The sequence below is a fragment of the Gymnoscopelus braueri genome, assembly GCF_963280865.1.
Source record: "Gymnoscopelus braueri genome assembly, chromosome: 3".
NCBI classification, from domain to species: domain Eukaryota; kingdom Metazoa; phylum Chordata; class Actinopteri; order Myctophiformes; family Myctophidae; genus Gymnoscopelus; species Gymnoscopelus braueri.
In genome coordinates this window covers 23,327,541-23,399,629 of record NC_137612.1, presented here as the reverse complement: position 1 = coordinate 23,399,629, position 72,089 = coordinate 23,327,541, and the positions used below count along the sequence as shown (strand labels likewise).

Genomic DNA, 72,089 nt, shown 5'->3' with positions numbered 1-72,089 from the left:
ATTGATTAAAAACCCCAAATATAACGTTCTGGCTTCATGTGTATCTCGGACGTCATGTGAGTCAACATTACGTCTGTCGTTTCTATAATGTGGGCAAGGTCTCAGCCCGATTCAACCGCAATTGGCTCCCATTATCCTTAGACGGCTATTGCTCCTGGAAAAAAACAGTGTGGGCTTAATCTCATGACGTCTAACACAGGATGTTCCATGTGAAAACAGATGATGTCATCCATTCCCAAAAAGTCTCCCAAGTTGGTGCGTTGTGGCGGTGGACGACATAGCACCAGACACGATGCAGTCCTTCTAGACGAAATAAGAAATATTTTTAGTTTAAACGAGTATCTCACCCAAAAAATGACTTATTTTCTATCAATTACACACCCCATGAAGCCTTGAATTCATGGAGTTTTTTTTGTTTTTGTCGCATTCCTGAGCCAATAATTTGATGACCAGCGGAGTCTCTGTGTGTAGGAGACTACTGAGTCTCCTATTGACCGATGACCCGTCATCAAATTATTGGCTTAGGAATAAGACAAAAACAGAACAATCTCCATGAATTCAAGGCTTCATAGGGTGTGTATTTGATAGAAAATAAGTATCTTTTTGGGTGAACAACTCCTTTAATATTTCAAAAAGTATAAAAGATTACAAATAAACAATAATAATCAAAAGGATATCATTTTGAAGTCTGAATAAAGATATGTCAGAGCTAGACCGTTGCCAAGGTTTCGAGGAGAATAAATGAATTAAAATGACTTTGTTGGGCCCTTGGCTACACTATGGCTTGTCTGATTGACTGTTTTGCCGAAGGTCTGCGAGCCTTTTGTGTTGTTTCTTTGCTTTCTACATCTATTTTCCTACGCTTTATATATGATTCAATTTGTATTGTTGCTCCTTTATTCCCTCTTCTCCAAATCTCTTTGCGGAACATAATCTACAAGCTCACAACGCATCACACTTGCTATGTTCACCGAATAGGGATGGTAGGGTTCATGAGGTTAAATGCAATGAGAGTAGAACATGAACTTTGACACCAAACTGGCTGAAATGTGTTTTCACAAATATAGCAAACATGACACATTGGTTTTTATCTTGACCCCGGCCGTCACTCATCCTTCCGAATGGTCCAGGCCAGCGATTCCGAACCTGTGGGCCTGGGGCCCACCGCTGAAAAATAGGAAATATTATATATTATATATATATAAATAGGAACTTCAAGTATAGTACGTTAGTTCCACTGAATCAAGCCGGAACAGCACTGCCACCCAAGTGTGGAATGCCCTGACCCCGTCCCTTACAAAAATGTCGTTCACTGGCTTCCTTTAAGACAGCCCTGAAAACTCACCTTTCAGGAGGCCAAAGGGGGAGGTAGTTACAGGTGACCCCCCCCCCTCCTTTTTGCCAGACCCAGGGGGTCAGGCCTACATGTGGCTTTGTCGGTCCCCTTTTGCTATCGTTTTCGTCCATATATGGACGAAAACGTTTTCTTACATGTCCCTCTTTTTGATTGGCCAAGCTTAGCGTGTCTTAGTTTAGAAACCATTCAGATTTCCGGCCATTCAGATTTCAACCACTAGGGGTCTGGCAGTACCAGGTCCCCTGGTTCCCTTGTTCTTTAACCCCCCCCCCCCCCTTTGTTTTCTACTCTGTAGTGTTTTATATTTGTGATGATATTGAATGTTTGGTGCTATTTTTGTTGAATTGAATACCTAGGACCTTTGCGGAAACAAGAACCGCAAGGACTTTGTTGGTGTTACCCTTTTAGACAAAGTGTTTGACTGTACTCGTGCTGTTTTACATTTCTGTCTAATTAAATATTCAATCAATCAATCAAACACAATCGAAACATAATTGATCATTAAAATATACAGTGCTTTGAAAATGCATGCAGCCCACCCATCTGGCCAGTCAACACATAGTGTTGACTCAGTGGCCAGATGGGTGGCCCCAAGTGGGCCCTGATCCATAAACGGTTGGGACCCACTGGTCCAGGCTATATCCAGCCAGGACGACTCTGCAGTAAAAGCCATGGCTTTGCACCAGACAATTAGCAGGGAGGAAGTGATATAGGCAGCATTGCTGCACAGCTGATGATTACTGGAGATAATTACTTCACTTACTGACACTGGTTGATTACAGCTTCCTTGTGAAGATCCAACTTTTCTGTAAATATATAAATAAGTACAGGACGTGTGTGTGTGTGTGTGTGTGTGTGTGTGTGTGTGTGTGTGTGTGTGTGTGTGTGTGTGCGTGCGTGCGTGCGTGCGTGCGTGCGTGCGTGCGTGCGTGCGTGCGTGCGTGCGTGCGTGCGTGCGTGCGTGCGTGCGTGCGTGCGTGCGTGCGTGTGTGCGTGCGTGCACGTGCGCATTTGTGTGTGTATTTCCCTTTAAAACACTTCTGGGGTCAATTATAACGGCTACTGAGCAAAGCATCTCATACTGATTAATGTAGTCCGCCGAGCCTCCCTAAAAAATGTGCATAAGTGATACTGAAATTATAATACCGCATCAGCACATTTTCACAGGCAAGTTCAATGCAATTATCCTGCTGCCTATTACACCAGAGATGAAATGAAGAATATGCTTTTTAATCATTCATATCTCATTTGGGTCCATAGAGTGAAATGCCACTTTACATTTTGGCTGTGTAATGCATGAGTGCTCCACTGTGCCTCTGTGTTGTTCAGCTCATTTATATGCTTTCCCACCATTACAGTATGCTGCCCCCCCCCCCCCCCAGTACGTAATGTTCAGATGTTTTGCAGTAGATATTGTGCAATTTTACATTCCTCTTTCCTTTTTCTTACATTTCCCTGCATTTTCTTTGCTTTGATTAGCTTGGATTTAGATTGAAATGTTATGCATTTACCTGCTGCTCACAGCAAATTCACAGGAAAATCAAAGCGTACCAATAAAAGCTTGCATTTCGACACGGACAATATTAGAAGCAACCTCTAACCTCCTGTATCTTTTAACCCATTAAGACCTGAGGCCGATTCTACAAATGTCTTCTAAATCCTAACAGTTTTCTGAAACACTTATGTTGCTATAATATCAGTGGTTCTTAAACTTTTTCAAGTCAAGGACCCCCAAAATTATATGTATTTGGCTACGGACCCCCATCTCAAAATATTGAGTTCCAGGGACCCCCAGAAGCAAACATTTGAGTTACAAATGTTCGCTTTAAAAAAATATATATATATTCAAAGATTTGCACAAATTTCCACGATTTTTCAAAGATAGCAGATATACAAGCTCATAGCGCGGCACTCGTGAGCTTGTATATCTGCTATTTTTGAATAGCCAAAGTATAACATAATGGTTAAAGTGGTTACACAGAGGCGTTCCCGGTTTGCATTGCACATTCAATGCTGCTGTTACAAAGTGAGGGCTTGTCCAAGGAAGTTGTCATGGTGACGGAAACATATGGTGGTCTCTGGGGAGAGCTAAGGGCCATGCATGGGGCTCGGTGATAACACCACAACACAGGTAGCGCGGTCACCTCAGGGCCCTGCCAGGTCCTATATGTGACATGGATGGTCAGAGCTCAGCTGTGATAACGTGTTCTTTGCTCATGTTCTTTTTTAGCGTGTTCTTTGCTCATGTTCCTTTTTTTCTTTTTTTGCCCAAGCTTGCGGTGGAGCCCGCAGGAAACACTGTGTGGAAACTGTGAATGTGTGTTTAGACCTGTCACAATCCTATATGAAAAATGGCCTAAGGGAGGGCCGGCCGGCCGGCCGGCGGACCTCTGACATCACGCTCATGTCACCATGATTCCTCAATGTGTCGTCATGCATGGCATCAGCAAACACAACAGTCAGCTCCATATACGGGCACAAAAGGGGGCATGCCCATGGGCATATACTGATGACATCAGGGATCTCCATATTAAGGGCTTAAAAGGGACAAGGACTGACAGATACAGAGATCTCCATATATGAGCATAATAGCATGCCCATGGGCATATACTGATGACATCAGTGCATGCCCATGGGCATATACTGATGACATCAGGGATCTCCATATAAAAGGCTTAAAACGGACAAGGACTGACAAACAACATGGCGGCCTCCTTACAGCGCCTCACGTCCGCAGGGAGATATCTCGTTAAGAAGAACGCTTTGAAAACAAACATCTTAACCAGGCCCATAGTTGGATCACACAGATTCCAGGCAACTCAAGCTCAAGCTGCCAATCACGTGGTCCTTAATGTCCCTGAAACCAAAGTGACAGCTTTGAAAAATGGACTACGCGTTGCTTCCGAAGACTCCGGTCTCTCTACATGCACAGTGGGTCTCTGGATAGATGCTGGCAGTCGTTATGAGAATGAATGGAATAATGGCACAGCCCACTTCTTAGAACACATGGCATTCAAGGGTACAAGAAAGCGTTCCCAACTTGATCTTGAGCTGGAGATTGAAAATATGGGAGCGCACTTGAATGCCTACACATCGAGGGAGCAGACTGTGTATTATGCCAAAGCCTTCTCAAAGGACCTGCCAGGAGCTGTGGAAATCCTGGCTGACATCATTCAGAACAGCAAGTTGGGTGCGGCAGAAATCGAACGAGAGCGAGGAGTCATCCTGCGGGAGATGCAGGAAGTAGAGACAAATCTACAGGAAGTGGTCTTTGACTATCTTCACGCAACTGCATACCAGTCGACAGCACTGGGCAGAACCATCCTCGGCCTTACAGAGAACATCAAGACCATCGACAGGGAAGATCTTGTAAAATACATTACCACTCACTACAAAGGGCCCAGAATAGTGCTAGCTGCTGCTGGAGGAGTCTCACACGATGAGCTAATTGATTTGGCCAAGTATCACTTTGGCAAGCTTCCAGCTTACAAGGGATACAAAGCCCCAGAACTTCCACCATGCAGATTCACAGGAAGTGAGATCCGTGTACGAGACGATAAAATGCCACTGGCTCATATCGCTATTGCAATGGAGGCAGTAGGCTGGTCGCACCCTGACACCATACCTCTCATGGTGGCCAACACTCTAATAGGGAACTGGGATCGTTCCTTTGGTGGAGGTGTAAATCTGTCCAGCAAGTTGGCACAGATGGCCTGTCAGGGGAACCTGTGCCACAGCTTCCAGTCCTTCAACACATGCTACACTGACACAGGCCTGTGGGGTCTCTACATGGTGTGTGAACCTGGCACCATCAACGACATGATGCACCTCACTCAGATGGAATGGATGTCACTATGTACGAGTGTGACGGAGAGCGAAGTGGCAAGGGCGAAGAATCTTCTAAAGATTAACATGCTTCTGCCTCTCGATGGATCCACACCGATCTGCGAGGACATTGGCAGGCAGATGCTGTGTTACAGCCGCAGAATCCCCCTACATGAGCTGGAGGCCAGAATCGATGCCATAGATGCCAAGACCATCAAAGAAGTGTGTACAAAATACATCTATGACAAGGAGCCTGCCATCGCAGCAGTAGGTCCAATTGAACAGCTCCCAGACTACAACCGGATCCGTAGTGGGATGTACTGGATATGAAATAGTCATCAAACTCAAAACCTCATCCTGTCCCACAGATGCTATCCCCACTCACCTCTTTAAGGAGGTCTGGGACACCATTGGGCCCAGGGTCCATAACATCATAAATAGCAGCCTGGCTTCAGGGGTTGTACCAGTTTATTTTAAAAAAGCAGTTGTGGCACCTTTGATTAAAAAACCTAACCTGGATACCTCTGTTCTAGCTAATTACAGACCTATCTCAAAGCTTCCATTCATTTCAAAGATCCTTGAAAAAACTGTGTTATCACAATTACAGTCTTTTCTGCAGGTACACAGCATTTTTGACATTTTTCAATCTGGGTTTAAAGCGTTTCATAGCACTGAGTCAGCATTGCTGAGGGTTTTTAATGATGTGCTAAGGACCACTGACTCTGGTGACTCTGAAATTCTGCTGCTGCTGGATTTATCTTCTGCTTTTGATACTTTGAATCACAAAACTCTAATGTCCCGATTAGAGCATTGTGTTGGTGTCAGGGACACTGCTTTAGATTGGTTTTCATCCTATCTATCTGAGAGATGCTTTTCTGTTCAATTTGGAGATTTTGTATCATCTTCCACCCCCCTGTCGTCCGGAGTCCCTCAGGGCTCGATCCTTGGGCCAATACTTTTCTCCCTATATCTTCTCCCCCTGGGACTAATTTTTAAGAAACATGGCATCTCCTATCACCTTTATGCTGATGATTCTCAAATTTATATGCCCTTAAAAAAAGCATAGCAACAGCTCCCTGACACCTCTTTTTGACTGTCTAAACGACATCAAGGCTTGGATGGCTCTCAACTTTTTAAGTTTAAATGAGAGTAAAACAGAGGTCATAGTATTTGGGCCTAGTGGCCCTGGTGTTGTTCCCTCTGACCTTGGTTCCCTGCAGCCTTACGTTAAATCCGTTGTCTCAAATCTTGGTGTCAAATTTGACAATGTGCTCAAACTTGACAAACAGATAAATGCTGTGGTAAGGTCCAGCTTTTATCATCTAAGGCTGCTCGCCCAAATCAAGTCTGTACTTTCTTTTAATGATTTTGAGCGTGCCATTCATGCTTTTATCACCACACGCTTGGACTACTGTAATGCACTTTATGTTGGCTTAAACAAAGGCTCCATTGCACGTTTACAGCTAGTCCAAAACGCTGCGGCACGTCTCCTAACGGGGACCCGCAAGCGTGACCACATTACACCAATTCTGGCTTCACTTCACTGGCTCCCAGTTCGCTTCAGAATTGATTTTAAGATTTTATTGTTTGTTTTTAAATCACTGAATGGCCTGGCACCTCAGTATTTATCTGAACTCCTAGAGGTGTATAACCCACCAAGGTCACTACGGTCTGCGGGCCAGTTGAAACTTGAGGTCCCAAATTCAAATCTGAAAACCAGAGGTGACCGAGCCTTCTCGGTAGCAGCCCCCATTCTATGGAATGCGCTCCCCTCCCATATTAAACTGGCCCCCACCATCGATACTTTTAAATCTCGCCTTAAGTCCCACCTTTATGCTTCGGCGTTTGACCCTGTTTGAGTGTTTCGGTGGTCTACGTTTTGTCTCTATGTTTTGTCTCACTGTCTGTTGACACGTCTGCGTCATATTTTCAGTGATGTGTTTCTTTCTGTTGTTTATTTTGCTTCGTTTGTTTATGTTTTTGCTTCTGTGTTTAGCTTTGTCTCTGTGTTTTTTAACTTTCCCAGTGTATTTGGTTTTCTCTGTACAGCACTTTGTTAACCCTGAACAAGTTTTAAAATGTGCTTTATAAATAAAGAAAAGAAAGAAAGAAAAAAGAAAGAAAACTTAAATGAACACAAGCACTCTTGAGGATGTATTTGCTTCCAATTACAAGAATCCCAAATGTACAGTATATAAAACAAAACTTTACAAACTCAGTATTTAAGTCTTTCTGTATTTTTGCCAGACCCAAGGGGTCGGGCTTACATGAGGCTTTGTATCTGTTTCGTCCATACATGGGCAGGGGCCATTTGTCCTCCGGCCCCAGCCTAAAGAGTCTGTCCCCCTTTCGTCCATACATGGGTATCTGTTTCGTCCATACATGGGCAGGGGCCATTTGTCCTCCGGCCCCAGCCAAAAAAAGTCTGTCCCCCTTTCGTCCATACATGGGTATACACAGGCTGACACGTCATGTGAAGTCCGGCTTAGCCGTGACGTAGTGCATGTTTTGTACCTGTTTCCTCCATGTATGGAGGCTTTGTACCATGAGGCTTTGTACCTGTTTCGTCCATGTATGGGCATGGTCACTTTGTCCTTAGGCCCCAGCCATAAAAGTCTGTCCCCCTTTCGTCCATACATGGGCATGTTTTGTACCTGTTTTCTCCATACATGGACAAAAAACAGGTTTTGGTCACTTTGTCCTTAGGCCCCAGCCATAAAAGTCTGTCCCCCTTTCGTCCATACATGGGCATGTTTTGTACCTGTTTTCTCCATACATGGGCAAAAAACAGGTTTTGGTCACTTTGTCCTTAGGCCCCAGCCATAAAAGTCTGTCCCCCTTTCGTCCATACATGGGCATAGACACAGGCTGACACGTCATGTGAAGTCTGGGTCTGGCAGAACCAGGTCTCCTGGTCTTGTTTTCCTCTCCTTTAATTTCAATAAAAAATAAAGACCAACACAATAATGTTAAAATAACGACAAAAAAATAAGAAAAAGGGACAAGGACTGACTGACACAGAGATCTCCATATCAGTCAACTTATTAAATATGTCAGTAATTTCTTTGAAAGTTATTTGTCATGTCTGCCCTGTTCCATTTTTTTTTTACGAAGCCTGTAATTTTGTATTCACATGTTCCAATGTTCAATGACAAAAACACTATTACATCATTAATCGCAATTATTTATGTGCCAATTAATCATCAAGTAAAATGTCATGATCGTGACAGCTCTATGTGTTTTTGTTTTGTTCTGCAGTGCAGGCTTTAGTATTGAGGTACATTGTGTGTGGATACTGTACCGTTTTGCATATGGATTTGATTGTGCTCTTTGGATACTGTGACGACACAGTGACTTTGTGCTTGATGTCCTGCATAGTGCAGGCTATTGTACAGGTGTAGCCCATAAAATTGCTTCATTATTGATGGTGCTTTTTGTGGTGTTATTCCTGTAACTGCTGTATCTAACAGTCTAACAGTACTTTTTCTTACTTTGTACTGTATCTGTAACTTGACTGGTGTGCTGCCTCTGGCGACTGAATTTCCCCACAGGATCAATAAAGCTCTATCTATCTATCTATTTAATCCCTGGGCTGCATAATCACTGCATGAAGCGTAATTTACGCGTGTGGGATTTTTTTTTTCTTTCTGCAAATCTCTCTGGTTTATAAATATCTGTCTTGAGCCCTCTGGCACTCACGCACGCACGCACGCACGCACCCACGCACGCACGCACCCACGCACCCACGCACACACACTGGGACCTACATTATTTGGATGATCTATGCAGGATGCATAGGATGGCACAACCTCTAAAGCGCATGGCGGAAGTGCCTTGGGGCGTGTCAAACTCCAGTTTGGCTAGTTGGACTCTGGGGCCCAGAGTCTGGGCGCATAGACGTAGACATAGACAAACAGACAGATAGACAGTTAGTCAGAGAGAGAGAGAGAGAGGGAGAGACATGCAGTTTGACCTTGCTGCGTCAGACACAGTAATCATTATTATTGGGGTGTGCCTCCTGGCGGAAATGTGTGCTCCATTGAGCGCATCTTTCTAGTTGGAAGTTCATATATACTGTAAATATGACCCCAATCAGCATAATTAAAGGTCAAACTTTAGAACTTAAAGTCATAACTCCTACTGTATGCTATGCTATGAGTCAGATATCCATCTATCCTCACTCTACACATTTTCCTCAAGAACTACTAAAGTATGTCTGCCATTTCTGCCATTTTGAATAATAATTTTAAAAAAAAACATATGACGTATCCTAAACTAAAGGTCTGATTGCAATCAAACTATCTGTGGCTCATTATTGGATCAAGTTTAGCACAACTGATATACAGCTTGTTGATATCTTATTTAGTTTTTAAGATATTGACCGAACCTCAAAAGGGTGTGGCTCAGCTCAGCACATATATAGACCAAAGTCAACAGCCGCCAATTATCACAAACCTTGCTGGATTGGCCTATGTCTATACGTACCTGAAACATACCCCGATAGTGTCGTTCAAATAGACTAGCAGGGGGCACTACAAATGCAAGTTTGTTCAATCATTAAAATAAATAAATACAGGATATGTTTCACTTTTGAATGTGTACAATTATTTAGAAATTCACCTGGTGTATATTTGGCTATAAATCAATGACAGTTTGTCCAAACGTCACCAACTTATGTGGATATATTTCATTAAGCTGTTGATACTCAAAAGGTTTTTGACCACTTGCAGCTTTTAATTTCGAACAGTCCATGAACCCTGAATCGAATGACTATGCACCGATCAATTGTGTGTATCTCCCACAAACTCTTAGTCACGTCCTTGCCGTGGTGGGTGGTGGGAACGGAAGCTGTGGCTCACCATGGTTGCAGGCCTGGTGAATTATGCATGTCTCCCTGCAGGACATCGACCCATACCTCTGCTGTGCTGTAACTCAAACATCTCTCTCTCTCTCTCTCTCTCTCTCTCTCTCTCTCTCTCTCTCTCTCTCTCTCTCTCTCTCTCTCTCTCTCTCTCTCTCTTTCTCTTTCTCTTTCTCTCTCTCTCTCAATTGAATTCAATTCAACAGGCTGTATTGGCATGACATTTGACAATTGGCAATTACAATTATGACATAAACAACAAACAACATAACAACATAAAGGAGATGGTGCGGTAAGTAAAGCATGGTAGGAGATATCTGTATCCTACTGGTTGTCCCTTTTCTTGTGACAGGAATTTACATTTTTTGCATATTCTTTCTGTTCCCCCAGAAGGAGTGGTAATTTCTCTCCTCTCTGTCATACTTCTGAATTCTGGCCAATTTATTTTGGATTTTGGAAAGAACTCCTCCCTAATGTTTGTGTAGTTTTTACATTGTGTTAGGAAGTGTAATTCTGTCTCTACAGCTCCCTCACCTCTCTCTCTCTCTCTCTCTCTCTCTCTCTCTCTCTCTCTCTCTCTCTCTGGCAGAATACCAAATAAATTCAGACATTACGAAAGCGAAAGCCCTGCCGAAAATATTAAGAGGTTTATAGCAGGGATTTACAGCTAAAGAATGTCAGTTTTGTACTATTTTATCACACAACAATAGGACAGAATTATATCATCAGGAGAAAGTAGAAGTTTGAGATGGCAGAGAAAGTAGTATTACACTGTGTGAATACACTAATGTGTGAACAGTAGGAGGTGGAGGTGAAAAATAAATGTTAATCACCTCCGCTTACATCAGCCTCGTTCAAAATGTCAAATGGTTTCCCATTGCTGCATGTCTCACACAGCGTCTACTGTAGTTCCACCACCTTTGTTAGCATTAATAATTGGGATGCTGATGGGGATTAGCCTCTCTACCTGCTGATATTCTCAGCAGGCCATGATATTCTCAGCAGGCTGATATTCTCAGCAGGCCTGATATTCTCAGCAGTCCTACTAAGCCTACCCAATTAATGTGTTCTTTTCTCAAGTTGTGCTTCCAACAGTCAACTGAAACATATAAAAAAAATATGGACCACATCAGTCTGCCACTATCTCTCAGCAATCGTAGCCCAAGATACACTGCAGTGTTGATTTTGACAGCAAAACTAAAATGTATTTTGGTGGTGCCTTGATGGTGTCGTACGTATATGCCTGATTTTACACTTGGTTGCATGCTGAAAATAGCCGATCTACAAACTCACAACACGTCGCAGCACGACACGTTGTGAGTTTGCAGATCTGCTATGTTCAGAGCACAACACCCGAGCGCAACCAAACATAAAATGACTTGTCTTTTAGTTCTACTAGATCTCTTCTTAACTCGTCCCTCATAACATTTTAGTCTTTTTTATTTGTTGACGAAATTGTCCGTATATTTAGTCTTAGTTTTAGTCATCGTGGCTTAGTTTTTATTTCGTTTTCGTCAGTGAAAAAAAGGTAGACGACGAACATTTTTCGTCATAGTTTTAGTCGACAAAATCAACACTGATACGATGTTTGCCTGAACATCAGCCACAGTTTAGGACTCACCCTGATCCTCTTTATTATCATCTGCCCACAACTTGTCATGCTTTGTCCTGTATTCCGGCCAATTGTGACAGTTCTGTCTCTCACTGTGATGTCGGTCCAATCCATGGCACATTTCCTGGCTGGATCTCATCATATTTGTACAACTGTGTTCTCCTCCCCCATTGATGGACCTCCTTCATCCTTTTATGTTTGCTTCACCTCCCTGTGGGTTCCAAACACACACACGCACGCACGCACGCACAAACGCACGCACGCACGCACGCACGCACGCACGCACGCACGCACGCACGCACGCACGCACGCACGCACGCACGCACGCACGCACGCACGCACGCACGCACGCACGCACACACACACACACACACACACACACACACACACACACACACACACACACACACACACACACACACACACACACACACACACACACACACACACACACGATGACCTAGTGTGCTGTTTCATTTCTCCTTCTCCCTCCCTCTCTCTCTCCATCTATCCATATCTCAAGGTTCATTTCATTGTCATGCTGCTCAGACTATGTCACTCGTGGACGTCTCTAGCTGTCACTTTTTGTCACAGCTGATGTACGTAGATTGTGAGGAAAAAAGGAGAAATAGCTCAAGATAGGATATCAACACAGCACAATTATAATGTCCTTTTCTTCTGGATGAAATTCAACCCATAAACCCCATGCCCCACTGGAGATGTCTTCCATCTGAGCAGCACATCCTTCATTTTATGTATTTTAGAATCATAGAAATGTGCATTTATAGATAGACCTTTATTGATCCCACGAGGGAAACTCATGTTGTCATACAGCAAGGAGTACGGAGCAACACAGCATTAAAAAAGAGTAAGCAGGTTGTAATACACAGGGATTAGGAATAAAGTACCTGAAACCAGGATTTAGGTAAACTACAGAACTCTTGCTTGGCCCACTGCACTTTGACTGTCTGGGATTAGTGTGATGTGTCATCTATATAGATATACAAGTAGTCAAAGTGCATTAAACAAATGAACAGTTGCAAAAAAAAGGGATGAGACTTAGTTTGGCTAACGTGTAGGTGTATTTTTTTTATTTTTTTTTGCTATGCATTAGCCAAACTATTAAAGGCGTTTTAACTTTTCCACAAGAATGCCTTGGTCTCATCCCCTTTTTTTGCATCAATTCTGTCACCCAGTTGGAGATTTTTACTCTAGCCAAACAGATGCGCTACAGTATTCTCTATTGTACGTATATGTAGTCAAGGTGCACTAGCAGTATATTAACAGTATTAACAGTGGTATTAACAGGTAGGCCTATGAATATAATCAAAGTGTACATAGACAATCTAGCCCCAGTACTGTGGGTAAATAAGAACAGTCAGTCCAACAGTCAAGAGTGAGACATGTACAATCTACCGGTATATGCCCAGTTATATGTTTTACAGTATATAACTTAGTAGAATGTATGGCTGGTGTAAAATATATTTATATATATGTATTGTATATATATATCTACATAAACATGGATGGTAAATGGACATGGAGTAAAAAGGGGAATATGCAGCCTATCCACAGTAAAAGGATTTTAATGGCAAGTTGCCTGAGCAGGCCTCTAAAGTGATGCCAGTGAAAACCCCAGTAGCCCAAAAGTAAGTAAAGTGCCAGAGCCATGATGAGCGAGTCATTCATCCATGGACTGGGCCAAGTGCCTGGTAGTGGAACAACCGTTAGAATAACCTTCATATTAAGTTATCCATATTTCTTGGTGAGGTCGGTGCAAATAGAACTTGGTGCAGGTGAAAACAGAACCTCACATTCACTACTGCACAACTACAGTACAGTGCAGTATAAAACAATAGGCCACATGAAACGTTATCTTCATAATCCCCCTATATCAGTGGTTCTCAAGCAGTGGTCCGGGGACCACCAGTGGTCCTTGAGGGGGTTCCAGGGGGTCCCCACCCCAAATTAATGGTTAGGAACCAAATTGCCCCTTATGTGTCTATAACTCTGAGAGTGTACAAATGGAACCAAATCCATTTGTACACTCTCAGAGTTAAATGAACACTAATGATGATGATACAGTGTAGACTGGGACCCCCAAGAAATCTAAATGGTTGAGTCCCTGGCATATCTTTTCAAATGGGGATCCGTGGGCTAATATGTGTCAATTTGGGGGTCCTTGACGCGAAAAAGGTTGAAAACCACTATATGATATGATCGTACAAGTCAAACAAAATAATGTTTATACTATTTAGCACCATTTGTTTTTAGAGTGTGTGGTCTGGGGTCTGTAGTCCTGCTACGAAGCTGGATTTGGGCATCAGCAACTAACTTCAGGTTGAACCCTGCAGTTATAGAGTCATGTCGATGGTTCACTTCTTACCGGGTATACTGTAGTGTAGCTGTCCCTTCAATGAGTCTGACAAGCCTTTTGTTCCAATGTTGGGTCAACGTATATATGCTTATTTCTTGGAAGGGAGATCAAAAAAAGAAAATGCTGAAAAGCTGTAATTTCGTAGGTCATATTTGGCATTCTGTAATTTGTCTTGACATGGAACCATGTCACATGTCACAACAACTGTTCATTGTATGTGGTGACAAGCCATCTTTCAATTTACTATCAGTGGGCCGACCAACTTGGTGTGATGGAGGTTCTACGTTGGAATTCTACTGTCAACAATGCCAACCAATACCGACATTGGACCGATGTATGTTTGCTATCTGGGGTGAATACACAACGAGAAGCTGCTTCTTTTTTTGGATATGGTTGCATTGCAGTTGTTATATTTTCCATAGGAAGACAGGAGAGCATTTATTTTGTTGCCCAATCTGACGACTCTTTACATTTTTCCAAGAGAGGGCAATTAAACGTTTTGCCTGTAAAAGACACATGTTAAGAAGACTTAGCTCGCTCTTTTGTATGTGTAAATTATGCGGCTATGTTCCAAAAAATAAAAAGCTTTGGATCAAAGTTTAATTTTAAAAATAAAATCTTGCAGATTAGGTTATAACCTCTCCCTAAAGATCCTTTATCGTGACACATTCCCAAACACAGCGAGCCAGTGTTTCTCTTTCCTGATTACATTTAGTGCAGACACTGCAAGACATGGAATATTACTGTTAATTGTGTAAAATGGGACTGGGGCGATATAGTTACGCATTAGCCAAATATATTGCAATAACCTGTGCCTTGTATTAACAGATTGAGTTTGCGCCCCACTACAAGCACATTGCCATTCATCAGATGTTATGTCCACTTAAGTCTTCCCTCCAAGCATTTAATTTAAGTTCAGAAGACTCAGTGGAACTATAGACCAGAACATTACATATGAGAGAAAGTTGACCCTTGCCATAGGACTCTTGAATAATAATTTTCAGCCTGCTTCTTAACTGAAGTTACTGGAGCATGGATGTGGCCCTCAGGGGCCTAGAATCTATGATTCAGCACAAACTTGCATTCGTCGACTGTACTTTGCTAAAAGGAGGAAACCAAACTGTGTCACTAGCGAAGCTAAACCCAGAGTTGTCCGCCAAAGGTATGCTGAGGGTATACTATACTTTTAATCCCAGCTATTGGAGCCTTTGCCTGAGGCTAATGAGCTGAAACAATTGAATGAAGCTATGCATGTGCAGCATGGCTTCATACCAAGAAACGGTGACTCAGAAAGGCAGTTTTCCACCTACGAAACAGCAAGAGATTAAATTGAGCTGACATTTCCCAAACTAGAAATGTCTGTTTGGTGTAAAGTAATGGAGTATGTTGTGGGGGATGTGTCTCATACGATTTTGTCGCATAATGCAACTATTTTTAGCTTTGTTTTAGGAGAACACAAAGTCATTGGTATTAATTCTCAGAGAAACATAGAGAAATAGGGTGTGCGTATGACAGAGTATATAACATACTGCAGATGCTAGATATTGCTTATGTGTTGGAATCTCTGGAGGATTATGGCACTTTGAGCAGAGATGATAGACCAGTCTGCATGTTCACTATTTATTCAGCACGAAGTATATTGTTACAACATTATTACAACATTAGTTCTAGGCAAGCGCCAGAGCAGGCGGCGGCAGTGGCGGCTTCTGTATTCAGTTTCAGGCTGCTTATATATATCCTGTTTCTTTCTCTGTCAAGGCAGCATTGCATTGCAGCATTGCTCATGGGACGGCCTTGCGCACCGTGCAAGAACCTATTTGAACAGGAGCACGCGCAGGCACATGCATAGATTTAAAACAACTTTAAATTCACACCTTAACAAAGTTTACAAAGGCTCCCGACTCACACCAGGTGAATTAACATAGGAATGAGCCTAGATGCATATCAATTGTCCATTGTGTGACCTGTAGTGTAGGTGGTAAGCGACGTGCGTGTGATGTCATTAAAATAGAGTGCAACCACATTCCAATTTAGCAATGCAACACTGCAAGGCAGACAGAATCAAATCTATTCTTACCTACCAATCACAACGTGTTTTAATCCTATGAGCATCCAGCCATATGTTGCTGTCCTAATATGTCCAATCCTCTTCTCATCTTTATTTGAATCACAGACCTTTAGTGACCAGTGGGTGTCAATTAACTGGTCAGTGTGACCCTTCCAGATATCATGTGTCATCATGTTGCATTACCCTTAATTAATATAGCAGTTCAAGCAGACAGTGATGAAGCAATCTAACTAGTCTTTAGTCTGCCTGACCAATAAACATATGTCTGAGTATTTACTCAAATACAAATACAATGTACAATATGAATCTTGCATATCCCCGCATAGTATAGAAATTCCCTAACGTAAGTTACTTGTTTTCCTAATGAGTTACACAACATATGTTCGCCTAGCACTCCAATTCCTTGACCAGACCACCATTGTACTTTGACAAATGTTCTTGATGTAATATTTTGCATTGACCATGAATTCATAACACAATATATTTAATAATGCTATTATACATGTAGTTACATCTTGAAATGCACTTTTGGGTCCTGACCCAATGGTTGGGAAACTCTCTACTGGCAATATCTTGGAATTTTGTAAAAAAAAGAACACACACTGTAAGTAGTATAGGGGTAGTATAGGGGTAGATTCCACACCAGCAAGGGGAAATAATATACAAAGGCTTCATATAGATTTTTTTGGCTTCTCAGAGAGTTATGGTAGCCAATATCTCTGCTTGCCGTGTAATAACATAAATCAAGAGAATCAAGAGGGGTTTATTTGTGTCACTCATACAGGTACAAGCAGCGTAATGTTGGTGGGACATGTTCTGCAGAGATTGTGCTCACAACAACAAAACAATATAACAAGTCGTAGTAATTATATTGGATGTAACAAAGAAAAGAATATATAGATTAGATAGAAATAAACTTAAAGTAGAAGAGTGGAATGTCAGGTATGATAAACCTCTTTAGACAGTTATGATATCTTAGCAGCAGTGTAAAAATGGAGAGCAGAAGGCATGAATATGCTAAAATGTTCCTTCTTGCTCCTGCGAAACGAGTGTCTGCCCTGTCATGACTCTGTATTATTTTAGGAATTGATTAATTCTGACAGATTTAGGGCATTGTAGGCTCTGACTTATATATGTCGTTTTATCTCACTCTTAAGACAGGGAAACAGGAGGGATGAGGGAGGTTTGGAGGAACAGAGAAAGGGAGGCAGAGAGGTTAACAGGGAGAATAAGAGGCAATGGAGAGAGATAGCAATAGCATGATCACCAGGTCACAGGGATTAAAGTAAGTACTACTTTTACGTAAGTAAAAGTAGCAATACTGTACCACAATGTAGAAATACTCATTGTGGTATTGTATTCTAGTATTCTACTCATTGCAATACTAGAATACTAAGTAAAAGCCCTGTATTTACTTTACAAAAGTATTGGCATCAAAATAAACTACTAAAAATAAAGTAGCCTACTCAAGTTTGTCCAAATGTGGCGGTGCGTTTTGAGCTTGTAGTTCGGCTGTTTTAAAAAAATCTGAAGTATATAATAGGACGGAATTGGTAAATTTATGTTTCGCAATAATGATCAAAATCTAAGTTACTGTAAAATGTAAAAGAATAGTTAAAATGTCCGATCTACAAGCTCACATGTTGCGATGCATCGCTGCGTTGTGAGCTTGTAGATGTGCTACTTCAACAATTTTTACATCACACCCTTGTGTGACGAAGTAATCCATTGAATAAACGCTAAATAAAGGAAAATAATCGACAGTTGCAGCCCTATTTGTCTTTGCTGCCTCTCCAGTATACTGTAGGTCCATAACAGGATTACAGTATACAGTATTTTCACCTTCACTGTTTTTTGCATTCTTTCTTTTTTAGATGTACTGTAAACCCCTGACAGTTATACAGGATCAATATTTGTATTCATTTTTGAATTGTACATTTGTAACAGCATTGTCTTCATTAGAGTGTGGAATATTTCACAGTGATGAAACAATTGTCACGGGGAAATAAAAGGCGCACTTCCCAAAGGTGTTTGTGCATCCATGTGTGCAGCCTTGGAAGCTTCTACTGGTGTAATAGATATTTTGTTCAAGAGAAAAAAATACTAATGCTATTAAAGGTTATGGTTGTGTTTAGTTGAGTCTGGGGACCAGGGCAATGAGTGACTTTATTAAAGGCTTTGGAGCAATGTCCTTTGGCTCTCAACGGTATTGGAGGTTTGCTGAGAAAGCAGGACAGCAGTGGGTCATGTTTCCAGAGGAGCACACAGCACAGCGCAGAAAGTCAGCAACGTAAACGTGGCCTTCTGTTACCCGCCTATAGCAGTGGTTCTCAAAGTGGGGTCTGGGGACCCCCAGGGGTCCTTGAGAGGGTTCTAGGGGGTCCCCGGCAAAACCGGTTAATAACATAAAAATCGGTTTAACCACTTTAACCCTATTACATTTGCATACATTGGCTATTCAAAAATAGCTGCTCTACATGCTGTAAGCCCCACCACTTTTTTTCAAACTGAAGACCCATGTCAAAGACCTTGGGGTCCTTGACATGTATTGACAAAGGATGGGGCCGCACAGCTCTTAGCCACGATGCAACAGTTCATTTAAAAAGAAACCAATGACCATCGACAGTGAAGTCTTCCTCAGGGTTTCCCGGGGGTCCTTGACATGACATTGATTGATTCAATACTTCATTTAGAAGTTTGCAGAAAGAAAGCACATGAAAGTACAGTTTAAATACAAGGTCAGCTAAATAGGATTAAAAAGCCCATGAAAGCCTAATGGCTTGTTTCAAATGGATTCCTTTTGTACTCAATTCATAGTGACATTAAATGACAGACAGATATACATTACTATGCAGAACATCATATAAACAGTTTAGAATTGAAAAATAAGAAAAACTAAAATATGTACAGTAAAAAGTTCGAAGGGGGGGGGTATGACTTTTACAGGGGACAGGTTTGAGAACCACTGACCTATAAAAATTGTGAATGTGAATGTCATCACTATAATTTGCTCATCTTATGGTCTTATCAGTGTACATGTTGTTTACTAGGGATCAGTTGACCTTGGGGCTATAGTCTATCTTTTCTTCGGCATGCATGTCCTCCCTCTCCCCTTCTCCTTTGCTGTGGTAATCAATCATCAGGACACACACGTATCAATGCCACTTTGTACTTAATGGGAAAGGTAACTTTGAACCAGTTAATCATAGCATCTAAGGGTGAGTCCTTTATAACAGTGGTTCTCAAACTTTTTCATGTCAAGGACCCCCAAAATGATATGTATTTGGCCGCGGACCCCCATCTCAAAATATGTTGTTCCAGGGACCCCCAGAAGCAAAGATTTGAGTTAAAAATGTTAAAAAATAGCAGATCTACAAGCTCATAGCGCGGCACTCGGTGCCGCACTATGAGCTTGTATATCTGCTATTTTTGAATAGCCAAAGTATAAAAGGTTAAAGTGGTTAAAATGATTGTGATGCTATATTAACACATTTTGCTGTGGACCCCCTGGAACTCCCCCAAGGACCCCTGGGGGTCCCCGGACCCCACTTTGAGAACCAATGCTGTACAGTATGTGTGAATGGGAGATATAAAAGGTCCTCTTTCCTCCTCCAAGGAGGTTGGGAGGACTGAGTACCAAGGCATGATCAAACACATTCAAATGCACTGTGTTTGCCCAAGCCTCTTATATTCCATTAGTCTTTTATATTGCTTTCAGCGACCGTGAGAAGTGTTTGGACTTCACATGAACAGATTGTGACCTCAAAAGTGGCTTTGATTGTTTGTTTTTCTGCTCCAGAAGAAAGTGTGCGCAAACGCTTTGAATCGGAAAGGTCAAAAATGGTCAGAGCAAATATTACCTCTGCATCGCCTTCAGGTCTATACTGTTCTTGAGAATAGACCAGACAATGGCAACGCAAAGAGAGAGATACGTGCTGAGATTTAATGCCAGTTTGTGGTGTGCTCTCATGCGTATATGTGTATGGCGTTGGTTCTCAAAGTGGGGTCCGGGGACCTCCAGGGGTCCTTGGCGGGGGCAGCAAATATAGCATCACAATCATTTTAACCACTTTAACCTTCTATACTTTGGCCATAGGTGCCGCGCTATGAGCTTGTCTATCTGCTATTTTTGAAAAATCGTGAAAATTTGTGCAAATTGTTGAATATATATATATATTTGAAAAGCAATTGTTTTTAACTTAAATCTTTGCTTCTGGGGGTCCCTGGAACACAATATTTTGAGATGGGGATCCGCTGCCAAATACATATAATTTTGCATGGTCCTTGATATGTGCTAGGATTTAGAAGACATTTGTAGAATCCCCAGAAGAAAAGATTTGAGTTACAAATGTTGGATTTGCACAAAAAAAAATGATATTAAAAAAAAAATGCAGATCTACAAGCTCATAGCGCTATGAGCTTGTATATCTGCTATTTTTGAATAGCCAAAGTATAAGATAATGGTTAAAGAGGTTAAAATCTAAAATGACAGATGCTTTCCCGGTCTGAATGGGTTAATATGGGGAGGACTGACACCACTACACTAATGAGAAACAGTCAAAGACAGACAATATTAAGGTCATGTTGGGTAAATGCATAATAACCCTCTTTTTGGAGCCAAAATAATCTCATGCATCTGCAAAGAAAGAAGATCCATGTGCGGATTTTCCTGTGCAGATTTTTCCTACATGAATTATCTGTAGTTAACTTGGTATCGGGTCACACATGTTAGAGTCATTATGTGGCAAACTCATAGATCTCATCACAGCGTGCTGAAGGAATCTTAACATTGACTTACCGTGACTATGAATAAAGCATGAGAGAACCCATTCCCCTTTATATCCTGTGCATAGGATGTGCATGGCTCAAGTTCAGTGTGCATGTATGCTAACAGGCCTGTCCTAGTCACAGTTGTATACAGCACAATTTGAAACTGCGCTGCATGGCATACTAGATCACGGGGCCAAGAATCTACAGCAAGTAAGCAGCAAATCTGCACAGATTGAGATTATTATATTTAAGATATTGATTTGGTAGATATAAGAGGAAATGTGGATATAAGAGTAAACTTGGCAGATGAATTTCCATTATCGGCATAATCATGAATATCCTCTTGAGTGCGAACTGTCCTCTCGACCAACTTGAAAAAAGCTGTTGAGCTCACTACCATACCAGAGTTCACATTATCATACTACTATGGTCACAATTAAAGCCATATCAAGTGAATGTGACAAAAGAAATTCACTTCTATCTATCTTGAAAAGGACCATGGATTGGTATTTCTCACTCTGTAGGCTAGCCGTAATGCTTGATGACATAAAAGTGTCCTGAAATCCTTCTCATCCACAGAGCATCCTGACAGGACCTGCGATCCCTGCGGAGGGTAGTGTGATTGGCCAAGCGCGACACAGGGGCAGGTGTTTGAGCAGAGCTAAAAGGATTTTGAAGGACAAACATCACCCCAGCAATCGACTGTTTGTGCCGATGTGGACAGGCAAGTGCCTGCAGTGTCTCAAGGTCACCACAGAGAGACACATCGAAAGCCCCCCCCCTCCCCCACAATGGCCACACTGCCAGGTAAACACCCCTTTTCTCACAACAGACCACACAATTGGGCCTGACTCACTAAGCTGTTTACGATAATATTTTGTACGTACCGGCATTTACGAAAAGGTGTCTGATTCATCACTTTTTTTGTCCGTGAATTTTGAATGCTCGGAGGCAGACTTACATGGGACCAAAGCTTGCATATGTCATTAGCCTTATTCTTCACCCAAAATCAATTACAATAGTGCCAAACCTCAAATAAAATATGTATGTGCCCAACATTTGTCAACACATTTAAAAATATATATATATATATATGTCAAACAATCTATTGCTTGTATGCATATTATAGACATGATGCAAATTCAACAGATTTTTTTATTTCTTTTCAGTTGACACATTTAGAGCTGAATTGTTAGGTCCCAGGCTCAGCATGTTTGCCGTTTTAGCAAGTGTGGCCACTGTTTCGTGTATTGGATTTTCATGCCAACTCCAATGTTAATAGGTCACGACCCTTCCCGGTTGTGACCTATTAATTTATAATATTGACCACATCACATGAACGCTGTCTTACCATCATGAGGATACAGTATGGATGAAATCTAGCTGTGTCCATTACTCTATTTCCAATTACGATGTAGGACAGTGGAGGACAGATAATCAATAAGGCTCTGATAAAAGATTATTGGATATTGGCGGATTCCAGCGTCATCCTTTTACCTCGGCAAAGGTGAGTGAGCAATTGTTCAGGAGAAAGGGCTTATATAATATCCTTTCCAAGCTTTATTAGTCTTTGGCTGTGAGGTTAAACTTTGTGTAAACTAACTTCTCATTAGACGTGAGAGCTGGCTATTTAATCGCGTGAGGGACTCGCTTGCGCTGATCTACAAGTTGTCAAGTGGGTGCGTGTTGTAAGCTTGTAGATCTGTCCCTTTAAAAGAGTGCTGACGTTTTTCGTCTGTTTCCGGTTGCCTTTCATGGTCTTAAATGGGGCGTGGAGCAACGCAAATGATCTCCCACGTTCACGCGCCTCTGACTTTCAGGCAAAAATGAGGAACACCTATGATCAGGGATGCGTTATTATGAATTCCACCAACGTTATGGGATAGACACCTTACCTGTGTCTGATTGGCTCCCTGGCAGGCATAGTCTTACTGATGTTAGTTTGTGCTTAGAGAAAATACACCCTCCTTTATTCACTTTATTTACACGTTAAATTTACGACCTGCTTAGTGAATCAGGCCACAGTGATTTTCTTTCTTTCTTTTTTGGGACAACTACCATGTGTTTGGCACATATTGTACTCGCACTATCTATGTACATACTATTTACTGTATATCGTCAGTGTCCAGCCGGGACCAGCTAACTCCATTTTCAGTTTTTTTTTTTTTTTTTCATAAATCAACGCTATTGAACCCCCTCTACATCTGTGTAATTTTTTTTTTAATAATAACATATGAAAAGTATTAAAAAGCGCCTCTGACGAAAACTCCTAACTCCATTGGACCCTCAAACTGTCCGTCAAAAACAAACAACTCCCCCCTCCTCTCAGGCTCTCGAGAAGCTCTGCTCTGTATGAGGCAGACAGGGAGAAGATTTTTCAATGCTTTTGGGAGAACATAAACTGGGAAGAGAAGAGAATGTATGTGCAAGGTTTGATAGATGTCACCCCAGTAAAGAGGAGAAGGGTGTCTTCACAAAGGTCATCTGCTCGTGTTTTCTTTTTAAATGTTAATGGACAGAGAATGAGTGTGTGCAGGAGTTTGTTTCAAACATCTCCAAGAGCTCAAGGATATCATGCCAAAAGACTTTCACAGCTTTTATGACAATCTAAAGCACTAAGAAACACCCACCACACACACGCAACACACAACACACAACAGTGTGATAATAAAATGTTGATAGGTATATGATAGGTAAATTCAACTGTGGTTGTTATTGTTAGTGCAGTAGGCTACAGATTTGACAGATTCTATTTTTCATGAATGTATTTTGTATTTATATGCCATTTATTTATTGTTGGTGTGCCATGATCGCTTTTGTTAAATACATGATTGAGTATTGAGGCAGAATTGTTTGTTGCACTCAACTGTAGAAGAACAACAGTTAGATCCATGGTTGTTTACAATGCATGTTAAAATAAAAGTTGTTTAAGTACAGAATTCAGCTTGATCTATAGTATATGAGGATCGCGCTCACCATAAATAGCTGATCTCCAAGCTCACAATGCGTTGTGATGTGTTGTGAGCTTTGAGATCCATTGCCAGCTGTTCTTATCAATGATGGACAAAACCTCCTAACTCCACTTGCACTGGATTTGGGTAAAGTGGTGATAATATAATGACACATGCAAGTATCTGATAATATATAAAGTCACAATACCAAGTTTGATGAGGCAGTATTGCTTTGTTTTAAAAATATAAGGTTTTCTTCATTTTCTGAAAAATTGATATTTTGATTTTCATTTCCTGAACGATTACCATTTTGGATTTAGCTGGTTCCGGCCGAACAGCAGAGATATCCTGGTTGCTACATTAATCTCCCTTCATATTCTGTACACCCTCATTTTGATGCTAAAGGTTTTACATTTAGTTGTCTACTTTTTAACCTGTATAGTACTAGAGAGAATTTCAGACAAGTCTATACGTTTTTCCCCTTTTAGCCCTGAACCAACGCCTGAACACTCATACAGGTGTTTTCAGTTACTCTTGCTTATTACACCTCTAGTCAGGTTGAATCTGGGTAGAGCTATGCTGACGCCCAGTAACCAATGACCAATTAGAATTGATAGGAAGTTAAATTGCCTGCCCTTGGAGGTGCAACAAGAGAAAACTGAGGGAGTAAAAAGTATGGCAAATAGTGACAAAGCCCTGAACCGGAAGTTTAGGGAATGCACTGGAGTCTATGAGCGTTTTGTTTGTCACTATTTCGAGTTTACATGAACCACGTGACCGGTGCTGTTTCTGCCCCATAGTTGACGTAACTGTCCAATAGAAGGCTCTATGCACATCCACACAGCCCTGAAAAGAGGTGTAACTAGAAAAAGTGCTCCTCGGAGCACAGGTCTCCGCCAGGTCTGGTAGGTTATTATGGCCTCCTGGTGGCGCTATAATAAGGCAATGTGAAAAGGGTGCCATTTCTTCTTAGGCCTTGCACGGCAATCGGACAATCGGACACACGCACATATTCATGATTTGAGGCATTTTGTTCAAAAAAAAATGTTTTGCTAAATTAGACCTGCTGGTGGCGCTATAACAGACACATGTTAAAAGGGTAGCATTTGTTCCTCAACATAGTGTGAATGTGCGTGAAATTGACCGCAATCGGACGCTGCGTTCATGATTTGCGGCATTTTGTTAAAAACGGGCCACTCCCGCAAACTTTAGATGTGAATCTTAGCCAATCGGGATGGAATATTAAAAATGTTCTTGATCACAAGACTATAGATCATCAGTGGTGGACAGTTATGGAGTAAATGTACTTGAGTACTGTACTTAAGTACAGATTCTGAGGATCTGTACTTTCCTTGAGTATTAGATTGTTTTAATACTTATTACTCTTACTTGAGTACATTTCCAAGACAAATATTTTACCTATTTCTAGGAAGGCTGTCTTTTTACCACACTTCTGCTCTCACATTAGCTGTGTTTCTGGCTTCCCCCTCCGCTTGCCTCTTTGTTACATCTTGTATGGGTGTATAGGAGTAAAAGAATGTAGTTCTGGTTCCTCAGTCATTTCTATTTCAGTTTTTATAGGTGTTTCTGCAGGCTTTGTATAACGTAGTGGTTTTACAAGCAAGCACATCAGTGCATGCAGACAGTGCAGGTTGTTTCAGAGAGTTACTTCTCTGAAACAGAGTTACAAGGTCCTATAAATTCATTGTGAAAACATTACAGCAATTAATTGAAATAAAAACGTATACAATTGGGGTGGTTTTGTGCGTGGGTGTGGGCACATATGAAACATCCTGAGAGCAGAGGATGTGGTCAAGAAGGCTGTAGATCGTGTCTACTGAGAAATGACAGATGTTAAACCTTCAACCTAACCACATGCCTTGCAAACAACAGCTGCCTCTCTGCAACCACCATCTCTGCAGCCATGGATGCCGATTTATGTTAGGTGGGTAGGGTACTCAACAACAAGTCACACACACATCAACCAAGTTTTAACCCCTTAATCAGAAATACCTGATGAATGTCAGTTGGCAATAAAATACTTTTTTTGCTGTAAGTGAAGACGATCACCATTCTTTCCTGTCTCATGCACTGGCTGCCTCTGTTCACAATAACACACGGTATCAGAGCGGGTACATCATACATGCTGTGCACGTTACAAAGCATCACACAATAGTCATCCGACCGACACATTTCCTGTGGGTGCTCGGCTTTCTCCTTGGGTGCTCGGGCTCCCCGGCACCCACAAGATTGTCGCCAATTTCTGCAGGTCTCTGCACAAACATATACTGAACAGAGAGAATGTTCTGTTTTCTATGTCAACTGTGCATTCAGAATGAGCATGTAAGGTATTGTGTCATATCACCAGATGTTACTTATGATCTGGTGAAAAAATATGTCTAATCACTAATCAAAACACCCTTCATGACAGTTACTCTATGCATTACATTTTTCTATTTATTTTTTAGAACAGATGGCCTCAGTTTTTTGAAGCTGAATGTTATTGTATCTTGACAAAAAGGTCACAGTTGATGGTCCTGCATCTGAGAATTTGTACCAAATAGATTTTCTTTATCACCAAAGTACATTAAGAACTGGAATATAATTAATTTGATCTGAGTGCAGCTTTGTCAGCGATGTGTCACTCATGTGTGACTCCTGTTATTTCCTCATGAGAAAATAATAATCTTTTGAGGCACTGGGGTTCACACTGGTCCCGAGAAAGACTAAGCTAGTAACTCCCATCATGATTACTGACATTGACTATGCAGATGACATTCCCCGAGTCTCGGACACAGCAGAGAATGTAAGGGAACTAACACTGCAGTAGAAATGGAGTTCAGGAATATCGGCCTCAAGCTCAATGCCAAGAAAACAAAAGTATCTGTATTTAACACAGAGGAAGGTAGTTCGAGGAGGTTAGTCGAGAAGGTTAGTCGAGGACTTCAAAGGACTTTTACTTTTAGTTGTACTTTAAGTATTTTTAAAAGCATGTACTTTTGAATACTTAAGTATATTCAAAAGCAATTACTTTTTTACTCTTACTTGAGTAACATTTTGACTGTGCCACTTTTACTTGTAGTGGAGTAAATTTGACCAGGAGTATCTGTACTCTTACTCAAGTACTGGGGTTGAGTACTTCATCCACCTCTGGAGATCATGTGTACCGATTTGTGTGAGATTTGGATAAAATCGGAAGGAGTAATGTAGAGAAATATGTTTTACATAAGTCGGCCTCCTGGTGGCGCTATAAAAGGCAGATGTGAAAAATGCAGGGCAATGGTTTTTCCTTGACCTCTAGGGAGTGAGCATACAAAGTTTTACACCGATTGGTGCAGTTATAGGTAAAAACACGAATCGGGCTGTTATAGCGCCACCATGAAAAATTTATCCTTTGTTCATAATTTGAGGCATTTTGTTCAAAACGGAGCAGTCCTGCAAACTTGCCATTTTTAGCCAATCAGGATGGAATATGAAAAATCTGAAAGACCCGTTTTGTTTAATGACTATAGAGATACTGTGTACCAATTTGCGTGATGTTTGGACAAAATCTGTAGGAATACTGTGAAAAAATGTGTTTTGCAAAAAGCGGCCTCCTGGTGTCTGTATAACAGGGCCATGTGCAAAAATTGGGCCAGAGGTTCTGAATTGGCATCCAGGGAGTGTGTGTGCACAGTTTCGCTGCGATCAAGCCAACGGTGCGGGAGATTAGCTGTACACAGACGGACAGACGGACAGACGGACGGACAGACAGACGGACAGGGGGAAAAACATACTCTCTCGCCATGCCTTTCGGCCTGGCGGAGACAATTAGGTACACATGATCTCGAGATGTGACAATTGAGTGTAGGCCACCCAGCCTAGCAGAGATATGCTCTCTGCAAAGTGTCCCTTTAGGACTTTATGATTTCATATAAGATGATCGGGTTATTTGCAGACACAAACAGGCCTGAATACAGGTTTTTTTTTTTTACTTAAAAAATGATCATCATTTCGAGGAAACAACTCTCATTTAAGTTATGATACAGGTCCCTCAGGTCAGCTGACTTCATGGGGCTCCTAGTTGTCCCACAGACTAAACCTTCACTGTCTCAGCTCATACACAGTGGATCAGCATTACTCTCCCTGTCAGATCTGCTCCCTTTCAACTAAATCCAACATTCTGTTTTAGCTATTGGTTCCCAGTGATGTGATTTATCATTGTTGTATCACATTCTTGTATTGCTTTCACGGTGTATTTACTTGTGTTTATTGCTGATTGCTTATTTGTGTCTTTGAGCTGGGGGTCATACTGTATACATGGTTTTTCTGTATTATGCGATTTAGCTACACCTCCTTTCCCGTGTAGCACTTTGTCGACGATAGTTGTTTTTTAAATGTGCTTTTATATATACTTTTGCCTTGACAAGTCACTTAGTAAGAAATAATACAAATAACAAAAGATACATAATATGTGTAACACGGAAGTTTATCACACTATGTGAGACTGAAAGTGGTCAAGAGGATGGAGGGTATGTGATGGTGTGGGTGGAGGATGGGGTTGAGGAGGAGGAGGTGTGAATGCACTGCCTCTGCTAAGAGGAAACAACCGGAGGAAGGAGGGGGAGGGGGAGGGGGGTGGATGATATGACAACTCATATTTTCATAAAATAAAGACCACCCTTCTCTATTGTTCATTATGTTATGAAGAGGTGAACCATTTAAAAACCTGCAAGATGAATTAAAGTCATAAAGGTAGAAATGGCTGTCGCTTTACATTCTGAAAAAATTGAGATCCAAGAGGAAGATGATGATGATGAGGAAGAAGATGATGATGTAAACTATGCAAATGTTGAGACCAAGACTACAGCTCAGCAGAAACATCCACGGAAGATCAGATCTGGTAAGAGATGTTACTACAACTACTAATCACAAAAAAATATACTGCTAAACTTTTTAAGATGGAGGTTGAAATATTTTAACTGATCTCACTCCCTCTTCATTCTCTCTCTCTCTCTCTCTCTCTCTCTCTCTCTCTCTGTGTGTGTGTGTGTGTGTGTGTGTGTGTGTGTGTGTGTGTGTGTGTGTGTGTGTGTGTGTGTGTGTGTGTGTGTGTGTGTGTGTGTGTGTGTGTGTGTGTGTGTGTGTGTGTGTGTGTGTGTGTGTGTGTGTGTGTCTCCAGTCAGAAGACGGTACAGGCTGGTTCGATTGGGTCTTGGATTACTTTGTGGTGTTCAAGCTCTGCTCAACATTGGTCTCAGACTCTCTCTCTGTAAGTCAAGTTTCAGAACAGTGTATTCTATTTTATGTTTTATATTTCTGTGATGATTCAAGATGTATTAATGTTTTTTTTCCAATATTAGCAAATACTGTATGATACCCCAAATATATTAATAGTAGCAGTAGATTTAGGATTTGTAGCCTCGATCTCCAGACTTTTATTGCTTAGTTTTGCTAAAAAAATATAAGCCTGGAACAGCGCGTCGGTGTACCTGGTATCACCCTGGGCAAGACCTGGGCTGTTGGTTGTCTAGGAAGTGACAACCGGAAACGGTTGAATTTGGCGGAAGTACTTCCCAAGGAAATGACGTTGATGCTTTACAAATCTGTTAACATTCTCTGTGAATGAAACAAGTGTTGTGATTGGTCAAAAAATATCGTTTCTGTACGACGGAAATCCTGCCCACTCAGGACTTCCTAGACATCCGCTGCTTTAGGTCGTGACCAGGCTCTTCTTTTTGCAGATGAGTGAGGCTGGGACCGAGTTAACCCGGTATAGGAAGACATTTCCCCAACCAACCAGAGTGCAGTGGGCGTCGCTCGTAATGTTGTGTTGACGGGGCGGGGGCTGACGGACAGATCGGTGAACCAATGGGATCAGGCGCATTCTCTCCGCGCTGATTTTAAACCCGCCCCTCTATACACGAAAGCAGGAGCGCTAGTGCAGCCTAAGGAATTGTGACCCCACTTGGCAGCCATTTGGCTTGTAGATTTCTTTCAGCGAGCCTACACTCCAACATAATTCAAATGAACTACACAAACCAGAAAACCAGCTGTCATGTCAACTCTGCAAGATAACATGGGAAATGGATGAGGCTGATGTGTCTCGGCTTGCGTTGGCAGTACAACGCACTGGAAGCTTGTAGATCTGCTATTTTTGAATAGCCAATGCGAAAAACTAAAATGACACAGATACTTTAATGGGTTAAGGAGGTCTGTTCAGAACAAAGTTGTAAATAAAACTCATCAGTTTGTTTGATTCTCCTTCTTACAGATGCTGAACTGATTAAAGAGAACAAAAACCTGGTCAAAGACCTGGACCAGATACAGTCCAGATACAACAACATAACTGAACAGAAGGACCAGATCCAGTCCAGTTTTGACCATCTACAGTCCAGATACAACAAACTAATTGAACAAGATGACGTCAAGAGGATTCTTTGTGGTCAGTAAGACATCAAAGTTGTTGCTTTTTGTTTCATTGTTATAACATGTTGTTCATCATTTATCATTAATCTGAGCAAATGACAAAACAGTGGCTAACTTTATTCTTTTGCTTTTAGAACCCTATGGATTTACATTTGCTAGTGGTGTGTGTTATCACATCACTACTTTGTGGACAACCTGGGAGAAGACCAGACAATACTGCAGAGTCAGACAATCAGACCTGATGGTTATAAACAGCAAAGAAAAGCAGGTGTGTGTGTGTGTGTGTGTGTGTGTGTGTGTGTGTGTGTGTGTGTGTGTGTGTGTGCGTGTGCGCGCGCGCGCGCGCGCGTGCGTGCGTGCGTGCGTGCGTGCGTGCGTGCGTGCGTGCGTGCGTGCGTGCGTGCGTGCGTGCGTGCGTGCGTGCGTGCGTGCGTACATATCTATTGTACAGTGTGTATTTCAGTAACCAGTATATTTTCTGTCCAGGACTTTGTTAAGACAGTTGTTAACAGAACAAAGTACGTGTGGCTGGGTTTGACTGAAAGAGAGGAGGAAGGAGTGTGGAAATGGGTAGATGGAACACCACTGACCACACCAAAGTAATACTTTACCTTCATTCTTCTATTCTTCATTTAAACTAATAATGTAAATGTTATGTTAACTCATTCAGTGCCAGACTTATTTCCATCTTGTTGTTCCCTGTGCCAGGATTTGGCTATTATCTTACCTTTTCAAGTAGTCACAGAATATTTATCTTCAGTATGATTGATCCCCTGATGGTTGCTAATCACTGAGGTGATTCAGGTGTGGTTTCACAAATGTCATGTGTTGTTTGATGTTTGAAAATGGCATGTCTCACTCAAAAATACAGTGTTTTTCACAGTAAAAGTGTGATTTTTTTCTCTGTTTATTTTTTAACATCGAAGTGAAGGAGCAGCAACCTTTTGAATAGCGTTATCTCCTAGTTCTTTTTAACTCTTTTTTTTTATGAGACGTCAAAAGACGTCATTGGCACTCAGGGACACACTGAAAACAGCCGTCAAAATACCAGCCAACCACACTGTCACCAACACAATTATACATGTCGTCTAGTTGACCATCCACTTAATTTATCGAATATAATTTGAGGTCATGGTTTAATGTAATGTACTGCAAATGTATTGTAATGAATGAAATGTTCCTACTCCAGGTACTGGCGCCCTGGTGAGCCTAATAACTCTGGAGATGAAGACTGTGTTGTGCTTGATAATGGAAGATGGGTCGACATATCATGTTCTGCCAACAGCTATCTGATCTGTGAAAGAGTTATCTAGTGAAATGTTGGTACAACTACATGTCACATATTTGGACAAGTTGTATTTTGTACCAATTGAAATGTGCCCTTTACATTTCTTTTAATTAAGGCCTGCCCAACACCCACCATTTATTTTTTATATTTTGTTTAAATAGTGTTAAAGGCATACTAGGTAACGTTTTCAACAAAACTAAAGTTAAATTGTATATCTTTTGTGAGTGGCAAAAGTTTCACAACACCCACTCCATGAATTTCACCCCCGGAAGCCTTTTATTTATATATTTTATATTGAACGTGGACTGGGGGGACTTTCCCGGGGAAATGACGTCATCTGGCCGGAAAACGGAGGTGGAAATGCACTGGTTTCCTGTTTGGCCAGGAACTACCGCAACGGTTTCCTGTTTGGCCAGGAACTATCGCGCTAATAACAAAAATGAACCTCACGCTGATTTTAAGAGAATGTAGGATTAGAAGATCGAAAAAGAACAGAAAAAGAAAGCACAGCTCATGGTAACTAATGCTCCACTGGCTAAGAGAAACGATCCGTAGATAGTATAAAACAATTAAAAGATCGCTTTTTGAAACGCTTCCGGCTTCCGGTGAAAACGAATGGAATTCTGGGTAATCGAGGACTAAGGAAATTGTATGCAGTGACGGTAGTGACCAGCAGAGGTTGCTAAAAATCGTTAGTTGTGAATTTGCATTGTACAACTTTAAGTTAACTGGCTACTGGTTGTAGGTGCAAGACTAACCTCTGAATGTAAAATATTTCTGCTTTGTCTGCTCAGTGTTAATCTACTAAACTTATATACTTTTGTTTATTATTATTATTGGTTGAATATGTTGCTATCTAAATTTATTTTCAATAACTAGAAAAAGTGCTCCTCGGAGCACAGGTCTCCGCCAGGTCAGGTACGTTATTGTGGCCTCCTGGTGGCGCTATGATAGGCCAATGTGAAAAGGGGCGCCATTTCTTCTTAGGCCTTTCACGGCAATCGGACACTGCATTCATGATTTGAGGTATTTTATTCCAAAAATGAGTTTTGCTAAATTAGACCTGCTGGTGGCGCTATAACAGGCCAATGTGAAAAGGGTGGCATTTCTTCCTCGGCCTAGTGGGAATGTGCGTGTGGAATTTCACGGAAATTGCAAGCTGCATTCATGATTTGAGGCAATCGGACAGATCCGGGTTGATCACATGACTATAGAGATACTGTGTACCAATTTGCATGACGTTTGGATAAAATCTGTAGGAGTAATGTCAAACAATGGGTTTTGCACAAATCGGCCTCCTGGTGGCGCTATAACAGGCCCATGTGAAACATTTGGGGCAGAGGTTCTGAATTGGCATCCAGGGAGTGTGTGTGCACAGTTTCGCAGCGAGCGGGCCAACGGTGGCAGAGATTAGCTGGTAACACACGGACAGGACACACACACACACTCACGGATGGACGGGGTAAAACATACTCTCTCGCCATGCCTTTCGGCCTGGCGGAGACAATCAGCCAGAGGAATGGCTGAGGGCGAGGGATTATGTTTTCACTATTGTGAGTCCGTCTGTACGTCTGACCATCTGTAAAGCTAATCTTTTGCCACAAATCATGAACACAGTGTCACCTTGGTGTGAAACTTTGCATGCACACTCCGAGTAGCCCAAGGAAGATCTGGCACCCCAACGTTTCAAATCAGCCTCATGGTGGCACTATAAGAGCGAGGTCGCAACACAGCCCTGGCATGTTAAACACAGGTGTTACAAATGATACTAATTATGGTTCCATTTCCAATAGCAGCCCCTTGATTGTTTGACCAGAGTGGACCACAACCTTAACTAGTATCATTCTTAACTCCAGTGTTTACCCTACTCTCAATTTGGATAAAGCACTAATACAGGGGTCTTCAACAGGGGGTCCGGGACCCCTAGGGGGTCCCCAGAGTTACTACAGGGGGTCTGCCAAATCTTTGTGTGATGTTTATTTTTTGGGCGGTGTAGCCGCCCCTATAAGTGGGGTTGGGACACCTCATTAGTACACCCTTCGCTGTACTGTGATTGGCTCATAATTAGTACACCCCTAGCATTAGTACACCCCTAGCTGTACTGTGATTGGCTGACTCTATTGGCTGACTCTATTCAGCACTGTGATTGGCTAGCGAGACACATGATGACATCATGTCATCATGTCATCACCTATAAATAGGACTATGCACGACCACACCGCCCACTTCACACTGGGTGTGATTTTTCCCTTCTCTGAGGAGAACTTGAGCCAAAAATAGCCGATCTACAAGCTCACAACGCTTCGCGCCGTGAGGCGTTGTGAGCTTGTAGATCGGCTATTTTTGGCAAAGAGGTATGGGTGTAGAGGGGAAAAAGAAAAGTAAAAAAAAATTGGTTAATCTGAAACACAATTGTACACAATATAGAGGGGGTCCCTGCTTCATCTCTGTCTCAGCTAGGGGGTCCTTGGGCTGAAAACGTTGTAGACCCCTGCACTAATACATGTCCTAGCATAGCAAAATAATAATAATAATAGAGATACTTTCCATAAGCATGTCTTGTTTTATTCAAAATCCAATCACACACGTCTTACAGAAGAAGACAGAGCCATTGGGACACAGTTATCAGGCACATTTTACATTTCTCTGATGGACGTAACACCATACACACAAACACACAGGCACTGTTTAATACAAACCTTTTACATACATACATACTGGTTTATGCAAAATATGAATTAGGATGGTGTTAGTTCTCTCTCAGACGTATGTAGAGATGCACAACATTTGGTATTAATGTTTTATCTATCAAATAATCTTTTAAATAAACTACTTTAAAACAATTTTGGGTGTGAGGACAGGGCTCTATTATTCGCTATTATTTGGCCCTTTTAGACCATCAATCTGCACAGCAATGAACAGATTTCAAAGGTCTTATAGTGCTTTGTCATGCAGCTATGCTACGTGTTTAAAATCAAATGCCCAAACTTAACTGTTTTAACTATACTGTATGTACAGTATATTGCAATGTTGTTGTTTACAGTAGATTACAGTCTCCAGTGTAAGTGCATCTTTCCTGGTATGCTACGGCAATCATTGGTGCCTTTACAGTGATTTTCCTAGAAGGTATAAGTTCACCACCATCCGGGTACTCGATGTTGCACAAGATGGAAGTTATACTGCCTTTCCTACACAAGTGAGGAGTATACAAACGACTGCATACTGTCGCTGTTGGGCGGAAACCTTGTACATCCAAAACCGTTACTTTTCTGGAAATCGAAAAAAAAAGAACGCTGTGTACCAATGGATCCAATGTATTTATTATTTAGTTACAAGCATTTGCTAATACTTTCCATTGGATAAATATTTATAAAACCCACAGATAGACTTACTCATTTTCAACCTGGCATTAGTATTTTGGGCAAGTCATTATTATAGGCAAAAATCGTTTCAAAAATTTGCAAAGATAGCAGATGTACAAGCGCACAGTTTGTGAGCTATTTTCAATACTTTTGGATGCCACTATATGAAGTATAAAATAGGGCATTAATTTATATAAATTTAAAAAAAAAACATGAATGAAATATATAGATACAAGGTTTCTGCACAACAGCAAGGATATGCAAAAGGTAACAACTCACCATGGAATGATTTACAACATATGTTTATTAGTGTGTGTCGGCATGGATCAATGTCCTTGTTAATGATGCCACACCATTGTGGAAGCTCCTTCATGCTTGTTGGATCTATCCTCCTTCAGTTCTGCCTGCACTTCCCTCGAGAAATACACTCCGTTAGTATAAATTAGTACAGTGGTTCCTAAATGGTGTGTCGACAAGTCCAGGTGTGCCATGGGATTTTTTTTGACAACTACACATTATTACTGCACACATTATATACAACTATACAAAACGTTATGAATTATTTTGATAAAAAGGAAAAGTCAAAAAAGTTTCTAAACTAGCGAATAATAGACGATCTACAGTACAAGCTCACATCACGGTGTGTTGTGAGCTTGTAGATCTGCCATTTCCGCTATGAACGCAGATGTGGCTTGAGATTTTGACTTGCCCATTGGTGTGCTTTGGTCACAAAGTTTGAAAACCACTTGGAAATTAAACCTGTCCGGTCACTCCACCAACTAGCCACCATCACATGTAACCACTGTCACCGTGGAAAACGCCAAATGGATTTTCTTTCCCTCAAGGGTGGAACAGAACTGTGGCATCATCTCAGCAAGCATGCAAGAAAAAGTGAGACTTCTACAAAGGCATGTGTTACCAAATTCACTTAGGACTGGCCTATGTGTATACGTAAAAGACATCTGCCTTGTAGTACACTTTCATACAGCATCAGCAACAGGTGCAACAAATCACACAAATCTATTTCAAAAACGGTTAACATCAAGTTACCCTTTCGCAGTACTTCAGTCTCTACTTCATAACTGTTCCCATACTTTGTAAAAGGTTCTCAAACATGCGCAAGATTTTTTTTTGTCAGTGAGAAAATAATTGTTGATGATAAAGTGCTGCAAAAACTTTCCTCAAACAGTACAATTTCGAGAAAAGAAACATTCTTGGTGACACAGCAGTAAGACAGTAACTTGTAAAAAGAAATATCTAAAGACAGATCACTACCAAATATACAGGTTTCACCCGCCAGTGACACAATGTTCTACCCAAACAGTGAGCTAGTCAATAATGCATAACTGGGTGACAACAAAACAAACCTTGCTCCATAAATACAACAAGTGTCGACTACTCGACTGAACCCTGATGGGTGAAACATAAATAATATTGATAATGAAGACCTTTTTTTTAAATGCTGAAACCCGCATTGATTTTGGTCCCCGCTTGAGAAACGATGCTTATTGTTCCAATTCAAGGCACAGAAAGTGTAAAAAGCTGTTTTCCATTTGTGGGGAAAGAACAGGATGGGCTTCAGGCCAATTCACCAGGCTATGGCCTCTCCAAATGTAGTCTCAACTCAGAGAAGAGGGGAAAAATCCATTTCAGTTAAGATCCACCATTGAAAGTCAGCCTCTGCCATGGTAAAAAATCGTACCTGAAACTTTCTCCAGCACATTAAGGCCACAAGGAGATTATGTCTACAGAGCAGGCTTGATTATTTTTGGACAGGCACGTTTAGCTCCAACATACCAAATTTGAGGGGAAGAAAGAAAAATAAATGACACTAATATCATGAATCAGATTTCTTTTTTGTATTTACATAAGCCTGCAGTCAGATTAGCTTGCTCATTCTGACTGAGTGCATGGTTATCTCCTACAACAGTAAGAGGATACATTATTTGATCAATCAACTTGGCAGCCTGGTTCAGAGCTCTGGGAGCTTGTGCTGAAGGAGATACTAATCTCAGTCCCATGGTTCGATTGCCATCTAAAATTCATGGAGCGTGTTGCTGAAAAGGCAATGGAATAAAAAGGCATGCTGAGAAGACAACTATTACTGTACAGTATGTTCTATGGCCGTCCTCAAACAGTTCTGTATTCTTGCTTAAGAATAGATTAAAAACCCCAACACCTACTCTTTGCGATGTGATTTTGATTAAGAAAACATTCTCTACGATTAAAAAAGCTGAAAATCTTTTGTGAAAGGACTAAGGAAGTAAAAAAAATATATACTGTAAATATATATAAATATGTACATGACATGCAGTGCTTTGAGAATATTGTTGCTTTTAAAAAAAATAACAGATCCTCACTGCACTACATCACAATATACCATCATCTTACAGCTCATGTACATACAGTAACCGACTCTTTCAAGAGTAACAGCAATTCCTCATCAGTGGGCCCACTGCCCCCTCTGCTGGAGAGAAATGAGGAACATTTCGTAGCCAAGCTTTACAGCGAGTCTACAGCGCTACAGCAGGACAACATAAACACACAAGACAAGACAGACAGACAAAACAATGAAATACAATGAAGAATTGAATTTGCTCTGTGAAATTCATGCCTGCATTGAGGGCTTTTAAACATGACACTAACAGACAACAGGGAAAAGAAGAACAGCACAAAGTAACAGTGATTCAAATGTAAATCAAAACGGCTGGTTGATTGAAGTAAACAGCCCCTTCTTCCTTCTTTTGAAAATTTGAAAGCATTCTGTCACAGCAGGTCCTCGTGTCCACCAAGTTTGTGTCATTGTGACGTGAGAGGGGGAAACGTCGTGTTAGGGAATCGGGCGAGAAATGACTTGTCATTTGCTCTTTGCTTGGTAATGTTGCCAAACGTGTGTTGACAGTGTGGAAACATAATTTACCATTGTATATGTCTTCTACAGCTATTCAGCAAGCCATGGGGGTTGAAGGGGTGTTAAAAAAGTTCTCATGGGGAGTGCAGATTGTAGGCAGTAACAATATAAAAATGTATAATAAATAAATAATTCAAACTCAGAGTTGGGAATCTGCTCCCAGGCTGTTGAGCTCTTCCGGCAAGTGCTTCCCCTCGTCTCCGGCCGACCGGCGGAATGCATTGGAGATCTCGTCGAATGTTCGCCCCTTGGTCTCCGGAACTTTGAAGAAGGTGAAGACGAAGAACCCGAGCAGCAGCACGGTGAAAATGATAAACACATATGGGCCAGTCAGCTCCTGTAAAAATAGACAGAGAGACACACATGCAGAGAGAGGGCATTAATCATAATTCCATCATTATGATGATGATAATCATTATAACAATGATACATTATTTCTGTACTTTAGACTCCATCACAAACAGGCCTTTTCTGAATTAATCTTAGCCCATTAAGACCTGAGGCGATTCTTAATTTTTTTTTCTAAATCCTAACAGTTTTTTGAAAAAAATCAACAACAACAACAAAATCTTGATTTTTCAAAAATAGCAGATCTACAAGCTCATAGCGTGGCACTCGGTGCCGCGCTATGAGCTTGTATATCTGCTATTTTTGAATAGCCAAAGAAATCTAAAGTGACACAGATGCGTTTCACATGCACAGTGCCTCCCAGACACAGAGAACCAGACGGGTGGGGTTTGCTGCATGAGGACAGTTTAGACGGCTGGATGAAGAAATGTAAACTAAATTGACATTTAAAGATCACGAAAACAGGTCTAAACCTTTTTAGAAAAACACCGGGAATAGGTTTTGCTGCTTGTTTAGAGATGCATCACCAACATCTATACCAGGGGTCTTCAGCAGGTGGTCCGGGACCCCTAGGGGGTCCTCAGAGTTACTACAGGGGGGGCGCCAAATATTTGTGTGATACGAATATTTACTTTAGCCAAAAATAGCAAATCTACAAGCTCACAACGCCTCGCAGTGCGAGGCGTTGTGAGCTTGTAGATCGGCTATTTTATTACCCAATGTTATGCAATATAGAGGGGGTCCCTGCTTCATCTCTCTCAGCTAGGGGGTCCTTGGGCTGAAAAACGTTGAAGACCCCTGATCTACACATGTACATTGAATATGTTGTTGGCTGTGAGGACTTTCTACAGTAGATTGTATTCTCCATGAGAGACAAGGCCCTGTCATCTGGTTCTGCAACTGGGAAAACTCATTCAAAAAAATGTGTATTTCACCCAGTCAGCACTCACCTCTACATACTGGAAACCCATGCCCACGATGAAGTTGGCGGTCCAGTTGGAGAAGCCGGCCACGGCGAAGGCCGAGGGCCTCGGGCCCTGGGAGAACAGCTCTGCTACGATGAACCAGGGGATGGGCCCCGGCCCGAGCTCAAAGAACGCCACGAAGCCAAATATGGCCACGATGCTGACGTATGACATCCATGGCAGCTTATCCTGAAACACACAGTGTTTTAAGAAACCATTACTGACCTGCTAATACCGGTATTAATAACCCATTCAATCCGGGAACGCATCTGTGTCGTTTTAGATTTGAGCTATAACATTATTTTATACTTTGGCTGTTCAAAAGTAGCAGATATGCAAGCTCTTAGCGCGGCACCGAGTGCCGAGCTAAGAGCTTGTAGATCTGCTGTTTTTTGAAAAATCCTGAAAATCTGTGCAAATCTTTGAATATATATATTTTTTAAAGCGAACATTTGTAACTCAAATCTTTGCTTCTGGAGGTCCCTTGAACAAAACATTTTACAAATGTTCGCTTCAAAAAATATGTACTCAAAGATTTGCACAAATGTTCACGATTTTTTTTTAATATCCAAAGAAATCTCAAATGAAAGAGATTGAATGGGTTAATAAACTGTGGTTAGGCATCTTTACTGATTAGCACATTTGCTAGAAGATAGCGCGCGCGCGTGCGTGCGTGCGTGCGTGCGTGCGTGCGTGCGTGCGTGCGTGCGTGCGTGCGTGCGTGCGTGCGTGCGTGCGTGCGTGCGTGCGTGCGTGCGTGCGTGCGTGCGTGCGTGCGTGCGTGCGTGCGTGCGTGCGTGCGTGCGTGTGTGTGTGTGCGTGTGTTCATCTTTTTGTGATGAGAAACCTACCAGCAGAGCGAGAGCGATGGTCATCAGAACGGCAGAGAAAGCCATTCCCATTAGCCCTAGCAAGTGTAAGGATCTACGCCCGGCACGCTCCACCACAAACAACTGAGGACGAAACAGACAAGACGGGTCAGAGGTTCCACATACTGTATGACTATATAACAATGCCCTTTAACAGGACTAGGGGATCCAACTAATTGATTGAATCGATTATAAAAATAAAAGAATATGTTAATCGATAATTTTATAAAATAATCGATAAAAATGTTATCCCTATTTTCAGCATATTATTGTAGGCAAAAAAATCTAAACTATTCAAAAGTAGCAAAAATATCAGCTCTACAAGCTCACAATGCGCCGAGAAGTATAAAATATCCATTGGGAAGAATAAAAATGGTTCATCGATTCTTTGATACTTAAAAAAAGATTTAAAAACAACATCTCTATTGTTCAATTAATCGAAAAAGTAATGGATAAAATAATCACTAAGAACATAATCGATAGAGCAAAAGATTCTTGTGAAAACCCCAGCTTCAATTCGTTTTATGTCAGGTAATCACATCATTCCACATGAAAACAAATAGGAAAAGAAAAGATTGTTCAGTCTGTACTCACCGAGACCACAGTGAAAGCTGTGTTGACCACACCGGCTCCAATGGTGGCATAAACAGGCTGAGAAACTCCTGCTTTCTCGAAGATGCGGGTGGAGTAGTAGAACACCTAAAATAGGGCAAGAACATGCCCGTAAGATTTCCATGTAGAATCTATCATGCGTGTGAGCGTTAGGTAACTTTGTCTTCTAATACGTTCATTAGCCTTCATAACAGAACATGAAATAAGGTAGGGTGTGCATGTACGTTTGTCTTTTTTTGTTTACTTATAACAACAACTAAAAGAAGATAAATAAATACATGAAAACAGACCACAGCGCATGGCTGACTGCCAGTAGGGACCGAACCTCTCTACACCAGTGGTTTTCAACCTTTTTCATATCAAGGTCCATTATTTATTCTGCATTTGAGCCACGGACCACCGTTTGATGAGATTTAGCCTCTCAGAACCCAAAACCTTGAGTATTTTGTTATCGTTGGATAAGATTTTATCCACAATTCCATGCTGTATTGATGTTGGTACCATAGAAGAGATAACCAGGCCAACGTTGATCGAAATAACAATTCTTCTACATTCTCTAATTGTGTAGACTTCATATGTTTAACAATAATTGAACTCTTGAGAGCGTAAGATGAAAATGGAACCGTTATCAACCCTTCCATCATTTAGCTCGGGACCACCTGGAACCCCCTCAAGGACCACTGGTGGTCCCCGGACCACCGGTTGAGAACCACTGCTCTACACAGTTATGTCTGGAGTGTTAATTTGAACCCTCTCCGCAGTGTTTAACTCACAGCGTTGATGCCGGACAGCTGCTGGGAGAGCTGCAGGACGATGGCAATGAAGATGGGCTGGCGGTAGAGGGGCGAGCGGAACAGCTCGGCGATGGTCACCGTCTTCTCCCTCATCATCTGCCTGCTCTCCTCCTTCATCTCCTGCATGTCGGCGCTCACGTCGTTGGTCCCGCGCAGCTTCTTCAGCACTGGAATGGGACAGACAGGGAGGGGTCAAAGAGCTTGCAAACGATACGCTGAGGTTACATTTAATCGAGTGCTGCACTATTAGCTTGTTGATCTGCTATTTTTGAAAAATCGTGAACATTTTAGCAAATCTTTGAATATATATATTTTTTTTTAAGCGAACATTTGTAACTCAAATCTTTGCTTCTGGAACTAAATATTTTGAGATGGGGGTTCGCGGCCAAAAACATATAATTTTGGGGGCCCTTGACATGAAAAAGTTTGAGAACCACTGATATTATAGCAACATAAGTTTCAGAAAAAAAAGGATTTAGAAGACATTTGTACAATCAAGGTCTTAATGTAGTTAAAAGTCCCTGCATGATCTGCTGACTACTTGTTGCGTGACTTGCGTTATACGTGGCATGTAAACAAACTAAAACACGGGACTGCCGTTTGTTCTGTACTATGAATGATTTTGGAGTGTACACAGGGTTAGTGTGTGTGATGTAAATGTGTAAGTACTGTATGTATTTATCCAACTCAAAACTCAAACAGTGTAAAAATTTAACAAAATGGTTACATTTCTACACTCACGAGTTGTAACCAACCCTGAAGATGTTACTGTGTACAGTACGTATTTTTATAAATGATGTCACCTGTCTTGGCCTTGCTCTCCTCGTTCCTGTTGATGAGCAGGAAGCGGGGGCTCTCGGGGCAGAAGGGCAGCAGGATGCACTGCACTATGGCAGGGAGGAGAGTGAAGCCCAGCAGGTAAGGCCACAGGGTAGGGTTGCCCATGAGAGCTTCCATGCCAAACACCTGAAATCACCAACCCCCACACACACACACACACACACACCACACGCGAGACAATTAGCGTTTGACATACAGTACAGCAAGTCTGGCTAATAAAAGTGACACTTTCATCCAAAGTGTCTCACTATGAGCAAAACCGTTTTGGTCGTCTTTGCTCTTTAACGGAAAACCAATTTAATTTCACCATCACACTTGCCATCATAATTTTGTGTTAGGGCGATAACTATTTTGTTTTACAATATAACTATGATTTAGGTGAGCTTTAAGTCAATTAAAAACGGACTCACCCTACAACACCGTGTATATACCTTAATAAAAATATATACAATTAATGTATTTATGCAATTTATGAGAATTAACTGCTTTGCACTCATACAGCGATGCTCTGGGAGCTGTAAGATTTTAGTGAAGTCAAGCAACTGAACATCGCTTTCATGATTTCCCTTCATGTCTTCAGCTGGCCCACCTGTGCCATCAGGATGCCCACGACGATGCCCAGCTGGTGGAGAGTTCCCAGGGCCCCTCTGAGGTTAGTGGGAGCGACCTCGCCAACGTACATGGGCACAAAGCCAGTGGACAGGCCCGAGTAGAGCCCCACGACAAATCGGCCGGCGATCAGCATCTCCCAGGAGGACGCCAGCTTGGAACAGCCCATGAGAATTGCAGCGATGAAGGCCAGAGCGTTGGCCATCAGCATTGAGTTCCTCCTGCAGGGAACACAGAACAATACATAAGGTTAGATTCTCAGTGAGAACATAATTGTGGTGGTAGATAAAGAAAGTGCTGCAAAAAAAAAACAGAACCATTGAAACTCTGGTATTACACCAAGGTGTCACACAATGACAATCAGTAAACAGTGGTTAACCCATTAAGACCAGGAACGCATTTGTGTCATTTTTAGATTACTTTGGCAATCCAAAAATAGCAAATATACAAGCTCATAGCACGGCACTCGGTGCTGCGCTATGAGCTTGTATATCTGCTATTTTTGTGTTTTTAAAGCGAACATTTTCTGATCTCCGATCTGTGCTTCTGGGGACCTTGGAACAACATATTTTGAGATGGGGGTCCGCGGCCAAATACATATAATTTTGGGGGTCCTTGACATGGAAAAGTTGGAGCACCACTGATATAGCAACATACTGTTAGGATATAGACATTTTAAATATGTATTTGGCCACAGACCCCCATCTCAAAGTATTTTGTTCCAGGGACCCCCATGAAGCAAATATTTGAGTTACAAATCAAAAATAGCAGATCTACAAGCTATGAGCTTGTATATCTGCTATTTCTTAATAGCCAAAGAAATCTTAAAATGACACAGATGTGTTCCCGGTCTTAATGGGTTAAATGACACTGGCTAGTGTTATCCCTCTCTCGCACTCGAGGCAGTCAACAGTGTAAGGAGCATCGGTGTATGTTCACCCTTTACCTTCCAAAACGGTTGACCCACAGCCCCACGGAGAAGGAGCCAAAGATGCCGCCGACAGAGAAAATGGCAACAGCGATGGACCAGATGGTTGTGAGGGAGGTCTTGGTGATGGGCTCCCCGTAGCGCTCGTACCAAGTCTCATTGATGAACATCTCAATGATCTGTAGAAGGACAACAAAAAAAAGAGGCAGCGATGGCTTAAGGTTAGGGGAGGCTGCTTTGTGCCTGGATAGTTCCCAGCGTTATAAAAATTACATTACCATGTGTTCGAGAACGATTTCTTGTATCGTCTCCCGTTGTAACATTAGCTCACAGTTATGACAATGTCAAGGGAGTACAGAAACATCAGTAAAAACAATAATTCTGATTATTGATATTTTCCAACTACTGTTGCTGTTGTTTTGATTTTGATTTATTTAGCACAATGTAAAAACTATTCCAAAAACAGTACACAAAATATTAAAAAGAAAAGTGCCAGGAAGTGAAAGTAATTTGCCAACATAGTTTACTTTTGTGCTACATGAAGTGTGTGAACAGGTGATTTTCTACATTCTGTTGGTGTCTTGGATCTGTGTGTGTGTGTGTCCACACTCATCTCAAATAAACTTTGACATTGTCCTACCCCTTCTAGGTCGGTACGGTTTCATACATTAGTTCATTTCACAGATTGACCACTGGAGGGCAGTGGTGTATGTGATACCTAGCACAATGTAACTTCCTGGTACAGCCAGAGAGATTAACCCTCAGGCCTGGTGTCAAGTTCCAGACTCTGTTGACAAATATGCCCCGAGGGGCTTGTGAGTGACCTGTTTTAAGTAGCCAAAGCCTGTGTTTGTGTCAGTGAGTTTCCCTGTTGCTGGTTTATGATTTTGACCCCCACCCACCCCTCAGTCTGTGTCACGGTAACCCACTGACGCAGCTCAGATGTCCCACCACTGGTCAACACCCCTCCACATCCTCTTAGTACGTGACACACCCTCCCATCCCCCATCCCCCATTCCCAAATATCTCTGGTTGATCCTACTCATGTGCTTTAGTGTGGCGATCATTTCGATGTTATTGTCTCTTTTTTTATTGCCGTTTATTTTACTGTATCCGGTTGTTGTTTTTCCCTTATGGCCGTATTTTATCTTGCTATTATATCTTGCTATTGTAAATAAACTTTGTAGCCCTGTTTTGAAAAGCGCTTCCAAAATAAAATCATGTGGTAATACAGAATACAATAAATATTGCAACTAGTGTTACGGAGGCCATGCTAGTGAAACTGATACCCTTGCTGCTTGCCTAGGGAAAGGGGGATCGCATGACAAGAGTTTTCCTGAGGCTCTGGGCCTTAACTCAACCCTCACGTTACCATATCGTTTTACATACATCGCAAGACTATATCCCTTAGATCACTAGTTTGTGATCATATACCTTGTCCTTAATATCACCCATGCTGCCATGTACAGTACTGTATGGCTAGCAAAGATTTAAAAATTATGCTGCCATATGTTTTAAGTATGTTATACATGAATAAAAGGCTTGCAGTCCTTAACGTTGTAACACAGACACACGTACAACACTGAGAAGCAAAGCGTATGGCTGCTTTTGATAAGTTACGTAATAATTCGATGTTCTCTCCCCAGGCTTCAATAGACGGTGCAGCCCAAACAACCAGCTGGCTCTCCCCTCACAGAGAAACAAACTGCCCATTCATTACCAGTTTTGCCTTGGTGAAAAAGTGTTACTAGTTGTGCACAGCTAGCTGGCGGCTAGGCGGTTAATGTGCCCAAAGTGTACACAGTTTGTACTGAGTCTGCAAGAAGGAACACCCATCTTAAATTATATAATCTTATTTCGAGTCTTAAGAGTCTTATGAAATGTAAGACAGAAAGTTCTGCCAGGGAAAAATAAAGCAGCCACTTGGGTAGGATAGCTTCATGCAGAATAACTTGTTATAATTCGTCCCCACTTGCTTTGTGAACAAAATATTTTAAAACTCAACGCAAGATTAAATCTTGTGTTAAGATTATATACAGTAGGCACGGTGGCGCAGTCGGTAGCGCTGTCGCCTCACAGCTAGAAGGTCCTGGGTTCGATTCCCGCCGGGGACGCTGTGGGCGCTGGGGGCGTGTCTTCTCCTCCGCGTCATCAGCGCCCATACCCTAGGTGGGGTTGGCGAAAGGGCCTACTCTGTGTGGAGTTTGCATGTTCTCCCCGTGTCTCCTAGGGTAGTTAATACCCTCACAAAAACATGTAGTAATCCTGGTCACTATACCGCCTCCCCCATGACAGCCGGGGCGCCTGATGGAGGGGAAGGGAACTGGTTGGAATAACGTGTTCCTTCCACGCGCTACGTCCAACCAGGGAAACTCCCCTCTGTCAGGTGACAAGAAGGTCAGTTGGCTCTCATGCCTGAAGGAAGCATGAGCTCGGCCCTGGCCTCCCTACTGTGGGGTGACTGGTGTAATACAGTGTAGGGCTGGTGTAGCGCCCAGGATCACTTAGGAAATTGGCACCGGGTGAAAAAAATGGGTTACAAAAATCGCGGGATAAAAATTTAGAAAAAAAAAAAAAGATTATATACAGTATATACGTATATCCTATTATATTAAAATTGGCTAATGGGAGGGCCGGCGGGCAGGTGGACCTCTGACATCACTCTGACTCAGACATAACCATAAACAAACCCGCCCATATATAGGCAGGACCACGGCCAAGTCACTATGACTCAGACATAACCATAAACAAACCCGATACGCCCATATATAGGCATTTCACTGTGTCTCAGACATAACCATAAACAAACCCGATACGCCCATATATAGGCATGTCACTATGACTCAGACATAACCATAAACAAATCAGATATATAGGCATACGCCAATACGCCCATATATAGGCATATATGGAGGCCCGATACATTGGGTACAATGACAAAGCCTCAGACATATCGGTCGGATCGGCGGTGCGACGTAGGTGTGAGGGCCTCACAGCGGCCCGAACTCTAGATGTGAGGGCCGCGTAGCAGCCCGAACCTCTAGTGCTGTATATTTTGCATTGCAGACCTAGCCAGTTGCTAGGGCATGAGGACAGGACAGCAAGCCAGGGCCAGACTATTGAAGCACAGTATCTAATCAAAACTCTCTACACAGTGCATGGCCTGCGTCACAGGCAGCACTAGCATCACTCCAGTTCTTATCACGTACTGGTGGTAATCTTAAGTGTTGTCATTTTTATGAAAGCAAGGTTGTTTGGGGAGATTGTACCATCAGATGACAAGTAAGTCACAGGTTGGATCTCTCCAACAGCTGATGTGTCTAATGACACAGATGTTGTGTCCTGTCAAAGTGTCCTCCAGCTGGAATGCTGAGCTTCTACGGTAACAGTAGCTACTCATCCGATTTCCTCAGGACGAGAGAATCGGCTAAATGTGTAGTTGAACTAAATTGAACTACAAGTAAAATGTCTGCTAAAAATGGCCTTTAAATCTTAACAAAGGATAAAGACCTAGCGTAGCACAGACTTTGAATGTTTGCTCCCAAAGTGTTTCTGAAATGGCTGTAGCATTGATGGAACCTGAACTAAACACGGACTAGGCATACAGACAAAGATGACGTAGATGTTTAGGATGTTTAGTGCAAACCCACTTGGTGGAAAAATGCTTAGAGGAAAACAACTTTCTCTGTTGGTGTAAATTCAGCGTAAGAGGGCAGATTGACATTAACCCAGTGTGTGAGTGTAAGTAAACTTCTGCATTTTTGCCCCACCTCTTTCACCCGTGCTCCCTAAGCTGTTATCCATCACCCAGTATCACATGGGGGCCTTTGGGCTCCTCGGCTAAGCCCTATGAATCTGAGGCTTTGTTACGGGAACTCGTGTGGTGTGTCAGAGTGATGGATTAGTGCGCCCACCTCCAGCCTAGATTAAATATTAATATGACACCACTCATTAAGGAAGAACATCTGCATAAATGCTGCAGTCTTCTTCTTATGATCTACACTGAAAAATATTATCAATGCATTTCCTACAATAAAAAATTCCCAATCTCAATTTATCAATAAGGAAATCATATAGGATCCTATATTCCAACTGGGCATTCTCTTCTTTTGGTGGTCCTATTTTATCACATAATGGCAGAGCAGCAGGTGAAACATTTAAACAACAAGCAGGTGGTTTAGTTGTATAAGCAGTATGTGCACACAATGGGCAGCTGCACCACATCTTGTTTAAAATTTTACTAACAAAGCTGGTGATGACAACACTGCTTTTGCATGGGCTGGTTTCCTCATAGCCCTGACAGAGTAATAACAGAGGACCATGTTTAGATTAAAGTCCCTCATGAAATGGTCCTTTACACTGGACTCACTGACAGTCTTTTAATGGAAATGTCCTTGGTCTCGATAAGACTAAGAGCAGTTATTATTAGTCCCCCCACATCTCTCCTATCTCACAAGGAGCAATGTGTTGGTGGTATAAACAGAGGTCGTGCTAGGATTAAACTGCTGGTCCCAATGACCGGAATGATAAGAAAATACTCGGATCTGATTAAAATAACGGTCATACATTTTTTAATGCATTAACTCTTTGACTGCGGACGACGCGATAACGCGTCAAGTGCTACTTTGTCCAGTTGGCCGTCGACGCGCTCGACGCGCTGGACGCGCGTTCATTGTTTAATCTCTGATCGCGCTATGCTGCTTAATATTCAATGTTATTCTCGAGTTCCACTTACTTCACGGACATCTGCATCCGGTTTCATGACCTGGATTCCGTTTCCGTTTTTTGATTCTTTTCCCCAGTCATTTTCGTCCAAAATAGGTAAATAAACGGTCTTTCACACGGTATGACGGACAAACGGACAGTTTCTCTTCTATAATCTATGGTCTGGGTGACGATCAGTCATCGCCGTCGTGTATCACGACGGCATTTTGGCGATCAAAACAATCTGGGACGACGTCACTTCCGTTTTCATGTTTTTCCCTGTCTAATCTATCAAGAAGGCTGAGAGAGACCCAACGACCTGATCAAGCAGTCATGTGCTGCACTCTAGTGGCGGATTTGTGCTGGGTCTTTACATTATGTCCCCTTAAATTATTTTCATGAGAAAAATTCAAAATATAAAAATAAAAAAACACGAAAATTGCTGGCACTGGGGGAGTACTTTATGAAAATACTCTGGCAGTCAAAGAGTTAATGACAAGCAGGTGTTATATTTACAGAATTATATTTTGGATTGAACTATTTGAACATAAACGAGTAATATACACATTTTATATAGCAGGGTCACCTTGCACGCATTGAACGCATGCAGCGTGCGTAATAGTTTCTCAATATTCCGTTTTGAACATTATTTCCTTCAGATTATCGAACAGTCAAAGGGTACTGCACAAAAATGGGTGTGTCAGATGAATCTTTCCTAACGTGGCTCAGCTGACCTGTTAAGGTAATAAATTATAGGCTACTCACAGGTTATACTGTAATAGATAGGCAGTGGATGCCGGCCATGCGTCTGGTTAGGACAGCTTTTTGGGAAAGTTGATTAAGCATTTGTGGGAATCTTGTAGTCTCCTCATAGAGCTATCCAGTTCAAGTGGTAACGTTTTAACGTGTCCACCTTTACGATTTAACGTCCAGGTGTTTCACCTGGATGCCCCATTTGCAGTGTGGATAGATGTTGTGAGCTGTTGTTTAGCCATCCGTGTTTGTTGGAAGTTTCATTTTAAAATGTGTGTGCATTGTTGTTAATTTGTGTGGTAGGGCAACTTGACAACTTTACTCACAAGTGCCCTCTCGTTTGAAAATGTCTGCGATGTTTTTGGGAGAGAGAGTGAGAGAGATTTGCAGTAATGAACTGCCGTGTCATTGTCAACCGGTCAGGATGTCCGGAGAGATTTATATTTTCCGGTCTTTGTCATAAAAAATCTGTCAACGTGACCTCTGATACCTCTGATATCTCTGATATATATATATATATATATATATATATATATATATATATATATATATATATGCTACAGTATGAACCACCTATATGACGTTTACTTGCTGCTCTGCACTCCCCATTGATTCTCACCTTTTGAGGGGCATTGATGACACCTGTGTTGTAGCCAAACTGGAGAGAACCGATCACAGCCGTCCCCACAGTCAGCATCAGCTGGAACGTCACTTGCTGCAAGGAGAGACAAAGAGGGAAACAACCAGTTAGGGACTTCCTATTACTCACAACTCAGTAGCGTCACCACCTACAGTAGACGGATGAATCAAAATTCAGAGACAGATGTATCACATCTGTCAATAGCTAGACAATAGCGAGCATTTTCTGGGCACCAACGATCCCGGCACTTACCCAAGAAAAGCGGAATAAAAAGCAGTAAATATCCTGCTCAATCTCTGACATGACACACAGCATTTGAAAAATGGCCCACTTGTAGATGGGAGAGGTATTGAGCGTTAGCACTGTCAGAAATAAATACTTTTTTAGTCAAACTTTATTTATTTCTCCATTTGTTTTGTTGTTCTGTGTGTTTGTTTTTTGCTATGGACTTCCCAGAATAAATCATGCAGTAACGCAAGTCCATTGAATGTAGCATTCAACGGAGCAATCTCAAGACAGAGGAGAGGAGATGAAGAAAGTCACCATGCTTGTTGCATGATGGTGTCTCACGCCAAAAAAACATTTTTTTCGTGACACCAGGGCCAGTGGCCTGTGGTGCAATAGGACCACACATCCACTAGTCAACTCAGCTGGGGCTTAACCACTCGAACACCAGCATCCCTATTCTGGGGGGAACAAAAATAGGCGATGTACAAGCTCATAACGCGCCGCGTTTACGAATAGAGGGTTTAAGTGGTTAAGCCCCAGCCACTTTCTTGTCTAACTGCGGTTACATACAATCATTTGATGGTTGATTCAAGCAGAACACGGGGATTTTCTAAGAACAGACTGACTTTGACTGTCTTTGTCTTCACTTCCTCCTCTCTGTAGACGTGCAGTATATCACTACAACTTCTCTGAACAGAACTGCAGCTCTGATGTGAGTGCTCTTAGGCGGTCTCTCACACCAGACCAGGCTACTTCCTCATCATGTTAGACTAAAAAAAGTGATGTTCACTTGCAACATTTCTCTGAATGCAGCTGTAGTTGTACTCCTTAAAATACAAAGTTAAAATAAGTACACAGTGACTGGACACTTTTTTTTTTATAATGAGCTCTCAGATTGGGATGTAATGCTTTGCTGGAGGACATGAGAGAGAGACAGAGAGAGAGAGAGAGAGAGAGAGAGAGAGAGAGAGAGAGAGAGAGAGAGAGAGAGATGGAATGAGTGCCTCCATCTTCTGAGACACCAGGAAATGCATCATCTGCAATCCCCAAGCTGCTTGCAAAATCTTTAGCCTAATTCTAGTGTTTCCATTTGAGCCACAAATAAAGACAACAACAGAACTCGGTCTCGTTACAGGGACTTTCCTTAGAAGCTTATTGAAAGGTTTGTGTTTTTGGAGAGTCCTAGACCACTGATTATCGATGTTTTGACCAATATTTTGGCAAAAAGTGCAAAACATTCTAATCAGAACATTTAACTTATAAGCAAAAAGCAAATATAAAATACACGTAAATTACTTTGTTTTATTTAACCACAAAAAAACAGATCTACAATCTCAATTTGTTTTGAAAACTTTTGAAACTGGTCACCTATAATGACATGCCCAATAACTACTGCCAGGGCACATCAGCGGTAGTTAGGTAACACAAAGCAACAGCATTTTTGTGAATTCTGGAATTCCTTCCCGCACGGCTGTACTGTAAGTGGGAGGGGAGCTGGAAAAACTGGCCCCTGTGTTTAGATGCAGTCACTCCAGCGTGCTCAGTGTGACGTTTGCTGGGTTAGAGAGCTAAAAATGGGCTGGTCTGAGTGACTCAAAGACCCGCCCTAGAAACTACACTGAACCTATGGCAAGTCTTGTGATGGCAGGGGGGCTAGCTGGGGGTGAACGGGTCCATGACTGCGCATTTCAACAGACACACACACACACACGCACGCATGCACACGCACGCACAAACACACACACACACACACACACACACACACACACACACACACGCGCACGCACACACTCACACACAACTTTTGTTGATAACCACACTCTTAAAGGAGCCACGCTCCCTAGTTCCTTTAAACGGCCCTACCAGTAAGTGATGTCATTTAAGAGCTCACACAGAATCTTCATTGTCGTTCCAAACAATCAGAAACAGCACTGGACTGTAGTGAACGCCCTCCTCCTTCTCAATCACGTACGCTTAAAGTGACACAGCCTGATATCTACTCTGGGACGAGCTGTGAAAGTGGCTACTGTTCCCAATGTGCCCGGAGCTCTTTAAGGCAAACAGCTAGAATCTTTTGCAAGTACTCCCTAAATATGGAAATAGTCCAGCAGCTGCAAGAGGTTGTTAGACTGGGGAGGTAGTGTGTTCAATAGATGCACTCTTCATGGATGGATACCTCTACCTTTAGCCTATATACGAGGACACCACCTCACCCCTCAATGTACACCTATAGGGCTGGAACATAGAGAGCTATATCACCAGTAAGGCTAAACTATTAAGATAAAGAACCCTAAAAAGATTCAAATACCGATTAATGACATTTCAAAATTCTTATCATTGTAATTTCTTTCCCACTATCACAAGGAAAAGTTATCTCTCAACCAGATATTCTGTCCGATTGTAGCGTGTACATTAAAAACTTCTCAGCGCAGGAGCACTACACACAAGCAAACATCCAAGCATAACTGAACACCAATCCTAACCATCTTCCGCTCTTATCTCCAATTTTCACAGAGTACAGAGTAGTGCAGCAGTCTATTAATCCACACCGTCAGATTACATTTGGAGAAGGTGTCCAGCCATTGGCATCCTGTTGTTTCGTGCTCACTGCAGAGACAATGAAGGCACACCCTGAAGTGCTATAATTAAAACTTAATCGTGTGTTTTGGTACATGCCTGCATCTTTCTTTCACGCCTGGGTTAAACTAGTATCAGGCCCAAGATAAACTGAACCAGTTTTTCTCCATGACAGCTTCCAGCTTTTGTGTTTACATTTCAAGTAAAATGTCAGATCTGTTTTATCTGACTAACAAATGAGTCCTTGTGAGGCATTTGTAAGGGCCTGGCATCATCGTGCTGCTTATTTGTATTGTACAATACACAAGTAAATGTGATTACTGAAGCAGGTAAAGTAGGTGTCCTGATTGATCAATCCCATACTTAAGATAATGGGATATGCTAATGTGATTCACTTACAGCGATGATGATCTGATTATATCAACCGAGAGTACTCTGAACTGCTTTCTCTATAGAGTTTAACAATCCGATTATAAACTTAGATCTGATTACGGTGTCATTTTACGATTAAACACTAGGCTACATTGAGAATTATTGTCAGTAGAGCATGGACAAGATTTCACCATCTTGACTTCACTTTGGATATTATTCCTGACAGCCTGCGTTACCTAGTGGTAAGATGATATTTCTGACTAACGTGTAGGCTGCGAGGCAAAAGTAGTCTTTCTCAAGGTCCAACATACTTTACTGTTATCCATTACCTTATAGATCTGCTATTTTCGCCAAAGGCACACCACTTCTTTGTGTACTTCCTCTTCCTCTCACCTGTGTTAATATTACTATGTAATACTCGACCTATATGCAATTTTAATGACTCATAAACAACATGGAATATTAGAATAATTTTGAGTGGTCTAAAGCAGTGGTTCTCAACCTTTTCAGGCCGCGACCCCGCACATTTTTTTTATTAGAACTGGGGACCCCCACCCTGACAGGCTCTTGGAATTGTAGAAGCTGAGGCATTACATTTTGTTTGACTCAGTTCCACAGATAAATATTGTGAAAATGTAGATTGGCTACTTTCACAATTTTTGCCTCTTTCTCCGGTAATATTTCACAATATGGCCAATGTTGGATGGAGTATCAAAAAGGTCTTAAAAGGTCTTAAATGATCACTTTAGATACACTTATACTGTGTGTTGGTTTGTTGAGTGAGAAAACAATGTTGCACATCAAGCTAATTATCTGGGGACCCAATCATTTGGGGACCCCCATCATTTGGGGACCCCCTCAAGTTTAGAACCACTGGTCTAAAGGCAGACCTGCAAGCTGAAAAAGGTGACAAGTTCCGAACTCAAACCCCTGTTGGGGGTGACGGGACGGGGGATAGAAGCTATTTATTGTATGAAAATTCTAAAATGCAGGAAGTTGGCTCCTATTTTTTTATTTTTTTTTTTACTCGCCAGAGTGGCTGGTTCGTTTCTGAAATTCACCAGCCAAAGAGGAAATCTGCTCGCCATTGGCCAGTGGGTGCTAATTTTGTTCCCTGGTGTTTTTTTTGTATGTGTACTGGACTTTGTATACAGACTTGACTGTGCCTTCCCGTTATTTTTGTTCTGTGTTCCTCTTTTCTCTCTTTCCCTATACTGTAACTGCAATGTTGACACCTTGCACACACAAATAATCGCATTTATACCTGTAATCGTGTGATGTGACAATAAAGTTGATTCTGTTGATAAATTCTGATTTTTAACAATGTACTTGTACACAAGAGACTGAGCAAGACTAGGCTCAGCATTGTCTTCAGTAACAGGAAAATGACAACAATAACACAGGAAATCTAGACTACTGCACATATTATGTGGGCCAAAGTAATACAGCAGGTTATTACACTAATAATACAGAGACTACAACGAGCTGGTAACAATAACTGTCATTGTTTCAAAGTCTCAGCAGTCCTGTCAGTTCTTTGGATGAATCGGTGAAGCATCAATGGAGTATCGGGTGCTTTTTCTTAACCTGTCAATTAGCGCCTCTGACATATGTCTCACAGTGCTGAAAATCATTGTGGCCACATCAAATGTAATATGATCCTCACTATTTGGTAATGCTTCATTAAACGTTTTATACAAAAACATATTTCTGATAGCCTATTATTTCTTTAAATATTTTTAGCACTACTAATCCTCCATGTAAATGTCTCCCCTATGCTTGTGAATGTTAGCAGCTTGTAATGTAAAGTGAACATCAGACACATCACTGTGACAAGACTATGAATGTAGATGAGTGCGACCCATAGAGTTATAATATATCTAGAGTGCGGACTGCCCCGCCCCCCAGCTATTCATTTCAATGAAAGTTGCTCAGTGGCGTTTGAAGCACCCGGAAGTCTGCCCGAAGTGCAAATATTGGGTCCAATATCCTATGCCAATATCGGGTCCAATAGAGCGGCCATAGAGTTATTATGAGCAGGCGCACAAACAGTAGACGCACGCGCAGTAGCATTTTAAATGCGGAGCTGTTGCTATCCCAGATTTGACCACCGGGCGACGGCCGCTTCACTGTTCTACCGTAGCTCTAGGGGGTTTGGTGCGACCTCAGTCAACAGTTTACTTAGTCTCCATGGTGAACATTGTCAACAGGACTGATAGGGAGTCATTTTATTCAAATATCAATTTAAGCTTCAGCCACTGTATTTTAGACCTGCTCGTGTCTTCTAATTCCATTTCCCAGATCTGTCTTGAATAGGCCTGTGCATTTGTTGTTGTGCTGATATTTAATATAAGCCATAATTTGCTGAATGAACTTTACAGTATCTACATTAGGCTTTGCGGTGACCATAACACGTTAAATGTTTATGCCTATGTTTAATCGTTTACATTTCAGATGTGCCAGACTCAAACTAAGCAGTGGTAAAACCTCTTGACCAGACGTTGTGCTATATGAGATGAGCCTGGGCTTGAGCAAACACATTCATAACACACTCACACTCACTCATCTGGGGGAGTGTACACAGAACCGACTTATTGCCTGTGTAACTCCCAGTAAGATCAACGGCGCATGCTTCAAAAGCACATGTAAACACTCTGTGAGGCCCCCACCAGGAAGCAACAATGCAATATGTGACGTTGGAACTCAGCTGGTGGCAGCCTGGCGGGCCACAGCGATCCTGTTCTTCAAAAGAACTATGAGGAAAATGGTTTTGTTCGGGACAAAGGACTTTACAGAGGAATGCTGAAGCACAGAGAGAAAGTCATTCACTTCCCTATGAAGAAGGAGATACTTCTGGCTATTCAAAAATAGCAGATATACAAGCTCATAGCGCGACACCGAGTGCCGCGCTATGAGCTTGTAGATCTGCTATTTTTGAAAAATCTTGAAAATGTGTGCAAATCTTTGAATAAATATATTTTTAAAGCAAACATTTGTAACTCAAATCTTTGCTTCTGGGGGTCCCTGGAGCTAAATATTTTGAGATGGGTCCGCGGCTAAATACATATCATTTTGGGGGTCCTTGATATGAAAACGCTTGAGAACCACTGATATTATAGCAGTATAAGTTTTTCAGAAACCTGATTTAGAAGACATTTGTAGATGTGTTCCCGAATTGAATGGGTTAAAGGGATAGACCAATCAAATGTTTTTGGATATCATTATTGTCAAGTGCTTTCAATGACAACAGCCTGTTGTGTCATCACAGTCCACTCTCAAATGTGGTATAGGCCGGTAGGTCAATTGGATGCCACAGACCGCAGGTTGGTTAGACAAAGTGTGTGTAATTGTTGAATGTTTCCTCTTGCATGATTTAAATGCAATGACAGCCAATCAAACACAAGCTTTAGCAGCTGAGCAAAGAAGCTATTCACTTATGGCCTTCATTGATATTTCAAAGTTCTGTTTACAATGTATACACATATCTTTTAGTCAAAAGAGATTCTTCAGAGAATGCAATGAACCAGAGGTGGAAAGTAACCAAGTAAATGTACTCACGTAGTGTACTTTTTGAGGTACAGTACTTTTACTTTACTTGAGTATTTCAGTTTTTTTTTTATTGTATAGGCCTTCTTCTACTCTACCACAAATACACCACAAATATTGTATTTTTGTATTTATTTATTTATTTTTACTCCACTACAATTATTTGGCAAAATGTAGTTACTAATTACTTTGCAGATTTAGATTATTAATACAAAACACACATTCACTTTGGATGAGCATCAATTGAGTGTGTAATATGATTATGTATTATAATATGTTAAGTTACCCAGCAGCACATAAAGAAATTAAAATCAGCCCCACCTTTCAACATCAAAGTGATGAACACATTAATGCATTACTAATTAATTATACTAATATACTATATCATTATGAAATGGGTCATTCAGCATGATAAGTAATTTTACATTTGTTTTATTTTGATGCCAATACTTTTCTACTTTTACTCAAGTAAAATAAATTGAATGCAGGGACTTTTACTTGTAACATAGTATTTCTACATTGTGGTATTGCTACTTGACTTCTTCCACCACTGATAACAACTATAGTTCCTCTCTTCAGAGGACATTAAGCGTTTCCTGTGATGTTTAATCATGATGTTTAATGTGTGACACCGCACCGGAAACCTCGGCAAACACAGCCACACCTCTACCGTTCCACGGTAGTGAACAACATGTACGTGCCATCATGAACTATCACACCAACCCTTAATACGTCCTTAGTCATATGATCATAGCTGCATGACCTGCCCACAATCATCAAATATAGAGAATTACTTCTGAATCCCCACAGTGGTTCAACAAGAGCCATGTTTTAAAAAAAAACTGAAGCCATTAAACCATTCAATCAAGGAACGCATCTCTGTCGTTTTGGATTTCTTTGCCTATTCAAATATAGCAGATCTACAAGCTCATAGCGCTGCCAGCTATTTTTTAAAGATCGTGAAAATGTGTGCAAATATTTGAATATATATATTTCTAAGGCGAACATTTGTAAAATATTTTGTTCCAGGGACCCCCCCCCCAGAAGCAAAGATTTGAGTTACAAATGTTAGCTTTAAATTAATATATATATATTCAAAGATTTACACAAATCTTCAAGATTTTTCAAGAATAGCAGATCTACAAGCTCACAGCGCGACACTCGGTGGTGCCAGGCTCGTAGCAATGGCCTACGTGGGAAGCGGCACATCCCTGCCAACCATGTCCTTTCTAGGCTGCAGCCACAGGTTACAATGTAACAACTTTCTTTTCTCTCACGTTCATGTGCAGGTGAGAACGGAACCAACCTGGGTTCCAACAGAAACTATAAATATAATGCTAGGCATTTTGTTTTAAACCTGCTCGGAGGAGCCAGGTACAGTAGGTGTTTTTTTTTTACCATGTCAGTCAGAATAAATAAGAGAATTATGAAGCTTCCCTAACCTTAACCCTAACACAAGGAAAAGTGCAATATTACCAAACTGACTTTCAAATGCTTTCTCGTGATGGTCTAATCCGGTACTCTGCTGTATTGTATTGTGTGTATATAGAGCACCGAAGTCCTGACGTCACTCGTTCATCCCCAGGTTTGCGGAAGTAATTTCTCTATGGAGAATAACATTGGGTCATCTTAGAATCGTCTCATATAAGAATTGTGGTCCAAAAATAAACACCGCGTGTCGGCGTTATTGTCAGGGAGGAGGTTCTGTATAGTTTATGATAGTCAGTCACTTATATTTGATACAGTCTGTTTCTGGCGAAAATGTAACTAATTTGGCGGAAGTAACATTAGCGTTTTCTCACCGTCAGTTGATGCTTCATATCCATAAGAGTCAACCCGCCGTGGTCATTTGTTTATTTTTGGAACACAGTTCTTATTTGACGCGATATTAAATACGTCTATGGGATTCAGAACGGGGGTGGAAAACTGCGAACCAGGTAGACAAACAAAGGATGTGTAAATGACGTCAGACTTCGGCGGTCTATAGGTCTACCCAGCTACGAGGCACTGAAGCACATTTAATCATCTACTATAAAAAAGTGTTGACTCAAGTCTCGCTCACGCCTTCAATAATGCAACATACAAAGAATGCACACACAATATTCTCAGTTATATAGACACATACATAGACACACACAGACACACACGCCCGTCAGTCGAAAAACAGGAGGTCAGAATCAACTCTCTGAGGGTTCTGACGCAAACATAACACGCCACGTCACTTCTGAATCATTAAGCCTATAGGCGGCGGGCGGGCGGCCTCAACGGAAAGTCCAAAACAAAAAGAGAGAGAGAGAGCGGCGCAAGACCCCTCACGTTGCACGGCTTCAATGGTCTTATACCCCCGCCTTTATACCGCCACGTGAACAGTGATTAGCGAGGTTTTTGCTGCGTGCGTCCATACTGCACACACACACACACTAGAATCATCCATTTCATATTAGGGGCCCACGGTTCTCGTCTTATGCTCATTTCAATTAAAGCCTCCCTGTGATCTTTCAAGTCCAAACATTTTTATAGGAGGGTCTCATTAGGCCTCATTATAAAAGAAATGGCTGAGATTACACATAAGGGGGTGGCAAGGGGTCGCATTATTATTAACCCATTAAGACCGGGAACGCATCTGTGTCATTTTTAGATTTCTTTGGGCTATTCAAAAAATAGCAGATATACAGCTGCGAGCTTGTAGATCTGCTATTTTTTTAATCGTGAAAATGTGTGCAAATCTTTAAATTTATATATATTTTTAAAGCGAACATTTTTTAACTCAAATCGAACCACTGATATAGAAAACAAAAGTCTGTCGGATTTAGAAGACATTTGTAGAATCCCCAGAAGCAAAGATTTGAGTTAAAATGCTAACTTAAAAAATATATATATTCAAAGATTTGCGCACATTTGCACGATTTTTCAAAAATAGCAGACCTACAAGCTCACCGAGTGCCGCGCTATGAGCTTGTAGATCTGCTATTTTTGAATAGCCAAAGAAATCTTAAAATGACACACAGATACGTTCCCGGATTGAATGGATTAAAGCCAGGATGAAGGCAGGCGAGAGGTGGTGTGTTGGCTTGGCTCCGGGCTCTTGTCATAACGCTGAACCGTCAAGTCTGTCAAGTATCAAACTGTTAAAGGGGGGTGGGGGGGGGGGGGGCGGGTGATTCCGTTTACGGCAGATCAGGTCAACTGTATGCTTGACCCCCAATTATGGCTTGTATAACGTACAAGCCAGGAAAACAAGGGCCGTGGGTCAGAGTGAGGCTCGCCACGAAAGCTGACAACATCATCATCACTGTTTCTTGATGGAAAGGCGGTGTGAGTGAATAGCGAAAGGTAACTACATTGTCATTAGAATGTAACTGTGTGGAGGGATTAATGATTTTTTTATCGAAAACACTCAGTGGTGCTGCCGAGAGGAAGAAAAAAACTTGCTTAATCTATCTGGTGAGTCACATACAGTATACGACAACACAGTCGCAGACCATATTAAGGTGACACAACAGCTGCCTTGAAAAGGTTTCAGACTGGCATTACGAGTTAAACAATAAGGGCATTCATTACAGCATTAAAAAAATGCACTAATCATCAATGCACCTGTTAATCCAACGTGCTGTGTTTGAAAGTGAGCCAGACCGGCTGCCACAACGTTACATAATGCATTTTGAACACACTTAGTTTGAAAGGCTTGGTTCTGGCTCTTGCCACATCCGGAAAAAAACACCTGATATTGTAGTCTGACCAGAGAGGGAGAGAGAGAGAGGGAGAGAGAGAGAGAGAGAGAGAGAGAGAGAGAGAGAGAGAGAGAGAGAGAGAGAGAGAGAGAGAGAAAGCACACCTGCATACTGTGGCAGGCAGCATAGAATCCGCCGTGTCAACACACCAAGTCACGTTTTCTTCCTGAACAATGACCATCGTGTTTTGCCCAAGGGCCAAGCATCACAGACTCGCAGTGCGGATATATATGCAAATCCCAATCACAAGGTGTGTTATTCGGCCTGTCTCTGAGTGGACTTTGTCTGTTTACTCACATCACATGTATGTTCACCACACACACACAAAAAGAAAGAACAAAAACTAAAACGCACACACACAGAGCATGGGGGCGAATGGGAAATTGGGAAATGAAAGGGTCGGGACTCTGGCCCTCCTTGGCTTTTCTAACATATACTGCGCAATTCCCTAGCCTAGCCTGTGTCTGCTCTATTTGGACATTTGCAGTGCTGGAGTGATGAGCGGGAACTGGGAAAAACATTCCCATCACGTCCACAGCGCATCATTCCAGCTGAGCAGCCGTCACAACAGAGCAGGCATGGCACAGAAATAACATCAAAAGTGGGATGAATGGAAAGACGAAAAACAGCAACAAAGAAAACATGGTTTTGACAACCAGGTCAGACCAGGTCACTATGATGTGTTTCATGGTGATAGCTGGCTTACATCAGAGAGACGGACACAGAAACAGACAGAGGAGTGAAATGTTTTTGTTTTTAGATGTAATGTACAACATAGAGGCTAAAGACCATGAGTTTGATGTCCTGGCTCTTGATCACTTTGGTCATACTTAATAATAATAATAATAATAATAATAATAATAATTACTATTATTATAATTATCATTATTGAGAATATTTTTATTGCAGAATATTGTTGGATACAGCCCACATTGGTACATAATAGCAATCTTAAAAGAAATATAGCCTATTTTCAATTACAACATTTTAAGCACTAAGCAGCTATTATTTTAGTATTAACTATAATATTTGTTTGAGGATCACATAGAGTTGTCCTTTCACATTTAGTGTTGTGAATTATTGTGATCAATCTTTTTTATGCTGTTGTTTAATTTGAACTCATGGCTAAAACTCTCAGTAAGTAGCATTAAGACTTTGAATTTTCTTACACAAATTATGCATAATTATTATTATTATTAATTATGATTTAATGCTAGGGGATTGTGTGTGGCTAGAGCAGTGTTTTACCTCTAATAACTGCCCACCTGAAATCTTTATCATCCCATAAACAGCCAAACATGTCCAATAGCACAGTGTTTAATAGATGTATTACATTCTAATTACTTAACTCTCCTAACATCTGTCTAATAGTGTGCCAAATATTCATTGACCAGTGGTGTGAAGTAACTAAGTACATTTACTTTAAGTACTGCACATAAGTACAATTTTGAGGTATTTTTACTTTAGTAATAGCAGTACTTTAGTTTACAATGCATTGTGAGCTTGTAGATCTGCTATTTTGAACTTGTGAAATGGGACAAAATTCTGCATAATGAGTACTTTCTGCTTTTGGTACTTTAAGTAAGTTTTGATGCCAATACGTCTGCACTTTTACTCAAGTAAATGTTGCATCCTGGACTTTTAATTGCAGCATAGCAGTATTGATACTTTTACTTAAGTCAAAAATGCGTCCACCACTGATATTTGGTGTGCCATCATTCAACACATACTCATGGACCCCCTGCTGCAGTGTGTGTGTGTGTGTGTGTGTGTGTGTGTGTGTGTGTGTGTGTGTGTGTGTGTGTGTGTGTGTGTGTGTGTGTGTGTGTGTGTGCGGCCCCTCACCCCCCTCCATAAGCCTTCACAAGACGCGGGCAACATGACAAAGCACCAGCTTCTATGACAAAGCAAACTGACGAAACACACATGATCATGTGCACATGTGCAAGCAGCTTATAAGACATTTATATGTACTTTTAGGCTTTCTAATACGGAACTCCCTGAACTCGTTGAACTAGTTGACAGCCTATAATAGAGACTAGACTACTATGCCGTAATCAAACTCGTTTGACAGCGTTTTAAGGCAGCTTTTCAGACGTGGCTTTAATGACCATCTTTAATTAGTCTACATTACCTTCCCGGAATCCATGGCAGGCAGTGAGCTTTTCTTCTCTTTCTTTTCTGTTGGTAAAATGAGTTCTTGCGTTGTATCTTGTGAGTTTGTTCAGGAAGATGATGCTTTCGTCGCTCAGAAGTCAATCATCTTGTGTAGTTTCCAGTTGGAAGAAGAAGGAAAAACTTCGATGAAGTTTCAGATGAACTTCAGTTTTTTTCCCCCCAAGTCTTCTTTGTATATTTCCTCCCGTGGTTTTTCTTCTTTGTCTTGAAGTCAGTTTGTTGTAAACATAGCTTCTTCTTGTTGTGAGAGTTAAGTAACGTGTTGTTAAGTGATAGTAACTATTATCTGTCTGTCTGTCAGAAGAACTGCTCTCTGCTGATACTGTCTAGCCGGAGTTATATTCCCTCTGATGACGCAACATTGTATCGTACAGGGGCTCGCCCCTTTAGCCCCGCCCACTGGGCCTGGTTGCTACCAAACACTGTAGTTTTAGGTTGTAGATGTAGAGTAAGAGACAGTGGTGGGGAAAGTATTCTTTTTTTTTTTTAAACTTAAGTAAAAGTATCAATACTGCAATGTAGAAATACTCTGTTCAAGTGAAAGTCTAGGATTCAGAATTAACTTGAGTAAAAGTACAAAAGTATTGGTATCAAAATGTACTTAAAGTACCAAAAGTAAAAGTGCTTGTTGTGCAGAATGTCCCCCATTTCAAGTTCAAAATGTATAAATTATATTTTGAAATGGCCGGAATATATATACAGGGCTGGTTAATTGTATGTTTTGTAATAATCATCAAAATCTACAAAGTAACAAGTAACTAAAGTGTTCATAGTGGAGTAAAAGCACAACATTTGCCTCTGAGACGTAGTGGAGTAGATCAGTAAAAGAGTTGAAAATTGTAAAAACTGAAGAAAGTCAAAATACCAACAAAAGGTCTGTGGACCATTTGGTTCCATTTGTACACTGTCACTGTCAGAGTTACAGCCCCATAAGAGTCCATTTGGTTCCCACAAAACTAGCCTATCAAACTGAAATAGAGAAGCCAAGTTCATCACCACCCCAATGCCAAGAGGAAACTTAAGTCAAAATGACTGTCTGTACTTACTATCTTACACCCACTGGGCTTAATATAACTTCCATCACCATGATATTTATGTATAACATTCTGTAAAGGTATACATTACTTTGTGGAGTGGTAAATAACTCCATGGAGTGGTAGAATTTCAGAGTTGTGCAAAAGCTCACACCTTTTTTCCTGTCTGTTTTGTTTCTTGTTTTCATCATATGATGAACACATAGAACATGTGACTTATGGACATTCCATTGTTACTACTATGCATTCTAATTCCCGAGCCACACCTAACGGTGGTTCAACATTTAAAATGAGCAAATAAAACGTGTAAATACATTCGGCCTGAGAAGAAGTTGAAGCGACACACTTTATTATTTATGTATTTTTCTAATAGCTTGTCTGACTTCTGAACATCTGTTCATTTTAGTTACTGTTTGTCTACCTTTGATTCAGAGTATTCTAACAATACGTTATTCAAACCATTCTCATTGTTATCTAAAGCTGATGAATGGACATGGTTGCCCCCCATTCAGCCCGTTACACTGTGATCTGGGATATTTGTTATTAAAGGCATACAAAAACAAATATTTCAATGAAAACTGTGAGCCACCTTTTGTTTGGAAGACTGGGGAGGTGTCCGGTCTGGGTGCACCCAAAAACGTCAGGAAAATAATCATGAACACTAAAGAGGAAATGCATGTGTTTGTATAGTGCATGAAAGGGGCAAGGGTACAAATTGTAGAAATTTGTTCCCTTCTTTTCCATTTCATTCCCTTTGAAATGTTGAGAAAACAATAATCACTAAACAAAACTGGGACATAACATTAACGGTCACAATAATATTTCTAGGGACTGATTCCATTATCTTCATTCTGCATTGGCCGATTATCACAGTAGACAATAATTGTCGGGTGCTGAATTGTACAGTAAATGCAGCATAATTCCAGCTGCTCACATTATTGTGTGTGTGCGTGCGTGCGTGTGTGTGTGTGTGTGTGTGTGTGTGTGTGTGTGTGTGTGTGTGTGTGTGTGTGTGTGTGAGTGTGTGTGTGTGTGTGTGTGTGTGTGTGTGTGTGTGTGTGTGTGTGTGTGTGTGTGTGTGTGTGTGTTTGTTTTGGGGGCGGGGGTGTTATTCCCCTATTACACATTATTATATAAGCTATAAAGCATGATGCCTCACGTCGTGTGCAGTTTACCTTTGGTAAAGGATATTTGTAATGAGACAAAAATAAAAACAAAAGGGTGCAGGAACAATGAAGAATGTTTCTTCCCTCTCTCCAGGACCACACTAGCCCTCAACACAGGATGAGGGCAAGGGAGCAGGTGAATTTGTTACGGTATAGTGGGGAAGCATCCGGTTGGAACCAGTGGTGGACAGTAACGAAGCACTCTTACTTGAGTAGTAGCAACTGTACTTACTGTAAGTACATGTTGTGAGTATCCGTACTTTAGTTGAGTATTTGTAAATTTGGATACTTATGACTTTCACTCCACTAGCCTACATTTGAAAGACAAATATTGTACTTTTGACTCTTTTCTAGGATTGTTATAAATTAATTACTTAAGCCCTATATCAAATATAGTGAAAATAACAGAGCTTCAAGTTCACAATGCGTTGCGATGATGATTTTCACTATTTGGCCTATCTATGTTGTTTTGAGAATTTCTGGAATCTTTTGGAAGATGTCTAAAAGTTTATACAGCAATGCACTTGACAGAGCAACCTTCACATGTAGTTAAGTAAGTATTTGACCAGGAGTATCAATACCTTAAGACTCAAGTACTGGGGTTGAGTACTTTGTCCACCTCTGTGAGCAGGTGATTTTGTTACAGTAGTGGGGAAGCATCCGGGTTGGAACGGCAGGAAAATAATCAATATGGCAGACGGGGAAGAATGTTCACACTGTTTACAATAAGGGTGTGTGGACACTAGGAAAAGACTGACACACTATAGAACTATGTGTTTTTAAGTAGTTTTAGCATGGAAGTCCTTTGAAACCTATAAACAATAATAAACACTTTTCTGGAACAAAAGGGTGGACTATAATCAAACACTCAGGATGCCAGTCAAGTTTTGTCTCATTATCTGATGTTTGGTCTAATAGGCCTCTAAAGCCTACCGAACAGCTAAAAATAATTCTCTGGGATTGGATAAGCATGACAGGATTTGTCCATTAAGATATGTCAATTCAAAAGAGCATGCTACTGTACAGTATGTATATTCCAGACCTGATGAAGACCCACTGCAGTGGTCGAAACGTTGTACTTTTTGATAATAAATTGTACTGGGAGCTGAGTTACATTGTGCGAACTTCCTTCTTCTCCAATGTACGTATTGTTGATCAGCACCTGAAAAGCTTTTGTTGGGATGTGCGTTCTTCCCTTTGGACTCTAGCTACAAGGATTGCAACAAAGCAATATTAAAACATTATTATAAGATAACAACACTTCATCCGAAATATAGAGTAGGCTAATACAGTACAGGGCAGACAGACAGATGGGTAGCACAGATCTTGGGTAAAGAGTAAAATATTCCATTATGGTGAGCTAATAAAATAATACAAGTCTGTATTTAAATGTAACGGACCAAAGAAAATTCCTCTGTGTTAATGTATCAATTTTGTAACTCAGAGAGTGCACAAATGTAACCAAGGAAGTGGTTACATTTTGGTTTCTCTCTCTCAGAGTTAAATAAACACTCAGGAGTTTTGCAACATACTGAACCTCACTTTGCTGTTGCTTTCCAGACACTTTACTAGATTACTGGGGATAATTTGCAGGGCGCCCCCGCTTTCTCACAATGAGGCCCTGTTGGCCAGTACGTGTGCACTTACACGTAAGCCTCCTACAACTAAATCCTCCACAGTCAGTGTTCATCACCTACAGTATCTATGTCCTCCTGCTAATACTATTCCTTGTGAAAAGAGAACGGAGCATTCTCTTCATATTTACAATGGAAATTCAAACTGATGGCGTTAAAACGGTAGCAAGTCACACCTATCCTGCACCTCAGTGCAACAACGTCTTGATCATGCATCCTTAGGGACTGTCATTAGATATGAGTGGCAGATAATCTTTGGTAATTGGCAAGAAGAAAGGCGACAGAGATAATAGCGATAATGACGGGTCATCTAATAGGAAGAAAAGCAATTGTTCTCAACATTGTTGTATTTATATCAGGGGTTTTCAATTGATTGTGAACCAGGGACAACCACCCTGACTAACAATGTATATGGACTAAGATTAGTGCTTTGTATAACCCTTTCTATGTATCCCATGTCTGCATCCCAATGTTTCTCAACCAATAGTCCAAATAATGACTGTTAGGGGCTTGATTTAATTTGTTGCACAATACTATGTGCAACAAATTATATCAAGCCCAGGCATTATTTAACTGAAATATGTGAGTGGTCCAGAGCAAAAAAAAGAGGTTGAGAACCATTGATCTATTCCTACCCCACGGCTATCCTTATTTCATTCTCTTACTTTATCCAACCTTCCACTAAACTCATGTTTAAGTATGAGTGAGCATGGACACATGTGATTATATCGGCACTTTTCCTAATAATGATGACTCAATCAGGCAATCCCGTACACGACCAGCACATCTGACAGTAACTGACAGCATTGACGCATCATCATAGGTCACCAGATCATTTGGTGCACTGTTCTGTGAAAGAGAATATTCACATTCACTTTCTACATTATTAAATGCATGGTCAGGGACCACATGCAATACCTTCACGGACCACCAGTGGTCCACGGACCACCTGTTGAAAACCCCTGCTTTATATGAACATTTGAATGAATAATTCATTGCCTGGCAGAAAAATAACCCTTATTTAGATCACATGTTTACATTTTAAGCATTTAGCTGAAACCTACCAGAAAAAACAACAAACACAACAGTAGGAACAGTGCAGCCGTAGGATACACTAGATCAGATCTCATAAACTAAATAAACCTATGCTTGGGTTGGGTAACGCACACAAGAGAACACAAGAGGGATTATTAGGACCAAAACAAGAGTTACACCTTAAAATCTATCCAACACAAAAGCCAAGTAGAACTCTAGAGCACTTGTCCTTTAATTTAATGAAAATGGTATTTGTGTTGTCTCATATTGCTCTTTAGGGATCAGAGTGGCAGTGTAATTAAGACCAGGCAGATTATTGTCCTATTTAAATTTTTTATGTTGTATAAAATAAACAATAATTGTCAGGCCTTCAATTATAATGCTTGACAGAATCAGTGAAGAATCTATCAGTATGCAATAGCTGTTTGGCCTCTGTATGAATTCTGTAATAAGCCTAATGAAAGAAGCCTCTTACATAATATGTAAACAGTTTTTTTGGTAAAGTCCTCACTTTGTAGCCTCTCCCTTCCATTGTTATAGCTCTATTGAAAGCCACTTACGCTATACTTGTTCTTAGATTATTAATGTTTATTTTCATACCTTAGATCATTTCAGGAATGCCACACCTCCACGGTGTTGATATAAGCATACAGCTCTAACTGTATGAGCGGAAAAACGACAAAAGGAAGAGGCTTACGCCATCCATCCGTGAGGTACACTTTGCATCTTCGCTGGAGCTTTTCCGTGAGCCGAGCATGCAGACGAAATAGGGACCCTCCCAGGAGCTTTGGGCCCTCACTCTAAAATACAAATGCTTCAAAGGCCTTCTTTCATCATGAAGCCATCACACGTCATATGTAGTTCCTCCTGCTGAGCCTTCACGCCAAGTCCGACCAGCCGAATGTCCTCTAGGAGGAAGACTGCTGGCGACATTTAGCCACATGAACCATAGCGTCCCTAGTCTGGCCTGGGCGAACATTTGGTGAAAATAGCCGATCTACAAGCTCACGACGCAAGGCGTTGTGAGCTTGTAGATCGGCTATTTTCGGCAAACAGATTTGGTGTTGAGGGAAAAAAGGCGCTGACTTTGTATAGAGCTGTGGGGGACCCCGTGCAACTCCTCACACTTTTTCATGATTTGTTTTAGTAACAATCTAATATTTGGGTGGGCTTCTGTTGAAAAAGAGTCCAGAGGGAAGCACGCACATCCCAACAAAAACTTTCCAGGTGCTGAACAACAATACATACAATGGAGGAAAGGAAGGGAAGTTCGCACACTGTAACTCCCAGTAGAAATTTTATTTAGTTTCGACCACTGTGGATCTTCATCATCTTCATCATTCATGACTATAATTATATTCCTTTTGCTTATAAAGATGTGAGATTTCCAGTCACCCATTAAGGAGAAAACACGCAAGTCTTAGATTCTAACAGACGGGAGCTTTGTAGAGGAGCAGAGACCTTTCAATTTGACCTTGCGCTCCGTCACCAGCCAAAGAGTTATCTATGTCCCCTGGGTGCATTACTACAGTGTCTGGCAGGCAATTGACTGATCTGCCATTCATCTTTGCACACACTTTAGTAATTGGTCAGTGATAGCAAAGTTGCAGTTATTAATATAGTGAAGAACGGTTCTGCTGTTAGAGGGCATCTGCAGGGCGATAAAAATAGCCCTCGCCACTGGTTCCAAAATACAAAAATGAATCATACACTGAACTGTAAGAGCAACTCTCATTTTGGAAAAGTGGATGTCTCTTACTTCTCTGACACAACGGCAGACCAAAGGACCTGCTACATATTTCTGGCTGGCTGGAGACTAGAAATAGCTGGGTTAGACTTTTGCATTTGAGCCAATGTCAAATGAATCAAATGACTTGCCAACATTGTGGGCAACTGCCTTTACACACCGAGAAATACACCCCCACTTTACGCAGCTTGACCATTCAGCCAAGAGCGACAGGTGGTCACTGCATTTTGGATGAAGTCGTGTCCCATTATGTTGCTCTGCCCATGGGACTTCCAAAAGATTCACATCATCTCTGATACCGGAGCTGGTTTAGAGTGTTGCCAAGGTGTCTGTGCACAGGGAAACAGCCTTCTGACCAGTCACATTTGGGCCGTGCCTCCAAGTGAAGTCCAATAACCTGTCCTGACCTGTATTGAATGTGGGCACCAAAGTCTTCGGCTGATCCTGCAGAAACATCCAGTGACTGTGTCATGACTGAAGAGATTACCCTATCAGGTATGCTTCCCCATATCTGCACACAGTACGCGCTACATTCAATGAACTGTTGTTTAAGACTGTCTGGTGGCATTGCTATTGCGCAATACATTCTATTATGATCTCAATTGTGGGGCAACAGTTATCCAGGCTGTCTTGTTACTGAACAAATAATTAACAAATGGCAACAATAACGATAAGGATAACCCATAGACATTTCTACATGCAGGTTGCAACAAAAGGCCTGAGCTCTGACATTTACTTGCAAGGATTGTCAGTCAGCGTTTCACGTAGCCAGACGATCAGAGATCTCTGCCTACTGACTGATATGTCTAGGTGACATCTATATTCTATGTATAGGCTAAAACTAGGTGGAAACAATTTGGAGATTTAAATAACTGCATGGCAGCACCAATGCAAACACTTTAATGCAGTCCTTCATATTGTTGTAGGTTTGTTAGTGGTTGTTCTCGCCGCTGCTCCACATTGAATTTAGACGTCAGTGACATCTAAATCTACAACAGGGATCTGCACCTATACCAATACATCTGGTGACATCATGTCCCCAGATGTATTGGTAGGTGCCGATCTCTGATTGTGGCTTTAATGCAAGACTAGTGTTTCCCAGGAGTTTCACAACATCAGATGGACACCACCTCCTGCTTGTGGCTCTGCTTTTCAAATCCTTTCAGGACAGTCCAGTCTTAGCTGCCTCCCAACCTCCATTACTGCTATTTTACCCATTTAAACACTACACTAGGGCAAGGGTTCCCAAACTTTTCAGGCAGCGATCCCCCAAAATAATCATATTTGAACTGGTTCCACAGATAAACATCGTGAAAATAGCTTATCTACAATCTTGTAGATCGGCTATTTTCACAATGTTTGCCTCTTTCTTACGTAATATTTGACAATGTGGACAATTTGGTATCAAAAAGGTCCTAAAAGTTATTAAATAGTAACTTTAGAAATGTGCAGATACCCTGTATACAAATCATATCATCTGAGGACCCCCCCCAGAATAATTTGGGGCCCCCATTTGGGAACCACTGCACTAGGGCATAGGCAAGAATTTGTTGCTTAAAAAAATGAGGGCTTCAAACATAGTTTCAGTGTGTAACCATTGTTACAGTAACTACTGCTCACCTTTTGCCCAGTGACCCCTGACCTTGTCTTTGCAGAGGTTGACGTTCTTTCAGAGCTTTTGAAATGCAAATATTGAAAAGAAAAAAATAAGAAAAAAGCAATAAATCTTCAAAAAAGCTCTTGTTTTAATGACCTACTCTTCCCAGTTGTTCCTTACAATCAGACCTCTGTTGTGACCTCTAAAGCCCTGGCGTGCTAATCTGAATCCCTCTCAAATGCTTAAAATGGTGGACCTGTTCCAAGAATCCTTTCCCAGCCCTGTTGATGCTAATGCAGAGCAAATGGGAATACCATTTCTCTGAAGGCGATAACTTCTACTCACTAAGGATCAACCCAGGCTATTGTCCCCAATAATTCTTTGTTTATCTGCCAGTTAGTAATATTCAGTAAACGGCTAAGCAAAAAAAAAGTGTTTTACATAACTGAGGCACAACTTAGGCTTTTCTAAGCTGCCACTGACGTGAGTCATAACAAAACAAGGAAAACAAGGGTAAGAGTCTAAAAGCCCCACTAGTGGCCCCTAGAGGCCATGCTGCTCTTTACATCCATCCACACTAAAGTGGTTTGGCTGACCATCATGCCATCCTTTAAACCTCAGCCCGTGTGTTGGCTCCCAGACCCATACCACAAGTTTGCTGGCTGGAAGCTCCCGGTGTCTATGGCAGTGACCATTGAGCCTCATTCTCTGGGCTGCTGTCTTCTCACTCAGCCTTGGTACTAGTCCCCTATACAAATGCTTGTTGTGTTCATCCTGATTAATCATCTATTCCACCCTGTCACTTATAGCCTCAGTATTGCTTGTTTTAATTCAATTCTCTGTTATTGAACAATACTGGGTGGTCAAAATCTTGTCAAGTAAAGAGAAATATATTTGTAGCTGGAGTGTGCAACACTTTTTTGTAATAAAATGTAACATAATAACAACAGTGGAACTCTTCCTAAAACAATACTTCTTTATTTCATTATAATCACAGCTGGAACAGGTCGATTTTCTGCATTCACAAGTAAATACTTGAGAATACTGTATTGCACATCCATAACTGGGATAATTGTTTCTAACAATCTAATACAGCATATTAAGAAGGGATTGGGTTGAATTTCAGCACACATCACCTTTGAACAACTATTTCATTTTGATCATTTGCGCCAGAGCAATGGTTTATGACATAAGAGCTATAATCCCGTTCTTTGGCAAGGTTACTTCTTTCTTCTCTTTTTTTTGTCACAAGCAAACGCCAAGTCTTTGCCACTTTAGTCAAGTGCTAGTGCACAGCTGTGTGTGGATCATTTAAATTATCAAAATACTTTTTAACCCATTTAGACCCGAGGCCTATTTTAAAAACACCTTCTCAATCTTGAGGCGTTTTGA

General features: G+C 41.4%; 2 protein-coding genes across 2 annotated transcripts; one reads left to right on the top strand and one right to left on the bottom strand.

Annotated features, from left to right (window-relative positions):
* Positions 1–4,060: 4,060 nt before the first annotated feature.
* On the top strand, positions 4,061–5,512 carry LOC308081861 (mitochondrial-processing peptidase subunit beta-like; the record flags this gene model as incomplete). The annotated part of the gene is made up of 1 exon (XM_080423480.1): positions 4,061–5,512. The coding sequence occupies one exon, from the start codon at positions 4,061–4,063 to the stop codon at positions 5,510–5,512; it is 1,452 nt and encodes a 483-aa protein (XP_080279606.1).
* A 28,554-nt stretch (positions 5,513–34,066) lies between these two features.
* On the bottom strand, positions 34,067–62,806 carry slc2a1b (solute carrier family 2 member 1b). Its single transcript, XM_080422130.1, has 10 exons — positions 62,441–62,806; positions 49,832–49,927; positions 43,774–43,934; positions 42,808–43,048; positions 42,182–42,344; positions 41,358–41,545; positions 40,567–40,671; positions 39,955–40,056; positions 39,089–39,292; positions 34,067–38,127 (listed from the first exon to the last, which is right to left on the bottom strand). The coding sequence occupies exons 1-10, from the start codon at positions 62,453–62,455 to the stop codon at positions 37,930–37,932; spliced, it is 1,473 nt and encodes a 490-aa protein (XP_080278256.1). The 5' UTR covers positions 62,456–62,806; the 3' UTR covers positions 34,067–37,929.
* Between the last annotated feature and the right edge of the window lie 9,283 nt (positions 62,807–72,089).

Excerpts from the sequence above, each read along its gene's own strand:
- slc2a1b (XM_080422130.1), bottom strand. Across the intron at positions 40,057-40,566 it reads CAGCTTTCACTGTGGTCTCG|TTGTTTGTGGTGGAGCGTGC; the intron begins GTGAGTACAGAC and ends TTTCGTCCTCAG. Across the intron at positions 38,128-39,088 it reads TGGGTTTCCAGTATGTAGAG|GAGCTGACTGGCCCATATGT; the intron begins GTGAGTGCTGAC and ends CTATTTTTACAG.